Source organism: Tursiops truncatus, chromosome 10 (assembly GCF_011762595.2).
Source record: "Tursiops truncatus isolate mTurTru1 chromosome 10, mTurTru1.mat.Y, whole genome shotgun sequence".
NCBI lineage: Eukaryota > Metazoa > Chordata > Mammalia > Artiodactyla > Delphinidae > Tursiops > Tursiops truncatus.
Genome location: NC_047043.1, coordinates 84,030,292 through 84,101,989, shown reverse-complemented (window position 1 = coordinate 84,101,989; position 71,698 = coordinate 84,030,292). Strand labels below are relative to the sequence as shown.

At 44.2% G+C, this 71,698-nt stretch overlaps 1 protein-coding gene across 1 annotated transcript; it reads left to right on the top strand.

The window, feature by feature from the left end:
• Positions 1-17,770: 17,770 nt before the first annotated feature.
• Positions 17,771-56,711, top strand: EIF4E3 (eukaryotic translation initiation factor 4E family member 3). The gene is made up of 7 exons (XM_019947597.3): positions 17,771-18,014; positions 32,786-32,858; positions 42,034-42,128; positions 43,741-43,801; positions 46,380-46,446; positions 50,172-50,327; positions 54,714-56,711. The coding sequence occupies exons 1-7, from the start codon at positions 17,812-17,814 to the stop codon at positions 54,758-54,760; spliced, it is 702 nt and encodes a 233-aa protein (XP_019803156.2). The 5' UTR covers positions 17,771-17,811; the 3' UTR covers positions 54,761-56,711.
• Positions 56,712-71,698: the final 14,987 nt, after the last annotated feature.

Sequence of the window (71,698 nt, the reverse complement as noted above, 5' to 3'; positions counted from 1 at the left end):
AACTGAAGGTTGTATTACTTGGTACAGAATTGAGAAAAACCATTATGCTATAGGCGGTATTTTAATCGTTTGAAAATGAACACTTCTAATATTTAGAAGAAACAAAAATATACACTTGTCACCACTTAAAATCTCATTTTTGATATTTTGGTAGTATATTTTTTTCAAAGAGTTATAGCCATGGCTGCAAGTGAGAAAAAAGCCTTTTATGTGGCCCCTCTCTTTTCTATTATATGATGTTTAATAGCCGCTTCAACTCCCTCTAGGGTTAAATCATGTTGTGATCCTAAATTTTGCTTTCGAAAGATGGAATGCAACTATCAGGACAAGGGTGCTACTGTGAGTGCCAAAGATGATAGGATCAAACCTGTTGCTTAAGCGTCCTCTCCCTGTGTGTGGAATCATGATATAATTAGATATCAGAGCTACTACTTCTATAATCCTCTCCTCCCCCTCCTCTCTTATTTACTCAAAAATCAAATCGTGCGTTGATTGTTGTTATTTTCTATTCTAGAGAATTATAGAGACTATAATTTTTAAGATACAGATTTTTGGAGTACATCCTTATCTAATGGTCTAAGCTATGGTACTGAGGCCCATAAGACACACCTTTAGGGATGTACCTACTCCTTCTTGATTTTCTGTTTTACCAGTTATCCAATAACTTTCTTGTAATGAAAAATGAACGTTTAACTCTTTAAAATACCCACCCTCTATACACATTCGCATCCACACACATAAATTCTTCCTCCGCCCGCCCCAAGCTTTGCACTGGGTTTTGATTTAGATGAAGTATAGAATCTTTCACTGGCCAGAATTCTTACCACTGTTAGGGAGAGTATCTGCAAAAATAAAAGGGGCTTACCTCGGAGACAAGGCAGACCGATTTTGATGGTGAAACAAGCCACATAAAAGGTATGACTTTGGCACATTTCTCCTTAGACTTCCGTGTGATTTTAGGAAGGTCTGATTTCAGTGTCACAGACATTATGAGTTAACAGCTGCATTTCTCAGAGCCACCCCACCCCCTGCTGCCACCCTTCTGCCACTCTCCTAACAGGCATAGAACTCTAATGAATACAAGTTAGTTAGAGTCAACGTGGCATCAGTGAGCTGTGGAATTGTAAAATTCCATCCCGTGTAGTGTAGTTCACAGCTGAATCATACATGATAACTACATTTTGTGAATTGTACACCTTTTTTGTTTTCCTTAGAGCTAATGATTGTGGTTTTTCCTCCCTGTAAAGTGATGTGTGCCTGTAACCCACTCAATTTTTTTTTTTTTTTGCGGTAGGCGGGCCTCTCATTGTTGTGGCCTCTCCTGTTGCAGAGCAACAGGCTCCGGATGCGCAGGCTGAGCGGCCATGGCTCACGGGCGCAGCCGCTCCGCGGCATGTGGGATCTTACCGGACCGGGGCACGAACCCGTGCCCCCTGCATCGGCAGGCGGACTCTCAACCACTGCGCCACCAGGGAAACCCCCACTCAAACTTTTTGACAGAACCATATAGTTTCACTCACTACAGCCAAACTCATCATCCAATCAGGTGGTTGTATTTTTGTCCTTGGAGACATCTCTCCTGGAACCTTCATTCTCTTCAATCTGATCTGAACAGCCGTCTGCACGACTGTTGCCCTGGCACTTCCCTTCAACGTTATGTTTGTCTCTTCACTACCTTCCTATGTCAGAGCTCCTGTTTCCTGTAGCCCACATCTTTTTCTTCTTCTTTCCTTCTCTTTCTTTCTTTTTTCATTTCTTTATTTATAAATTTATTTATTTTTTGGCTGTGTTGCGTCTTTGTTGCTGTGCGAGGGCTTTCTCCAGTTGTGGTGAGCGGGGGCCACTCTTCATCGCGGCGCGCGGGCCTCTCACTGTCGTGGCCTCTCTTGTTGCGGAGCACAGGCTCCAGACGCGCAGGCTCAGTAGCTGTGGCTCACGGGCCCAGCTGCTCTGTGGCATGTGGGATCCTCCCAGACCAGGGCTTGAACCCGTGTCCCCCGCATTGGCAGGCAGATTCTCAACCACTGCACCACCAGGGAAGCCCTTTTTTCATTTATTTTTATGTGGTGTATATATCTCAGTAAGATTTTACATATCTGAAACCGCACTTTTTTTAACCTTCATACTTGATTGATAGTTTGTCTGGGAATAGAATTCTCCTAGGTTGGAAATAATGGCTAATGATGTTGAGCATCTTCTCATGTGCTTATCTGCCATCTCTGTATCTTCTTTGCCGATAAATCTGTTCAACTTTTTGCCCTTTTTTCATGATACCATTTGTATATATTTTTATTATTGATTTTTGAAAGTTTTAAGAATATATTCTGGAGTCAAGTTCTTTTTAAGATATATGATTCACAAATATTTTCTCTTGGTCTGTGGCTTCTCTTTTTATTCTTTTAATAGTGTCTTTTGACAAGCACAAGATTTTGATTTTCACCAAGTCCAGTTTATCATTTTGAATTATTTTATGCATCTGATTTTGCTGTCATATCTAAGACATCTTTGCCTAAGTCAGGGTCACAAAGATTTTCTTCTGCGTTTTCTTCTAGAGGTTTTATTTTCTTAAAATTTTATGTTTCATATTAAGCTCAGTCTTATAAATGGTATGAGGTATGGGAGGTATGGATTGAAGTTCTTTTTTTTTGCATATGGATAGCCAATTGTTCCATCCCTCTCTTGAAAAACTACTATTGTTCACACAATTGCCTTTGCATTTTTGTCAAAAATCAATTGTTCATATATATATGTGTGTTTGTTTCTGGACTCGCTATTCTGTTCAGTTTATCTACATCTATCTTGAGGGCGATACTACAGTGTATCGATTAATGTGGCTTTTCAATAAGCTTTTAAAATCAGGGAGTGTTATTTCTCCAAATTTGTTCTTCTTTTTCAGAATGTTTTGGCTATTCTGAGTTATTAGCATTTATATATAGATCTTAGAATCAGTTTGTCAAATTCTACAAAAAAGCCTGTTAGGATTTTAATTGGGATTGTGTATAGATCAATTTGGGGAGAATTGAAATCTTAACAATACTCCATCTTCCTATACATGATCAAGGTATATTTCTCCATTTTTTTAGGTCTTTAATTTCTTTCAGCAATATTTTGTAGTTATCAGTGTACAGTTTTTACACATCTTTCATCACATTTATCCATAAGTATTTCATATTTTTGATACTATTATAAATGGTATTTTTAAAAACTTCCATTTCTCATTCTTCAATCCTAGTATATAAACATATTATTGAGTTTCGTATTGATCTTGTATCCTGAGATTTTATTAAACTCACTTATTAATTCTAGTAGCTTTTTGGGGTAAATTCCATGAGGTTTTGTACATAGATGATTGTGTTGTCTGTGAATAAGGACAGTTTTACTTTTTCTTTTCCAATGCTTTTTATTTCTTTTTCTTGCCTTATTGCACTGGCAATAAGTACAATGTTAAATAGAAGTGATGAGAATGGACCTCAGTAGTCTCTTCCCCCATATTAGAGGAAAAGCATTCAGTTTTTCACCATTAAGCATGATATTAGCTGTGGGTTTTTGTAGATACCTGTAGATGAGGAAGTTCCCTTCTATCTGTACTTCCCTGAGAGTTTTTTTTTTTTTTAATCAGGAATGAATGTTGGATTGGCAAATGCTTTTTCTGCATCTTTTGAGATGATTTACTATTTCAGCTTGTTAAATGACGAATTCTATTAATTGACTCCCAAGTGTTAAACCAATGTGCATTCCTGTGAGAACCTCTAGTTAGTCATGATGTATTATCCTTTTTATGTTTTCTTATATTCTACTTGCTAAGATTTTGTTTGAGAGTTTTGCATCTATATTCATGAAGGTTATTGGTTTCTAATTTTCTCCTCTTGTACTGGTTTGTCTGTTTTTTGCTTCAGAGTGGGGCTGGCCTAATAGAATGAGTTGGAAAGTATTCTCTCCTTTCCAGTTTTTTTGTGTGTGTGTGTGTGTGTTTGTAGTTTGTGTAGAAGAAGAATTTATGTAGTTGGTATTATTTTTTCCTTAAATATTTGGTAGAATTCACGAGTGAAGCCATTTGAGCCTTGAATTTCCTTTGGGGGAAGGTATTTAACTACGTATTACATTTCTTTTATAGATATATGGCTATTCAAGTTAGTATCTATTTCTTCAGTAAACTTTGGTAGTTTGTGTCTTTCAAGGAATTTTTCCATCTCCAGTGTTAATTCATTTTCAGAGACTTATCAATCAGCCCTTTGTTTTCTTTAGAATTCCCTTGCTATCTGTAGAGTCTGCTTGATATCATCTATCTCATTCCTGATTTTGGTAGTTTGTTTCTTCTCAATTTTTTCCTGAACAGTCTGACTAGAGGTTTGTCAGTTTTTTTTAATCTCAAAGAACTATATTTTGGTTTCATTCATTTTCTCTGTTGTTTTTCTGTTTTCCACTTTATTGGTTTCTACTCTGATCTTTACTATTTCCTTTCTTTTACTTAATTTGAGTCCAGTTTTCTCTTTCCAGTTTCTTAACATGAAGCTGAGTTCATTGATTTGAGACCACTATTCTAAGTATTCTTATTATAAAATTTTCCCTCAGTACTATTTTAGCAGCCTCCCACAAATTTGATGTATGTGGTTTCATACTTATTCATTTGAAAATACTTTCTAATTTCCCTTTTGATTGCTTTTTTGAACCATGGGTTATATAGAAGTGTGTTATTAACTTATATATATTTGGAGATTCCCAGGGATATTGCTGTTATTGATTTTTAATTTAATTCCATTGTATCAGAGAACATACGCATGTGACTTGAATTCTATTAAATTTATTGTGATTTGTTTTATGGCCCAGAATATGGTCTGTCTTACTTAAATGCTCCTTGTGTACTTGAAAAGAATGTGTATTGTGTGGTTGTTAAATAGAATGTTCTATAAATGTCCGACCAAGTCAGTCGATAATGTTGTTGAAATATTTTATACTCTTAGTGATTTTCCGTCTACTTGTTCTATCAGTTATTGAGAGAGGGGTGTTGAAATCTCAGACTATAATTATGGATTTTCATATTTCTCTTAGCACTTCTAACGGTTTTTTCTTCATGTATTTTGGAGTTCTGTTATCGTCAGGAGCAACATGTTTAGAATTGCTGTGTCCTCTTGATGAAGTAACTCCTTTATATTATTAATTGGCCTGGTAATATTCTTTGCTCTGAAATTTAATTAGTGTGATGATAATATAAACACTCCAGTTTTCTTTTGATTAGAAGTGGCACAGTATATCTTTTATCTACTCTTATTTTTTTATTTAAAAAATTATTTCATGGTAGGATATGCTCATAAAATCAAGCTAAGGATCAATGTAATGTCTAATTTTGCTTAACAGGCTATGCCTGGGACTTCAGGATGTCTGCTTGTATGTGTGTGTTTACGTGTGTACATGGGTGTGTGGTCTCGAATGAATTCTTGAAGTTCTTTTATTTTCTTAACAGTTTTTCTCATATAGTCTTGGTTCATGGGAGGTGCTCAGTAAATATTTGTTAAATTGAAAGTTTTTGTGTATTACCTGCAGAAAGAAAAATAGACTTTCTATCCTTTTTACTTTTAACCTGCTTCTGTCCTGTTGCCTTTCTGCTCTTTTATTTGTTGTTGTTAAGTTTTGTTTTATGTCCAGGATGTAATCTATATTAGTGAACATTCTAGAGCATTTGAAAAAAATGTGTATTCTGCTAAAGTGCGGTCTATCTCAGTGAGGTATTGTTGACTGATTTTGTTGTTCATTTCTTCTTTACCCGTGCTGATGTTCTGTCTCATAGTTCTATCAATTGCTGAGAGTGGAGTGTTTAAGTCTTCAACTATAATTGTGGATTGCCTTTCTCCTGTCTGCTCTTTCAGGGTCTGCTTTGTGTATTTTGAGGCTCTTTTGTTTGGTGCACACGTATTTGGAGTCATTATGTCTTCCTGGTGGGTTGATCCTTTCATCCTTAGGTAACGTCGTTTGTCTCTAGTAAACTCTGCTCTGAAATCTATTTTATCTGATATTAGGAGAGCCGCTCTTACTTCTTTGTTTTAGATTCATATTTACATGGTATATCTTTTTCCATCCTTTTCCTTTCCATTTAACCATGTTGTATTTGAAGTGAGTTTTTTTTATATAGGATATTGTAGGATCACGGGGGTTTTGCTCGTGTCATTGTTTGTTTGTTGGATCCACTCTGCCTGGTGAAGGTAGAAGCCTAAGCTCCCCTCCTGGCCTTGCTGGCTTGGGTAGAGGTAGGGTCACAGTCTTTCCCATGGTGTTTGGTTGGTGTAGAGTAGTTCTTGTCTAAAAGTTTTTATCTTGCTTGGCTACTCCTTTCCGTGTCCTTTGGTTAGGGAGAAAGGCTTTTGTTGGGGCTTTTCTTGTCTGTACCCATCGTCATTTCCAGGTTGTCAGCTTTTCCAGCTCCAAATCTGGGATATACGTGGGCAAAAAAAAAAAAAAAGAAGAAGAAGAAAAAAAATCCCGAGGAACTCACCATCATGTCATTCCTTGGGTCCCAAGGTCCCTAGCTGGTGTGCCACCTTCTTTAAACCTTCTGTTTGTTTCGTATATAATGTTTAGGAGTTTTCAGTGTACTCTGTGAGAAAAACTGAGGAAAGCATTTCTACTCCATCTCGCTGGAAGCATATTTCTTCTCCATTGTCTCTGAAAAGATGTGTTACTGGACACAGAATTCTAAGATGACATTTTTTAAATTTCAGCACTTTGAAGAGATTGCTCCACTATCCTCTTGCTTGTATTATTTCCCATGAAAACTCTTCTCTAATCCTTATTTTTGTTTCTCTGTTCATAGCGTATCTTTTTCCTGGTATCGAACAATTGGATTATGCTCTGCTTTGGTGTGATTTTCTTCATGTTTTTGGTGTTTGGAGTTCATTGAGATTCTTGGATCTGTTGGTTTATATCTCTTAAACAGTCCCTCTCTGGAAGCAGATGGTTCGACCAAATTTACAGCCAGTGCTAAAACAGCTGTTAGTTTGTAGTTGAACTCTGATGTTTACTAGTCCTGTATTGTTTATTTAATAAGCATCTATAGTCTTTGTACACTTTTTCCACAGTGTTCTGTTTTTAGCATTTGGGAGCATAATTCGAATCCTTCCCTAAGTCAGAGGCCGAGCTCATTTTTCATATGACAGAGAGACGTCTTCAGGGAGGTGAAACTTGTCCTCAAGAGAAGAGTTTGTACATGTTAGGAGCACAGGCGTGGAACCAGACTGACTTGGGTTTCAACTCTGTACGTCTTGCTGTGTAATTGTGGGAATGTTCTTTAACCATTTTGAGCCTCCAGTGTGTAAAACGGGGATGATAATTGTATCTACCTCATAGGGTTGATATGTGGAATAGCTGAGATAAGTAAATGTGGAACATAGTTAAGCAGTCGTGAAATTGTAGCTATTATTGCTGTTGGTATTTTTTTTTAAAGTAGTCTGTATTTTTTAGTGCAGCTTTAGGTTGACAGTAAAATTGAGCAGAAGGTACAGAGACTTCCGTTACTCCTATTACCCCTACATATGCACTTCCACCCCTACTGTCAAAATCCCACCCAGAGAGGTCCATTTGTTACAATCCATGAACCTACATTGACACATCATTGTCATCCAAAGTCTGTCGTTTACATTAGGATTCAGTCTTGGTGCTGTACATTCACTGGGTTTGGGCAAATGTATAAGGACATGTATCTGCTATTAGAGTACCGTACAGAGTAGTTTCACTGCCCTAAAATTCCTCTTTTCTTTGTCTATTCCTCCCTCCCTCCCCGCTAACTCCTGGCAAATACTGATCCTTTTACCGTCTCCATGTTTTTCCGTTTTCCAGAGTGTCATATAGTCGGAATCATATAGTACGTAGCCTTTTCCGATTGACTTCTGTCACTTAGTAATATGCACTTAAGCTTCCTCATGTCTTTTCATGGCTTGATAGTTCATTTCTTTTTATCCTTGAATAATATTCCAGTTAGTCGTTGTACCATAGTTTATTTATCCATTCACCTGCTGAAGGACATCTTGGGTGCTTCCAGGTTTTGGCAATTATGAATCAAGTTGCTATAAACATTTATCTGCAGATTTTTGTGTGAACATATTTTCAACTACAGTACTTTGGCTAAATATCAAATAATACGATGGCTGGATCGTATGGTAAGAGTATGTTTAGGTTTGTAAGAAATCGCCACTGTCTTCCACAATGGCTGTACCATTTGCATTACCACCAGCCATGAAAGAGAGTTCCTGTTGCTCCAAGTCTTCATCAGCATTTGGTGTTGTCAGTGTTTTGGATTTTGGCCATTCTAATCAGTGTGTACTCACATCTTGTTGTTGTTTTGATTCGTAATTCCCTAATGACACGTGTTGTTGAGCATATTTTCATATGCTTATTTGCCATCTGTATATCTTCTTTGGTAAGTTGTCTGTTCAGGTCTTTGCCCATTTTTAAATCAGGTTGTTCATTTTCTTATTGTTGAGTTTTAAGAGTTCTTTGTATATTTTGGAACTGTTGGCATTTTAATTTGAATGATCATTGTCTTAAGTGCTTGGACAAAGGCTTTGTTGAGACCTCAGCATTCCAGGCTGCAAAACATGAAAAATGTTTTTTTTCATCTTTTGGAAGGAGGTAGAGAAATTATCTTCACCTGAAAAATATTACAGGATGTTCCCAAAGGAACATCTTGATCAAAAAGAATTTCCAGCTACCTCTTAGATATATTGTGACTTCATGGGCCTTCCATGCTGTGAACTTTCCCCACAAAATTAGCTTGTACCATGTGTTTCTTGATGATTGCCTTAGTAAGTAGTGGGAAATGACTGCTCATCACAGCCTTGCCTTTCTTCTGTGTCTTTCTTACATGCATGTCAGTTAACAAGGGCCTGTGCTGCAATCAGCAGCAGTGACAGTACACCTGTTAACAAATCACCCCAACTTCCAGAGAACTGGCCTAGATCATTCTGTAAAACATAGTCACTAATGCTATAGAAGAAAAATATGCCCTATTGTTAATGAAGGTGGTGTTATATTGTCTGATTTCCATCCTTCACCCCTTCGCTGTGCGTCAGTAGATTTATATCATGGGATTCATTTTCATTTTATGCCTTTTATTTACGCCCCAGTTCTTTTGCAAGTAGTTTTAATTCTCCCTTTTATGAGAGTGAGGCTCTGTGTCTTTGTAGTTCTATATAAAATAAAGGGAGTGATTGTTTTTAAGGCAGATTTGAAAGAAATATAATGGATTTCAGCTACAACAATTTCTCCCCATTTAGAGGAGATGAACACCTAGTTAGATGAAGAACGTCATTCCTAGTATAATTTGAATACATCCTGTTTCCATGACAACTTGTACTTACCAGCTTGCCTGCAAGAGAAGTGTTTACACTGGGGTTCCATTTCTTTTAATTTCAATAATTTCATTCCAGTTTGGGGCTATTTTTTTTTTTTTTTTTTTGACATGGGCTGCTTCTGAGGGAAAGAAACCTAAAGACCATTTTGGAGGTAACTTCACCTTCAGAATAAAAGGAGGGGATGCACAGGGCAAATGTTAATGAGCACGGGAAATGAAGATATTTTTGCAGGTCATACTCATTTTCTCCTATCTTCCAGTTAAATTAAATCAACAGAGATGATGCAACAACTTATTAAGATGCTATTTGATTGGACAGAGAATGATTCAGTTATTCATTTCCATCTGGACATTATACTCATTAGGCTTGTTTTCTTACTGCTAATATATGTCTTGCCTTTATGGACGGTTTGTGCCCTCTTACTGCTAAATTTCGATTCTTGCAAAGAGTATGGTCTTATTCATGGTTTTCCCTCAGAATGAAAGATAGGAGATTATTTGCATCATTGACTATGCTTTTGCAACATATGAAAGAAATGATACTGTATTTTATTGACAAGATTATGTTTCATACAATATAAAAGATGACCCTTGGGTATTTAGGAATGATAGAGAATCAACGCAAAGTTAGGATAATTCAGAGTTTAGTTCTGAGGGATCTAGAAGGTTTTGAAAGGACAAAAATGATTCTTAATTATCTCCAAGATCATCGTCAACATAGTAAATATTTATGACACATGCAAGGTGATCTGTGGGCTACCATGTTGCTCATAACTCCCACTAGGGACCACATTTTGTAACACACTTTGTGTAAGTAATATGTGCCTATCCTTCACTTCCCAGACAAAGACACCATCTTACCATAAAAACCAAGAAACTGTTAAAGAAATACCATAACGTGCAAATTAACATTATCTACAGAATATGTAACAAATGAAAATCAACAGGAAAGAAGTAAAAAACTGACAATATCTTTCTTTATTGGGAGCATGCAGTTCCTGCTGATGGTAAGAGATTGACTGTGTAAGCTTTCATTGGCCTAAAATGCTGTTTGAAAGCATCTTCGTGATTCCTAATGTAGCACTTTGCACACGGTAGTTATTGTTCTAAGAATTTTATGCGATTACAGGTTTTTGGGGTTTTTTTAGAAAACAAGTAATGTGGTTTCATTTCAAAAATTGCTTATTTTCCTTTTCTAATCGCCCATCAGTTGATAATAGCTTCTCAAATTTTAGACTACTCAGCTCTTAAGAAGTACATGACTTATAAAACATTTCATGAATGTTTTAATCACACAGGGATTCATCACCCCAATATTTATTGAGTATACGCTACACGAGCCATCTGTTCTGGGGAGACCACAAAGGTAGGCTTCCCACCCTCAAGGAACTTAGGCTAATATGGAAAATAAGGTACAGGTGGTCATTGCGTAACATGGCTCATCACTTCCTAATAGTTTGCTGAGGAAGTTGATATTTTCTATATCAGGATTTCTTAAGCCATAGAATGATGTGGTTATTTAAGTTTAAACATAAAGCTATAGAAAGCACGATGCCCTTCCTCAGAATACTGGCTTGCAGAATGCTCCCCTTAGCGATATCTGAGCCATAATTGACAGCTCAAAACGAAATCTTATCCGTAAAGCAGTGAGCTTCTTAGCCGTGAAGAAGTGACCAGCTGGTTGCTGGTCACTCTACCAGCAATACACTCCCACTATGCCAGCAATTTTCAGCCGCTCTGGGGACTGGAGGCCTCCATGATGGACGTGGCAAGCCACGTGCAACAGCCCGTGCTCCGTGGACGTGCCCCTAGCAAGACCAACCGCCCCGGTTTGCCGAGGACCAAGGAGGGGTTTTCCAGGACTTCCCGTGCCCCAGTCCCAGGCAAACCAGGACAGTCGGTTGCTCTGCACACTCTTCTCTAACTCTCCAGAGTGCAAAGGAGAACACCTGTGTTCAAACAAGCACAGGAGGTGTGCGGCGCTCCCCGCCAGGAACGGGCATCAGGAAACAGTGCCCAGCACTCGCGGGGCACTTTAAGGGCTCACGCAGAGCCTCGCCTCCAGGCAGCACGGCGAGGCAGGGACTAGCGGGGCACTCACTGTTCAAGTGAGAAAAAAGGAGATGCAGAGAGCTTGACTCAGTTTTCCGAAATCACCCAGCTGTTAAGTGTGGGCAGCTCACCTTGCCTCTCTACTGTGCATCTTTTCCTCTCCTTTAAAAACTTCCAAAGACCATGTGGAAGCCTGCTGGCCTTCCTCTTCAGGTCCCGTTTCTCATCTGAGTCATCCTCACCTCTCTGGCTGATTGATGGGCCTGGGGGAGCATTAATAACTAGTCTTCGATAAGGAGTCAGTGGTTTGCAGAGTATATTTATTGCAGGGAGGGGAGGCACATAGTGGACACAAACCTTGGTAACAAATTAAATGCCCAACAGTAGGAGTTGCTTTTTAGGAAAACTAATGTGCTATCCCCAGAGAGGATACACTGACCGGGGAGAAAGTCTAGAAACTGGGAGATGAATGCACAGACTGTTCCTTTCAAGCAGTAGCTGTTGTATACCCAGTTCATTTACTGAACAGCTCCTGGCGATGTGTCATATATATGGCCGGCCGTGGGCACACAGCAGAGCAGAACAGGGGCCTGGCCCTCTGGGACCGGATGTTCTGGTGTGGGATGCGCTAGGTCAGTGCGGCTGGGACACATGCTGGGAAGGAAAGGATCAGGGGTGGAGGCGACTTGCTGTAGAGGGGGAGGCTGGGGAAGAGGCTGCCCGGGAGGCCTGCATGGGAGAAGGGACAGCTGTGCAGAACGGAGGGGCTGGAGGTTCAGGAGAGGAACCAACAGGGGCCGATGCCTCAACGCTGCCACGGACTTGGAAAGGCAGGAAGGATCCAGAAGGTGCTGAGCCCTGGTACCCACCGGAAGGAGTCTGAGCTTTCTCCCAAGAGCTGTAAGAAGCCAGTGGAAAACTTCAGACATGCTCAAACGGGCGTTTGGGGACAATTGCTCAGGCTGCTGTCCCACAGCGGGTGGGAGGGAGGCTGGTGCCGGAAGCAGGGAGACTAATGTGCTTGGCTGGACCTCAGCAGGTGAGGCCCGGGGGCGGGTGCCACCCCTGGGAATAAAGAGGAAGAGCAGTGCAAGGGCAGGAAGACAGGACAAGGACTCTGGGGCTGATGGGTGGGCAGGGAGGTGGAAGGTGGGACAACCGAACCTCAGTGCCACAATTTCCAAGCCCAGTGACTGGGAGGACCGCCGTCTCCTCATCACAAGGGCTTTAATAAGTGCTCTTTCCCTTAGCCCTCTTCCACTTGCAACCCTGAACCAGACCTTCAGGGGTCTTTTAGATTCTGTAACATTGCTTGAGCTTTTTCGATGTACAGCTTGCAGGGTGCCTTAGACATGTTTTCTCATGCATGCCTCAAAGCAGCAACAAGAGGGAGCTCTTGTTATTACCTCTTTGTTCCACAGGAGAAATCTGGAGCTCAGCAAGGTGAATAAAACTTCCCCGGGTCACACAGCTTACCTGGGGCAAGGTCTTGGTGAAGGCAGGATTCAGTCTCACTAAAGCAATCACTCTCACACCACACTACAGTCTCCCCTTACACCCCCAGTGTCCCAGAGGCGTTTCTAGTCTCCCCCACTCCTCCTAGCCTTGCCCTGGGACGGACCAACCGCAGCCCTTGCCTTTGCTGGAAGTGTCTGTCACGGTCTGTGCCCCTGGCCTGTGCCTCCAGGCCCAGTATCTGGGGAGACAGGTCTGCCATCTAGTGGTCACTGCCTTCCTTTTTCCTCCGAGCTTTTAAAAGAAAGGAAAACGTCGGGAGTTTCCACATACAAGACAGGCCTGCATATTTATAGCATCACACCCTGTAAACAGGAAACTTTTCAGTCTTAGAGAAGGAGCCCAGTAACATAAACATAGCATATTGCCAATGAGTTTCTCCACCCATTCAACAAACAAATAGATATATGTATTGTGTGTGTGTGTGTGTATATCAAATATTCATTCCACTGCAAAGTGTGCTTCCTGAAATAGGGATTTCTTTTGTCTGTATTGCTCGCTAATGAATCTCAAGACCCTAGAACAGTGGCATTTACATAGCAGACATGCCACAAATATTTACTGAAAGTGAAATAAATGACTGCTTAATATTTACTGCATCTTTACTGTATACCAGGCGCTTGATGTGTACGTTTTCTCATTTAATCCTAATGACATCTCGAGAGGTAGGGACTATCAGGATACCCATTTCTTAGATGTGGAGACAGAGGTGCAGAGGGATAAGAAGCTTTCCAGGTTTGGGGAGAACTGGCTTTTGACTCAGATGTTCTGACTTTAGAGACCCTGTGTTTCATACTGTGCGGAGTGCCCCTTGTGTGCCAGGCCTCGTGTGCAGAATTGCCACCGTTTAGACGAGCGGTAGAAATACCTCCTGGGGACCACTTGCCATTCCCCTGCCACGTTTTGTCTTTACTGAGTGAAGCTTCCCTTTCCACAGTGCTGTGACAGCAGTAAACGGAGTGAATTCAGGAAAGGCTGGCTGTCCAACGGGTCCCTGTCACTAGCTAGCTCTGTGGCTGTGTCACCTTGTACAGTGGCCCTGAACCTCAGTCAAAGGAGGAGACTGAGTTCGGATCCCTGCCTTCCCTTCCAGCTCCAACATTCAACTGTTCCTGTGACTCCCAGGGAGCCGGATGTGAGTGGAAGACAGAGGACCACTTGTTACTAGGCAACCAGTACCCACCTCACCCATGTTGCCATGGTGATGATGAAAGTCTGGCCGATGGGATTACCAGCTCCTGTTAATTGCATATGAAAGCTGAAGGTCTCCGTCTCTTTCTTGCTTGCTCTCTCCATCTTACTTTCTTGTTCTAGGAACTGTGGAGAGATCTCCTCTCCTCCATCTGCAATGTCCCTGAGGCAGCCATAGTGCAATGGAAAGCAACTAGAAATGGAGACTGGCTGTGCCTCTGAGTAGCTGTGTGACCTTGGGCAGGTTACTCGGCTTCTCTGGGCCTCTATTTACCCATTTGGAAAATGAAGGTGTTGGAGTAGTGGTCCCTGTCTAAGGCTCTTTCCGGCTCTCAAATCCTTTTTGATGCCTAGGGAGCATGTCAGGGGAGCAGACCACACTGTTACTAGGCAACCAGCAGGCACCCTGCCCAAGTTGCCTTGGTGACTGGATGCTGGAAGGGAGGGGAGTAGCTGCTGCAGCTCACTGCTTAATTATTTATGAGTGCCTCAAGTCTTTTTTGTTGCTTTCATTGCTAGGGGCTGTGGGGTCACCTTCTCTTCCTCCCTCCTGCCGCCCCAAGCTGTCTGAGTTGCGTGTTACGCAGTGGGAGAGCACATTGGCCTGGATCTCAAGCTACCCACGTTCTAGTCCTGCCTGTGTTATTTCCTAGAGCTGTGGCCTCGGGTAAGTCACCTCACCTCTCTGGGCCTCAGTTTCTCCATTTGTAATATGATGGGGGTGCGTAGGTAATCTCCAAGTTCCCTTTCTACCCTGAAATTATTGGAATTCCTGCTGCCCAGTTGCAAAGTGGGAAAGATGAGGGGAATTTTCCTCATTTAGTATCTTCTAAGGGTGATTCTGAAGAGTGATAACAAGAGTTAAGTCTCTTACACATTTCAGACAGGAAGGGAACGAAAGTAATGCCCATTGTTCCCTCCTTGCTTCTCACCTTAGTCATGTTGCCTGACTTCTTTTATTAATCTTAAGGTGATTTAAATTTTATATTTTTTGTATATCACCTGCTTCCAAAATAGATTTGAGGGGTTCACGGTATAAGATGCACACGTGCAACTGGATCATTAACATAAAATAGGAATATATTAACATAAAAATAGGAATGCTTTTTCATTGGTTAATATTGATGTTGTGATGGAACAGCAGATGTCATTTCGAGCATCCTGGAAGCCAAAGCAAAAAGAGAGGGAGGTACATAATTGATATTCAATGAAGACAAATTGCGTGACTGTTCCTAGTTCTAAATTCTGAAAGTAATTTATCAGGTGGTGCATACTGTCTTTTAGAAACTGCAGATAAAACTTTTAAAATATTCCTTTCTTGCTGAGAGTATTGTCACAGAACATAAGGGAGAAGCTAAACTTGACAGTTTGACTAGTTCTAATCAATAGAAAGCAAAAACTCCCTTTCTACCAATGCCTTAGAATTTTATATAAAGATTAAAGATGTCACTAAGTAAATATAAAATTTCAGAATCAGCCATTATTTATAAATCAATTATATATAAATGCATGTAACCATTTGCATGGTAATTTAGCAATGTAATTTAGCAATTTTAGACACAGGCAAAAATTCTTCTTCTCCAAACTTATTCTGAAATAAACTTGTGCAGTTGAGGAAAGACATTAAATATAAAAATGCTTATGGTAGCATTATTTATCAAAGAAAATGACTGCAAACCAAATAAATCTTGAGGGCTAGTGAATTAAATTACATTACTTCTTTAGAATGGATTACTTTGCAGTCCTTAAAAAGAAGTAGATTTATATGTTTTGATATGAAAGTCTTCAAATGTATAATGTCAGTTAAGATAAGGAGGTGCGGCAGTGGTATAAAATGCTTCTATTTCTTTATAAAAGATATAGGTAGTAGGTATACAATTTATATTTGTAGATATATGCCTTTACAGGCATACTTGCATTTTTCCGGAAGGAAACTGTTAACAGTGGTTTCCTCTGGGCAAGAAGACTGATAGCCTTGGGAGGGAAGGAGACTTACTATTCATTTTCTTATTTTTACTATGTGGACCTGTTAGTTTTCCAGCTAGAGAGGCAGTAGAGACTGGCAGTTAGAAGCCTAGACTCTGGAGCCTGAATACGTATGTTCCAATCCTGGCTGTCTCACTAACTGGGTGACCTTGGGGTTAATTTAACTTCTCCACTTCTCATCTATTAAATGTGCTAATAATAGTATCTTCCTCATTGGATTTTGTGAGGATTAAATGAGTTAATAAGGATAAAGTGCTCAGAATAGCTTAAACACTGCCATATATGCATTTTCTGGAAAAAAATAAAAGGAGAAATTAACCAACCCCAAAAATGCATCTAACCGAAAGCGCCCCTTGTATCTCAGAGGTGGAAGGGCTTTTAAACATGTCACTGCTTGCAGCATCATACGTCGTATACAAATTATGTTCGAAGCAGGGATAGCAAAGCAGCGGTTTTGTTTTCATTGTGGTCATTTTAGCAGAACTTGAATACCTTTTAGGGAAGGCACCTACCCTGGGACTCATAACAGGTGTTTACAATGCCTGTGAAACCCCCGAACCCATCTAGTTTTGTAGCTCCTCTTCTAGTCCATCCCAGAGTTGCTCAGGTTATGAGCGGAATGTATGCTAGGCCACGGAGAAAATCTTTGAGGAGACAGAACTCTACATCCACAGCTGGTAAAGGCCAGAGAGGCACTATCCAGAAATTCAAGCTTAAGGAGGGTGTCCATGTCCACGCCAGTTATGACATGTGTGTTCACATGCCCTCATGCGTCTCCTTTTCTTTTGAAAGAGAGAATGATAGACACTTGCCAAGGGGCGGTGCTAGGAGGCTCAGGAATCTTAATGGCCATAGGGGCTTCCTCCGCGGAGGGCTGGGTTCCTGATGCTCAGTTTCCTCCTCCTTCCTTGTGGGTGCTTTGGGGCAAGTGTGGAGACCTTGGGCTGATTTGGGGCACCCTCATTTAAAGTTGGTCACACTCTGGGCACCTGGTGGCCCCTTCAAATCAGCTGAGTTAGGAAACATGCAAAACTGACCTGTAACAACTTCATCCCCCGGTCAGTGGTCCTGGTTCTGTCTGACCCTTTCTTTCTGCACTCTTGGGCACTCCAGTCTCTATTCATTTGGCCAGCGGTTCCCCGGGCATCTGTCTCTCACATCCAACTGTGCTTCCATCTGCCCTTCCATCCCTCCACCCCTCCTCCTACCATCTGCCAGCTTTCCCACCCATCCTTCAGACTGCTGGTATGTCTGTCCACCCCTCCTCCCCTCCCACCATGTGGGTCTGAGACTCCATCCACTGGACCATCCATCCCTCCATCCCTCCATCTTTCTGTAGCCCACCCATACGTCTTGCTCACCGCCTGTCTGGCTGCAGAAGCCACCGCTTGACCCTTCCTCTGTTCCTCCCACCCCTGTAGCCTGGAATCCGTCCCCGCCGCTGCTCTGCCCTCCCCCAGACCCGCGAGTCCGTCAGTCCCCGCACGCTGGGTCGGTGCCTGCGCCGAATCGGCCCCCCACTCGCGTGGGCAGTGCTTTTGTTCGGCGGCCCCGGGCGGCCCGGCGGCGCGGCTCCAAGGCCGGGCGGGCGAAGGGCCGGGCCAGGGCGGGGCGCGCGCGGGGCGGGGCGGGGCGGCCGCGGCGGGGCGGGCGGGGGCCTGGGTGACTCAGCCGCTGCTCGCCCCGCGGTCCGTGCGTCCGCCGGTCTCGCAGGCGGGGCGGAGAAAATGGCGTTGCCCCCGGCCGCCGCGCCCCCCTCCGGGGCCCGGGCACCGCCGGGGCCCCGCGCCGCCGCCGCCGCCGCCGCCGCCGCCGGCGCCGCCGCCGCCACCGCCACCGCGCCGCCGCTGGGCCTGCAGCAGCTCTCGGAGCTGCGGCCCGAGCCGGGTGGGATCCCGCTGCACTCGCCCTGGACCTTCTGGCTCGACAGGTGAGTGGGTCGCGGGGCTCGCCACCGCCGCCGTGCGCCCGCCGGGCCTGCGCCGCCGCTTTGTCTCGGGGCCCACCTCCCCCGCCCCGCGCCGGGTGAGCTCGGGCGGCCCGGCCCCCAGCCCCGGGCCCCGGGCGCCGGCCCCGCCGCGCGAGCTCGCGCAGAGCCGGCTCGGAAGCCGAGGGTTTTGGGCCGACGCGAGCGGCTGTCGGGCGGCCTCGCCTCACGGCCGGGAGAGAAAACACGCAGTCGCCAAAGTTTCGGCAGCACTTTTCCTCTTTCTTTCCTTCCGTAGAAGAAACGCCGGCGGGCGGGTATCCTGGCTGGGCAGTGGGAGATGCTGGGCCTGGCGGGGGTGATCGGTCCTCGCTGTAAAGTGAAGCGAGTGATGCTGTCCTGGTCACCCCCACGGGGCTCTTGGGGAACTCGGGACACGACCCTCGCCGTGACAGCACTTGGGAAAGTCGACCAGCCCCCTGGGAACTGTGCGGAGGTGGTATTACCGTGGCACAGCGGGCGCCTACCCCCGTCCACCGATGCAGCCTTTGAATTCTTTCTCATCCACTGGGCGGCTGTTTCTTGAGCACTTACCGTGGACCCACACGCCTGCTAGGCGCTGGGGATTCAGTGGTGAGCCATGCCTCACCTTGTTGGTAAAGTGGGGCCAATTATAGCTTTCTCAGGGGACAGCTCAGGTACCTTCTCAGAAATGCCTACATGACTGCCGCATCTAAGTTAGCAGCCCTCCTCCCTCCCTTCACTCATGTCCTCCCTGTTTTTCTTCATAAAGTTCATAATGCTACTGAGTTGTGCTGTGTAGGAAACTGTTTTTCCATCTGTCTCAATCCCTCAACATTTCCCCCTCTGTTACGGGCCAGTGAGCAGGAACTTGTGTTTGGCACCTAGTAGGAGTGCAAGAAATTTTTGACAGATGAATAAATGGATGAATTGCAAAGTCCCTTCGTAGTATCTGTCACCCAGCCGGTGCCCAAGGATGACACTTCAAGGTTGTCCCAAGAGCTTATGGAACTTTTGATGACACTGTAACTCAATGGTTAATTGTTAGGGAGGCATGGGTGTGTCCGTTTGCTGTGAAATTTACTCAGTAGACGCAAATCTGTTTTTTGTTTGTTTGTTTTGGGGTTTTTTTTGGTTTTTTGTGGTTTTTTTTTTTTTTTTTTTTTTTTCCTTACACGGGCTTCTCACTGTTGTGGCCTCTGCCGTTGCGGAGCACAGGCTCCGGACGCACAGGCTCAGCGGCCATGGCTCACGGGCCCAGCCGCTCCGCGGCATGTGGGATCCTCCTGGACCTGGGCACGAACCTGTGTTCCCTGCACCGGCAGGCGTACTCTCAACCACTGCGCCACCAGGGAAGCCCGCAAATCTGGTTTTTAAAAGCCTTGCGTAAAATACCTGCAAGAATTTTAAAAAGTGGTATTTATCTTTTCTTAGGGAGACAAGCTCATTCCTTTCTTCCTGTTGGAATTAGCACCGATACAAGAACTGGCACTTGGAGTCATTGTCTTTTCTGGGGACACAGAGAAGTTGGGGGTGGGTAAGATACAGTGAGTCTGTTGGGTTTTTTTTATTTTTAATATTTTCACTTTCGTTATGAGATGCTAAGAGCGTTTTACTGTCAAAACAAGAATGGTTTTGGCAAATTGTAGCAGAATGAAATCATGTGTGTCTTTGTTTTCAAAGGTGTGTTGTAATTGCTATTACCTGGTATCTGTTTTCAAGATGTTAAATCTGGACCTCTGGACCATTGGATACTGGTGGGCTGCTGGAAACAGTATCAACAGAATGTGTTTATAAACAGGTCAAAAATTAGTCTCCTTACAGGTACAACATTTTTAAGAATGGTCTAAGATACTAATACTATATAGCAACACAACTTTTAAAGAATATCTGGTACCTTTTTTTTTGGAAGCATAGTTGATGTACAATATTATGTAAGTTACACGGTGTACAATATAGTGATTCATAATTTTTAAAGGTTATACTCCATTTATAGTTATTATAAAATCTTGACTCTATTCCCTGTGTTGTAAATATATCTTAACACAACTTTTAAAGAATATCTAATATCTTTTAAGTGAAAACCACGGTAACTCCAGTGAAGACAGACTATAGCCTTCCTACTGTGTGTTTGCACATTTTTGTTCTCTGAAAGCCAGTAATCAAATGAAACATGTTACTGCCACCATGTCCAAATCTTCAACAGAAGTGGCTGTATTAATTTAGAAATAATATTTAGCTCCAGCATTGCACATATGAGTTCATTTTGCCTGACCCGTCATCCCATAGCTACTATTGAACTTTCTCCACTTCTCTGGAGATGCAGGGTGCCCCTCTTTCCCTCGGAGTTGTGAGCACATTGTGTTCTAGAAGTTCCCTTGTATCTTTTTTCCCCCCCAGAGAAACAAGATTGTAGAGAGGGTGGTAAGGCTCTCAGGAGAGCCCTCCAAGGGCAGCCTTCACCTCAGGTAGCTGCTGTCTGCCGCCGATGACGTCAGTCTTGAGAACCACACCATCCAAAGGTCTCCTGCTACTTGAAAGTCTTTGGCACCTGCCTCTTGGCCTGTCCTACCTTCCAGCCTACTCTGTGACGGTGAACAAATGTTCTAGCCTCACTAGGCCTCACTTGCATGGTTTGTGAAATGGGAATAAATAATCATAGGATATTCTGAGGGCTACATGAGCGCTATGAATGTAAAATACCAACAAGTGTCCTAGCATAGAATACGTGTAAATGCTAACTACTAAAATTATTATCCAGTGCTCCCTAATTACCACCCGTTCGCCCATCAGTGGTTCCCCAGAGCAACTTGTCTGAATTCAGTGTGAGGAAGCCAGCATCCTAATTTATTTCCGTCATGGATGAATTTGAGAGTCCCCCCAGTAGAGTTATTTGCAGTTTCAGTAGTAAACTCCAGTAAGTCTTTATTTGTTGTTTTGTATTTAATTAGACTTTATGGCTAAGGATTCAAACATCTGGGGGATAATTTTGGCTGGGGGTGTAGGAGGAAGAGTTTTCCTCCCGTTTTCTGGCTGTGTAAAACTCGGACCTGTCTTGATTCTTGGAGGCCACTCTTGTTTGTGTGCCTCTGACTGCTTTGTTTTCATCTCATGATGACCCTCCCCTGTCCTCTTAAGTTTTATCCATGGGCTCAGTGCTCAGGCCTCTTCTCTTGTTCCCAGCCACACCAGTGATCTCATCCAGTCACAAGGCTTTCAGCTGCGTCTGTACACTGGTGATTCCCAAAACCTTGCACTCACGCATCCAGCTCCTCCTCTCCGTCTCCATGTGGATGTCTAATACACATCCTTACTCAACACGTGCCAAACCACTTCCTCGGCTGCCCTCCCCACCTTGTCTCCTTCGTCTGTGTCATCTCAGACCAGAGCAGTTTACAGCCACCCCATCCTTCCAGTTGTTCATCGCCCCCCCCCCCAAATCTTGGAGTCATCTGTGATTCTCTTCCTCTTCCTCCTTACCTCCCCCCCTTTTCTATCCCCTTCCCCATCCTTCTTCCTCCTGGTACATCCGTTAACAACAAATGCTATTGATTCTACGCTCAAAATGCATCTAGCATCCAATGTATTCTCACCACTTGCATCCCAGACCCTGGACCACACCACATCTGTCACCTGGATGAAGGCAAGAGCATCCTAACTGCTCTCCCTGCTTCTGCTCTTGCCCCATACAGTTCATTCCCATCACAGCAGCCAGAGCGGTCCCTTGAAATACCACAGTTCAAACATGTCACTTCTCTGCTCCCGGGTCCTCTGCGAGCAAAAGCCAGAGTGCTTATCGTGGCCCGTGAGACTCTGCAGCATGTCCTGCCCCCGCCTGGTACACCTTTCTCCTGCTGTTTCTCTGTCACTCTCCCTACTGCACATGCCCTTCTGGCTTGGTGGACCCCTTGCTCTTTCTCCATCATCCTAAGCATGGGCCTTTGCCACTGGGGGTCCTTCCTCCTGGGATGCTCTTCCCTCAGTCATCTGCTAGGTCTGCGCTTCCCTTACTTCCAGTCTCTGCTTGAATGTCATCGTCTCAGCGAGACCTTCCCTGACCATTGATAGAAAATGACCCGCATCTCCTGACACATTCCCCGAGGCCCTGCTCCTGCTTTGTTGTCTCTGTAGGGTTAGCACTGTTCGTCTGTCTTCTCTCACCAGAATGTACACTTCCCAGGGTTCTTTTCCCCGCCACTCTGTCCTCAGCTCCTAGATCAGAGCCTAGGACAGCTCAGCCCACACTAAATATTTAGGGGGCTCTTGAATTCTACCCACAGTGACTTTCCCTTCTGTGGCGGCTGATTTTACTCTAATTATCAGTTGCAAATCTGCATCCTAGCCCTGACCCCTCTCCTGAGTTCTGGACACACATCACCTACCCGGTTACGGTCAACACCACCACCATCCTACCTGGAGTCCCCTTCTGTCTCACGTACCCTTCCCCGTCCAGCTCTGTACTTGACGTTGCTCCAAGGCTAAGCCGTCCCGTCCTCTCCGTGTCCCTCCCTCTGCACATCCTGGGCCCCTCCAGCTCCTGTCACACTCTCTAGCGTCCTGCTCCCAAGCTTGTCTCTCCCCAGGCCTCCCCGACCTGGGCTCACAGCTTAGCCTTCTACACTACGCCTGGTCTCGTCGTTCCAAAACTCCCCTGCCCCTCTCTTCTGCCACGGCAGTGCATTTTTTTGACTCTGTCTCTCACCACCTAAGGGTGCCTGTGTTATGGGGTTGTGTGCTCCAGCCAGGTGGAATTGTGGGTCTGCACCCCTACCTTTACCAGCAGCTCTGACTGACTTTTGTGGTAGAAACTTCTGTATTGCTCTTTTTAATCTGAAACCCACCTCCTTTTCAGCTTCATCACCTATGTCTCCCCAACTCCATTATACCGCTCAGTTGGCCCATTCTCTCTGGTAACAACAGCAAATGCCTGGCCCTTCTGTTGGATAAACCATGGACTTGCCAGCCTCTGAGGTTTGTCTTGTGAAGTTCCTTCTGCTCGGGTTGCCCTCCTCCCCTTCGTCTACCAAAGAAGCTGCCACACATCCTTCGAGGCCTTCTTGAGTTGCCACGTCTATAATTGTCCTTCAAAGCGCTTGGCCCAGGCATGATTAAGCCCACCTCCTTTGTGGTCCTGCCACATCTTCATAGCCTGTATTTGTATTAAGGATCGTTAATTCCTCCTCCCTCGCTCATGACCACGAGACACATAACTGCCTCGTGTCTGCTCCCGGAGTGCGCCTTGGTGTGCAGAGGAGGTACCTAGTGAGTGTTTGTGCTCTCATGTTTTGAATCGCAGAGGTGGGCCCTCACTACATCGCCCACCGACCCCACCCCATCAGGACTTAGCTCCGCCCAGTCAGCGTAAAAAAATACAGGCTCCTGTCCCTGCCCCAGACCTGCTCCATCAGACCTCTGGGGTAGAATGTGCATTTGTAACAAATGCCTCAGGTGCCAAAACTTCACAGTTACTGCTCTGCTTGTTGGTGAGATTAACGGAACATATTAGTTGCCAGTCACTGTTGTAGGTGCTGAGAGTGCAAAGATGACAACATGGGCCTGGGCCTCCCAGGAGGTTACACACCATCTGCTTCAGTGGCATCAGTGAAGAGTTCAGCCAGGTACTGAATTCTAGAGGGACCCACCTTCCAGGGTGGAGTACGTTCAAGTGTGTTCCAGTGGTGTCTCCATAAGAACGCGTCTCATGGAGGCGGGGTGGGACCAGGCTTGACAGAGAGGATCCGCAAATCATCCTTGTTCATCCCAGAGCGACCTGCTGGGTCTAGGTGAGGGCAGGGGGCTGCATGGAAGGCCGTAGGTGACAGGGAGAAAGTGGCTGGAGTTTCGACTTTCCTATCCTTTTTCCCCATTCTTGCCTTTCTGAACCCACAAGCTCTCTTAATGGCCAGGATTTTATTTTTTGTAAGAGGCAAAGGGGTTCTGGCTACTTCAGGCAGGGAAAGGCCCTGACCTAGGGGATCACAGCCTGTCCAACTGTGGGTCAGTAGCTGCTTCCTACAGACAGGCCTAAAGGTCCTAAACGTCCTCACTCAGAAAGCTTCCTAGTCCTTACCTGGTACTAGCTTCTCGAAAATACATTTTCCTGCTTTCAGGATTACAGAGGCCATTTCCTTATTTCCAAACCTAAGACAGCTGGCAAGACTTCAGTGACCTGGCCCTTCTTAGTTCCGTTGTCAGCTCTGGAACACTGTTAACACTTCTCTTTCACCCAGCCTCTGTGTACTAAAGGATTAATTAGATATCGAGATGAAAAGAGTCCCAGTTGCTACCGGCAAGGAGCTCACAGGCCAGGAGTGACAATAGACAAGAGAAGGGAAAAAATTCAAAATCAAATAAACCTGCAAAAATAAAGCATTTAGACAGTTTCAATAGATGCACTGTTAAATGTTATGAATAGGCCCTGGCCCGTTTTTGCAGGTGAGCCTTTCTCAGACAGGAAGCTGGTGTAGCCACAAGCCACAGATCTATTTAAAAGCGATTAAAATGAAATCATCTTTAATGGAGTGACTGATATACAAGGCACCCCCTTCATCCAGTATCTGGGCTTGTGCAGATTTTCTCTGTGGCAGCTGAGCCTGATGTTAGTAAATTCAAGAAGACGACGGGCTTTTAGGAGACGTATCCCTGGCTTTAAAATTTTCCCCGTTTAGGTTATTCTCTTGGCTGAAATGAACTGATCTCTCATATAAGGTGAAGCCATCATTCGTTTTTTCACCAAACGTTTATTGTGTGCATGTGCCCTGGGCATGTCTATCCATAACTTGGCTATCCTGTAACATACGTGAAGTTTTAAACATTTTTTTTTTCACTTTAACCTATTAGTATTCACAGCTGTTTACTTCAGTGCACCGGGCACTAGACTGGAGCTGTACGTAATTATCCACAGAGTCCTCACAGTGCTGAAGTAGGCCGTACCAGCAACATTTTACACATGGGACAGCTGAGGCGTGGACAGGTAACTGGCCTGCGGTCACACAGCTAACAGAGAACAGAAACGGGATTTGGAGTAAGGACCGTGTGACCCCAGAAAGCACTGGCATCCCTCACCCCAGTGAACACTGCTTCCCCGTGCATATGAACAGTGAAATGGGACACGGTTCTCCCGTATTTCATATCCTCAAATATGGGAGCTGGGCAGGACTTGAGAGGTCATCTGGACCTGCCACTGAATTTCTCAAATAAGGAAACTAGGGGCCAGTGTCACAGGAGATAATTAAGCCAAATTGGCAGAGAAAAAGAGAGCCCCGCCTAAAACCCATGTTCAAGTGCCTTTATAGGATTGTCCTTCACATTTAATGATAACCTCGTCTTAATCATCTCTTTGGGTGATGAAAAAAATGCATCTGTGAAAATGATGATTTTTTTTACATTTTTCTGATGATGCTGTCTATATTCCATTAGCTCTTATTTCCCATTTCTTATGGTGATTTGCTTTACATGATATAAATCAACAAACCTCAAACTTTAATGTATAGACAAATCACCTGGGATTCAGCAGGTGTCAGGCGCGGCCTGGAGACTCTGCAGCTCTAACAAGCTCCCAGGTAATGCTGCTGCTTGGTGGAATATAAGTGGCAGGGATGTGGGCAGGGTTTGGGGAAACCTTTTCAGCTTCTTTCCTTTGTAGGAAGCATCTCCAGAAATCCAGGTCCCTGGTAAGTGTTGCTGTGGTCTGCTAAGGAATGGTTAAGATAATTTCTGAGGTACTGACAAAGGCATCTGTCCCCAGGAATTTTATTCCTGAGCTTAGCCTGCAGCACCCAGGTGAGGTTTAATGGAGAAGGCACGTTTGGACTGCTGGGAAGTCAGGGTTGAGGGTTGCAAGGTGCAGGAGAGCTGAGAATGTATTTGGGGCCGCGTTGTGTCCGCAGCACCAAGTAGGGTAGGGCGTCCTGCTGCAAGTGGTTAGTTCAGGCTCCTGACAAAGAGCCAGGCTGCCAGGGACCCTTGGTTCAAGTACCAGCTCTCCTATTAGCCAACTGTGAGCCTTTGGGCAAGTCGCCACCCTGAGACTTAGTTTGCTTATCTGCAGAGTGGGGTTGCAACCGTTATTTACCTCACGGTGTTTGATTGACGATGCATGCATGTAGCACACGCTGTGTGATCTTTTCACCTACTGGGAGCACAGTAAGTATCTCTTGAATAAGAGAGAGGATAAAAATGCTTTGAAGCGTCTCAGACTCAAATTGAGCTAAATGAGTTCTGTCTTGGCAAGATTCTCAGGAACCTGCTTTAATGAATAGATAAAGATGATTTGTAAACAACACATTGAATTATTGCATGCAAATGGTGGTTACGTGCCTGGAAACCGTTTAAGTTGAATAGTTGGTCCAACTTATTGAACTTCCTGCCTTCTCGTAATTCCCCAAATGAAAAGGGATTTTAACCAGTTTTGCATAGAGAATCTTAAGATGCATTTGCTCTAATTCCGTGATTAAGTTGAAGACACACAGGGGCACTATAAAGCTGGACTTGGGGATTTTGTAACATTAAGAGTTCCCCTGACATCTTACACTAATCATCTACTTGGCAGACCTCGGAGGATCCCTCCCCACTCCTGCCTTAACCATAACAGCTTCTGGATTCGCCAGGTCCAAGTGGAAGCAGCTCCTGGAAGCTGTGGCCTTAAGCCCAGAGAGACTGGCGCCGGATGGGCTTTCTTTCCTGAGGATGGACCCAGGGGTTTCTCAGCGCTGTGTCATTCTCACAGACTTCTTGGGATTTTTGCCCTCGGTCCCACAGATTAGAAAATGTGCTCGGTGTCTCTTAGTTGTGATGGCTTCCCCCTCTGTTCCTCTTGTGCTCTTGCTGCTGCCGCTGGTGACGACAGCCACTGTTGCTTGTTAGATGCCAGTTGCTGTGTAAATACTTTATGCGCCTTAGCTCTTGCAGTCTAAGTAGGGATAGAGACCATTCTCAGAAAGGGGAAGCGAGGGTCAGGAGAGTCAGGCTTGTCACACAGCGGGTGGCTGGCAGAGCTGGAACTCAGTTCTGTCGATTTCAAAGACCATCCTCTCAAGCGCTCTGCTTTCCTGCCTTCCTGCCACAGCCCAGCTTGGCTTTTGTTTGGTAAATTATCTTCCTCTCATGTCCAGCCTCAGAAAATGATGACCTGTAAATGCGTTCTTCCCGAATTGTGTTCCTTGTATCACGTTTTGGGGTATCGTTATTGCCAAGGGTTCTGGTGGCGTCTAACCCTGTCCCGCGTCTCTGCTTCTCCCCCCCAGCCCCTGCCCCCCCCAGGCAGTGTGGCTAAATGGGTGGTGGTGGTGGAGGAGAGAGTGAGTGGCAAGGGCAGTGGATGGGCCCAAGGATGGAGTAGATAACCTAAGAAGGGCTGAGAGGGGGATTTGGCGGAAGATGTGCTACCTGTGACCACCCATGCTCACAGTGACTGCTTGGTGTTTTACTGAGAAGCGTCCTCATCCAAGAGGAAGATCGTGGGCATCAGAGCCAGAGAGACCAAGGAAAGAACCCAGATCTGCTCCTCAAAAACACGCTCACTGAGTTTGGTTCCTAGTCTGTAAATGGAGATAATGATACCAACCTGGCAAGCTTGCTGTAAGGATTAGAGATCTATATGCAAACCCCTCTCATATAGTACGTGCTCAGTAAAAGGAAGCCATTACTATATTACTATCATTAAATCAGAGGGGAAACTCCTAGTGGAACAATTCAAACTCCTTAACCTGATCCACCAGGAGGCGTTTCTTGTTCCACTGCTGTGTTCCCAGCTCCAGCTGTGTCCTGTGAGAGGGTGACATAGTATTCAAAGAATGTGAAAGTAGGTCCTGATTCCTTGGTTCTGTGATTGTCCACAGCTTTGGCCGTATAGCCTTCCAGGAGTGGACACATTCAATGTTATATTACTGGTATATTCCTCCCTCAACTTTCTCTCACACTTCCTGCCTCCCAGGCCAACAAAGAGGAACCTAAACATTGTTTCTTTGCCTTCAGGAATCTGGGAAATTCAGAGAGGCAGGGGTGCCAGTTCTAGAGCATACGCTTCATGAGGACAAGGGCTTCGTCTCGAATGAACACTGCTGTCTCCTCGTCAGCTAAAAGAGGTGTGCGATGGATCTTTGGTGGTTAAATAGACGATAGGTCTTCTTAGGCTGTTTGTTGCACGTATACGGCAGGGTGTCTCAGCATGGACTCTTGCCATTTTGGACCTGATCACCCTCTGTTGCGGGTGCTATCCTGTCCAGCCCTGGCTTCTGCCCACTCGATGCCAGCAGCACCCCTCAAGTGGTGATAACCAGAAATGTCTCTGGATATTGCCAGATGTCTTCTCCTCAGAGGCCCCATCACCTCTACCTAGATGAGCACCCTTGGTCTGCAGAGAGAGGTTTGGTTAGGGTTCCGTTGAGAGGTTTGGGTGTGTAACATGAAGGAAGTCAAAAGATTTTTTTAAAGATGTGAGAATGTACTGTATGTGTGATACCAGTAAAAAAAAAAAAAAAAAGTCTCTTTCATTGAAATCCACTACACACACTTCCCTCCCAGTTGCTGCAAGTATCTGTTAGAGGAACAGGGAAGAGAGGGTTGCCGGCCGCCTGCTTCCCGGGGCTGCAGCTTTGCCAGCAGCTGCCCACGCTGCTACTTTAAGAAACAGTAACTGTAGATGGTACAGTTCGCTGTTGAATCAGCAAGTCCAGTACAGACTGACCTGTTTACAAGGCAGATCACTTACGAATCTCGGCTTGTTTTCCCTTTTAAAATCGATTTTGTGGATATGGCCCAGTTCTGTTTGCTAAGGATGGCTGAGGTTCAGGCACGAGGTATAGGCTTTTTAGTGTTTTCTAGTGACTGTCTGGATCACATTTGGCTTGCAGGAGAATGGCTTTCCTTGCGCTGGCCAAGCCAGCCAACGATTCACTACTGTCAGAAGTTCCGACAGTATTTTTCTTATTTTGACACCTGGATATACATAAAACTGTCCAGCATCTGGAAGGAACCTTGAAAATTAGAGAATCCAACCTCCTTCATTAAGAAATGAGGCAACTCATGGCACAGGGAGATCACCTTGGTGCTTTGCGACCACCTAGAGGAGTGGGCTAAGGAGGGTGGGAGGGAGGGAGACGCAAGAGGGAGGAGATATGGGGATATATGTATATGTATGGCTGATTTACTTTGTTATGCAGCAGAAACTAACACAACACTGTAAAGCAATTGTACTCCAATAAAGATGTTAAAAAAAAAAAGAAATTAGGCAAGTCATTTTCCATAGAAGCTGACACATTTCCTTTCAAACACCAATACATCAGCATCCTAAGATGTTAAGCAGAATAGAGCTATTGTTGAGCGTGATCCTGTTGGTTTTAGTGAGGACCTTCTCTGCCTTGATCTGATGGAAAGACTATTCGAAGAACATAACGTGGACACAATCTTGTATTAAAAGTAGGATTCAGCAAAAACGGCCGCCTTGATGAGAACACACCAAGAGTCAATTATAAAACTCCATTAAAAAATGTAAGCGTGTAGGGGCTTCCCTGGTGGCGCAGTGGCTAAGAATCCGCCTGCCAACGCAAGGGACATGGGTTCGAGCCCTGGTCCGGGAAGATCCCACATGCCGCAGAGCAACTAAGCCCGTGCGTCACAACTACTGAGCCTGCGCTCTAGAGCCAGCAAGCCACAACTACTGAAGCCTGTGCGACTAGAGCCTGCGCTGTGCAACAAGAGAAGCCACCGCAATGAGAAGCCCACACACTGCAATGAAGAGTAACTCCCTGCTCGCCGCAACTAGAGAAAGCCTGCGTGCAGCAACAAAGACCCAACGCAGCCAAAAATAAATGAATAAATAAATTTATTTTTTTTAAAAAGTGTGTATATGGCTTGACTGGACAGTTTAGCAGTGAGGGGTAAAGAGCAGGAAGTCTCAGGTCACCTGTCTGCAAATCAGGTTTTTGTGTCCTGAGGCCACACCTTATCAAACCTCTTTAGGCACTGGGCTGCTTGGCTGTAAAATGGTAAGAAGTAATAATGACGTCTGAATACGCAGGCTTGCGAGGATTCAGTGCTGTGATGAAGGTGACTTGCTGAGCACACAAGCAAGAATTCAGTCGATGCACGTCAGCCCCTGGCAATGTTGTCCTACGAAGCGCTGCCTCCTTGTTTCATGCTAGAACCCTTCTTGGACTCTGGAGACTACAGAGGTTTCTTCAGAAACCTAGAGCAGTGAAACTGAACAGACCTAAATGACTTTGTATAATTGTCTGCTGCACTAGAATATGAGTAAAAGACCAGAACGTGGAGACAGAGGCATTTAAAAAGAGGCATATAAAGCAAAGGTTTATCAGTGATATTTTTTTCTGGGTGAAATGGTGGTATTCTCATGTTTTATTTGCTTAAATTGACATGTTGTATGAGGTGAACACAAATTATACTCATGCTAAACCGTCATAAATTGAATGGTAGCCTTAAAAATTAGTAAAAATTCGGGCTTCCATGGTGGCACAGTGGTTGAGAGTCCGCCTGCCGGTGCGGGGGACGTGGGTTTGTGCCCCGGTCTGGGGGGATCCCACATGCCGCGGACCGGCTGGGCCCGTGAGCCATGGCCGCTGAGCCTATGCGTCCGGAGCCTGTGCTCCGCAACGGGAGAGGCCACAACAGTGAGAGGCCCGCGTACCGCAAAAAAAAACAATTAGTAAAAATTCAAAATACACAGTTTTAAAAATGAAAAAGTGCAACGGACATTTCCTACCTTTGGATCCTTATACCACCCTGTCCCCCAACCCCATTAGGGAAAGAACCCTGTCTGTATTCTGCTATATGCTTTGGGCAGCCAGCGGTATATCTTCTGGGCATATTTGGTGGAGAGTCAGCTAACCTCTTCAAAGGAAGAAAAGTCGGTATTAGAATAAATGCCAGTAGATTTTCATATAAAGGCAATAGACTGTTCATGTGAAAACCTACTCAGAAAAGGTTAAGGTTTGGGGTTTTTTTGTTTAGTTTTTTTCCCCAATCCTTTTGTAATTTAAACCCCCCAGACAGCATAAAACCTGTATCAAATAGCAAATTAGTATTTATGTAAGTCAATACTGTAGTTCCCGGGGCAGTCCAGAGAGAGCGACGGATGCATCGTGGGTCAGACGCCACCGTCGCAGGTGCTGACCCAGCGCCTCGCTCTTCATCACGTTCTGCAACGTAGCTACTTGAGGCTTCGGGTCTGGCGGCAGAATGCGGTCCTGGTGGTTATTGTGGGTTTGCGTTTGTCAGACAACGTCCGGCACACTCATAATAACTAGAAAAGAGTTGTAAACCTGGTGCTTTGGGGAAGATTGATTTATCAGACTCCACCTGCTCGACAGGGTCCCTTGTTTGCCTCCACACTAGTCCGTAATTATGCCTCCTTGTGACCTCCAGGCTAGGGAGCGGTGTTCAGAAATGGGTTTTTTATATCAGGTTCAACACCCAGGTCCATAATTCCGGGACTGTAGTCTGCAGAGCTCCGCCCCTGGTGTCTGACGCTTGCCCCAAACCTGGGCCTAGCCCTCTGCGCTGCCATCCCCTGGGCCTGGGCCTAGCCCTGTGCACTGCCCTCCCCTGGGCCTGGGCCTAGCCCTCTGCGCTGCCCTCCCCTGGGCCTGGGCCTAGCCCTCTGCGCTGCCCTCCCCTGGGCCTGGGCCTAGCCCTCTGCGCTGCCCTCCCCTCCACCTCTGAGCTGGCTCAGTTTTGTGCACATCTCTTGCCAGGAAGCTCACCATCTTGAGGTCCCCTGGGGACTGTGTCTCGGAGGGTCAGTGGCTGGTAGAGAGCATTCCTTTTACAGATTCCAGGCCCTGGTGGGTCAGCTGTGAGCTGGTGCTTGCCGCTCACCGCCAGCCTCTTAGTCCTTACAGCCAGACGTGGGGCTGTCAAGCATTACTTGAGTTTTTCAACCTGAGGCCTGAGGTAGCTGGACCCCAACCTTCCTGAGCAAGACCTGCTAATTCAGTATAGGGAGAAAGGAAAGGTAGCAAGGATGGGGAGGCCTCACTTCTGCAGATTGAAGACACCACGTCCTGTTAACCCCCAAACCCAGGACATGGTGCTGGGTGAAGCCATTCTCAGTGGATGGCGCTTCTGGTGAATGAGCTGGTAGTATGTTGCCATCTAGTGGAACATATGGCAAACTGAAGATTAATATACTCTGACCGCAGAGTTCAGCAGAGCTAATTAAATCAGCCCGAGAAAATAACTGAAAGTATTTTCTCAAGGCAGGTGATTTGGAAACACGTGCAAATTCAAGTGAGGCGAAGGGTGACTTTTAGTAATCATGTTTTCTTAAAGTTGGCAAAAGGTCACCCAAGGGTTCTTGAATATTTACCACCAAGGAAGTAACAAATTTTTCAGACATGTAACCAGGTCAAGACCCTGCATTGTCATTGTCATCTATACAACATGCCCAGTTTCCTAGCCAGGGTCCTAGGCCCAAAAGCCTTGGCTATCACATGGTTATTTTTATATTTTTTAAAATGTGATTTTAAGGTTTCCAGTGTCTTTCTTACATTTCCAGTTTTCCTGTTAAACTTCCACAGGATAAATATGCTTATTTTTAGGAGACGCGAGCACCTGACTTGACAAAGTAGGAGTTTCCCGTTTTAAATTCTAACTAGCATCCCAGCAGTGTCCGCTTCTGTGGTTTCAGACCTGACTTGTGTGAAGACCTGCAGACTTACATTACACTGTGAAATGTTTCACGAACACTGAAACATTTTCCTTGTTTCTTTGCTCTTTTGCTTCTGTTTGCTTAGATCCCTCCCTGGTGCCACAGCAGCTGAGTGCGCGTCAAATCTGAAGAAAATCTACACAGTACAAACGGTACAGGTAAGATCAAGAAACCTGCTGTTCGTGGGACGGTTAATCATCCAACCTGAGACCTGTGCTGTGCTGGCAGCGCCCACCCGGGGCTGTGCCCTGACCTCAGCTCACATGCCCACTCTGGCAGAGCAGCCCTCAGCCACATCTACCCCAAAGGCCAGCTGAGCACATGCCCGAGTGGCCTGCTCTTCTCTTGGTGACGTGTGGAACCTTATCGTCTCCCAGACCCTCGTGACTCTGGTGTGGTTTTGACGATATCACTGTGTGTCCTCATTTAAGCACCAGCTTGGCCGCTCCCTCTCTGGGCTCTGTTTGCCATCGGTGAGAAGCCCTGGTACCACCTGCAAGCTTACTGAAAGTCACAGGGCAGGATAGTGTTGAGCCTGAAAGTGGAAGGTCTCGGACCCATGTCCTGCTCCACGTTCTCGGACCCATGTCCTGCTCCACGTTCAAATTCCATCATCCTAAGCTGGGCAGGGATCAGCCCTTTAATTTGTGTAAGACTGGTATGATGGTAGCCCCTGCCTCCATGGGTGGGTCTGAGGACCGAACGAGATGATGTCTTTATCAGGCTTAGCAGGAGACCTGATACATGGTAGGTTGTCAGCAAATGTAAGCTCTTAGATCTCTTAGTTCTTTCTCTACCCAACTCTTAGGATGAACGTTAAAAAAACAAAACAAAACAAAACAAAACCTGGTTTATTTAGTTGATCACATTACTGTTTTCTTCCAAAGCAAATTCTATCAAGTTTCTCCCCCTCCATTTTTGTACACTCGATAAGCCTGTTAAGGCTGCTCATACTTGCATTGACTATGTGTCCTGAATTTTCCAGAAGGGCCAGTTTTAAATTGTGTGTTCTGCCCTTGAGTCTTTTAATGTGTTAGAAATTCCAACAGATCGGTGTCTCTTCGGCAGCCTCTCACTTGCACAGGAGTTGCGCAGAGATCTTCTTTCAGACACTTCTCCCAGTATCTGGTTCAGGAAATTTAGTACTCATGGTTATGCAGCCCCAGGAATCTGATTGTAAAGTGCCTCGTGTGGCCACAGAGGGCCCTAAGCCGGGTGTAAAGACGTGGTCCCTACCACAGGCTGTCTCTGAACTATTTGAGAAAATGACCTAAGCGTGTGGAGAGCAGAATAACAGTGCTGTTGTAAATAAGCAGTCAGTGCCAAGTACAAGCAGTGTCACAAGACAGCACGTGGGCCACCGTCCAGAGGGACAGATGCTCTCAGAGTCCAGGAATGGGTCCCCTTCACTTCTCCCCGTGGTGACATGATGGACCTTTTTACCTCTTCCCAGCATTGCTGTGTAAACCTCAGAGCACTTGATTCTAAAGCCTGTCCTCATGTAGAAGTTCTTAGAGCCCACTGATTTTTTTTTTTTTTGAGGTCCTCATTAGACTTTTCCCATGCTATTGTGACATTGGATCCACATCACAACTGTGCCTGGGTTTCCAGGAAGACGTTGGTAAAGTTACACCGAGGGATTAGTTTGTTTCCCTGCCCCTGTGTGATGACAACAGAGCATTGGTTGAGCCTTGGTATCTGGCAGCAAGTGACATAGGGTCTTCAGGGACCAATTTAAAGTACCCAGGCCGGCACATACTAGGAAATGCCTTCTTAAAAACTTCATTGGGATATAATTTTTTCAGTAAATGCAGGTCTCTTAAGTGTAGAAGTTTGATAAATTTTGACAAAGATACACAAACGTGTAACTATCACCCGATCAAGATTTTAAAATTCCATCCTGTCAGGAAGGTTTTCTTCATGCCTTTTTCCTACCAGTCCTTTACCGGAAGCAACCACTATTCACATTTCTGTCACCATGCATTGGCTTTGTCTTTTATTGAACCTCATATAAATGGAGTACTGTATTGTGCCTGGTTCCTTTCACTCCATAAATACTGAAGGATCAAATGCATGAATGAGAAATTAATAAATGAACCACTTTTCTGTCACAGCAGACTGCTCACATAATGATCTGTTAAGCTGTAACCACACATTCTCAATGGCGGCAAAAATTGATTCTTGGTGTGGCCAAAAAAAATCATGCTGTTTTTATGTAGAAAGCACAGATAGGCATACGGTACGTAAATAGATATATAGTCTCTTGGTGGTATTAAAGTTTCACAAGAAAGTGAGTAGGAAAAGGGCTCCTTCAACATAGGGGGGTGATAATGAAACACTGCCCCAAGGGGTCAGGAAGTTCTGTCGTATCTCCGATGAGTCTGTCCTCCTCCGTTTCTTCATCTGTAAAACAGATAGTAGCAGTTCCTCCTCCCTAGGGTTGAGCGAGGGTTAAATGAGATTGCATAGTCCTTAGTAGTGCTTGGTACTTAGTAAGCCCTCAGCTGTTGGCAGCTTTTACAGAAGGTTGCATTCCACACTTCAGCTTCATCGGTTGACCGGGGAGGATGTGGGCCTGGGTGTAGGGTGGTCACACCGCCTGGGTTGGTATCTAACATCTGCTACTTAGTAGCTCAGGCAAGTTGCTTAACTTCTCTGTATCTGTTTGCTCATCTCTAAGATGGGAATAATTGTGATACCAACTGCATCGTGAGGTTGTGAGAATGAAATGGCACAAGGACGTAAAAAGCACCCAGTAAGTGCTGGAGAATAATAATGAATGCGTCTGCCGTTACTTGCCTACTTCTATTGGAACATCTTCTTGTACATTCCTCAATCATGGTTTAAATCACAAAACTGTGTACCACTACTTCTAGATGATTTATTTCAAGCAGTTATTCCCCAGATTATACCACGGTGAATACCTCTACTTAGGAAAATGTATTTAACTTGTCGATGAGTTTGGGGATTTCAGGCTGTGTCCTTAATATCTGTGAACAGTCCTTAGTATTTGAGAACTAGCCTGGGTGCTGATTTTAAAGTCATTTGAGGATATGCCTTTGCCCCACTGTCTTTTCATTTTGTGGCTATATGTGGATTCTTGAACTCTCGCTCCGTCAGCACTGAAAAATTACGTCCCTAATCGTGTCTGTTTTTCCCTCATCTGTGTTTAGTTGCAGTGTAGTTATCATGTGGTATTAATGATTGTTTTCCATAAGAACATATTGAATAATATGTCTTTTTGTACTTTGAGGCCCTCAGCAAATCAGAGATGCTGATGGGGGTGGCAGAGGAATTGTTATCCCCATTTATTAGCTGGAGGGGCTGAGGCTGGGAGGCAAGTGGCCCGAAAAGTGGCAGAAACAGCCAATCGCGCTGTGCTCTGGGACCGGAACTCCCTCCTTTTCTAGGTCCATCCTCTTGCTTTTGGTCTACCCTGACTGAGGAGTGAGGGAGGCCTGTGTCTCCAGCCGGCCCACTGACCCCTGCTGAGGACAGTCTCATCACAGCCACCAGTAATGCCCTCTGGTTGGAGTTAAATTTGTTCCCTACTTACCTGCCTTTCTTGGAAAATTCCATGTTTCATCTAGATGTGTTTTCCAGGCACTTACTGATTCCTTTTACTCTTTTGTAAACATTTCAAAGTTTTCCACATTTCTTCTGTGTTTTTATGTCCTAAATGCATGCAGCGCGGAATAGAACACAGCTTCTGACCAAGCCTGATTTTACCTGTGGCAGAAGGGAGTTACCGGCCAGGTAACGATTTGCAGGGGATCCTCCCTTGCTACCACAAGACCAAAATTCCAGCCCTGAAAACTCATTCCTGTGTAGCATTCTAACCCACCTCAGGTATCACGTTCAAGGTTTTGCCACACTGTGTCCGGTTGTTCTATGTCCTATGCAGTGGTCCCATAAATTGACCGACTTTTTACTTAAATTTACGGAAAGCAGCAGCTTCATATTTCTTCTGTAAATGGATATCCAGCATCATTTATCATAAACAGAAGGTCTTCAGAGAAATATAGATACAATCTCTTAAAATGAAGAGAATCTTCCTTCTATACTTGTGTATGGCCGGTGATATCAAGGCATCATCCCTTATCAGAAGGTTGTGGAGCTCCTGTGCTCTTGCAGGTCATTAAGGTAGGGCAGCAGATTGCTTTGCAAATCATTGGGAAGGGAGGGCTGTCCCTTATGGGAGGAGAGGTTTTATAGGTCAGGACCGATAATGGAGAATGATAGAAAGATTGATTCAAAGTCGTCACTGCCCTGGAACACAGCAGGGCAGCCCACGGTGGGTGGCATCCTGCAATAGAATGACCTGCAGTGAACCATTTGGGTGAAGGGACAGGGTCGAGGGAAGAAAGAGAGAAACTCCCTCCTGAAAAAAGAGAGGGAAAGCCCTGCAGGCAGGTCTACTTCATAGTTCTGTTTAGTGAAGGTTAGTATCGAGAATAACAGGATTATATAGCTGTCATTTAATTTATTCATGGGGTACGTGATGGGATCATCATTATAGTCACAGCCCAGTTGTGCAGAAACAGAACTGAAGTCCAAGTACCTGGATCCTGTCCGCTGGCATGTTGGCAGTGGAAGCCGCTGTGCACGTGGGGTGGGAGATTAAATCTTGTAAAGTGAAAGTGATTCAGTCACTTCAGATGTAAAACTTGGTCTCTCAAGGGGGATCAGAATATGCCACCCCAAAAACGTCACTTGAGCTTAAGAATTACTTTGAACTGAAGGCAGTTGAAAAACAGCAGGGCCAGGAGGAGCTCTCTGACCTCCTCTATCTGCCTGAAGTCAGGGCATAAATTACCCTTTTAAAAGTGACATAAATTTACATTTGTAAAGGTATCCCTTTTTCTTACCCCTTGAGTCTGCATAACAAACCTACTAAGCAAATACTAAGCTGTATTTCCTCAGCACAGTCACACCATATACCACCTCTAGGGGCCCCAGACCCCCTTTCCTTTGTCTGGTCACTCTCCACAATTTATCATCCTTTGTTAAAATGGTGTATAAGCTTCTGAGTCCAATCACGTCTTTGGGTTTTCACCAAAGTGAAAGCCCTGTGCACTGAAAAATATTAACGTCAATAAACATACACCTATGGGCCTTACCCAGGAAGCCGAATACACACTGCTCTGCTGTTTCCCCCAGCTTTTCTCCTGTTCTCTCAATGTGTGAACCCCACTTAGCTCTCTGACTCAGACTTTGTTTTTCATTCATTGACTTAACTGCGTGGTGAGAAATTGCCCACTCCCCTATCAGTCCTCCAAACTTTGGTTCTCACTTTAAGACCTTTGGAATGCAAAGCAAAACCCATTTCTCTCTCCACTACCTGGCTCTCCCAGGTCAGAAACACTTTGCTTTCAGCCTGTTGTATCTGCTGTGAATTTAAAAACATCCATTAAGCTCTTCAGTTGCCTTTCTTCTGGGCTCTGCCCTTCCCATAAACCATTGATTTACTTGGTGGGATGCAAGCCCCAGCCAATTAGAAATACCTAAGGAATGAAAACGTTTGTTTAAAATTTCAGAAATACTTTCAAAGATTTATATGCTGTGACCTGCGGAAGAAATGCTGGATTTGTTGGGTTTTTTGGAGGTGTATTTGCTGCATGTTTTTCTTTTCTTTCTTTCTTTCTTTTTTCTTTTTTTTTTAACACCATGTTGTCTGTCACCACATGGCATCTTTTCTTCTCAAGTATTTTCAAGTATATTCTCTTTTTTTTTTTCCTTCAAAGCATTTAGTAAAAAATGAGGAAATTTGCCAGTTTTCCTGGTAATGATTGATTATCTATTTGGCAAAGGACTGTTGGGAGGAGCATAATTGCTTCAGTCAGGACTAGTAGGTTGGGGATTTGTTAAGTGGACACCATTGTCTAGTGAATCTAAGCAACCTGGGACTCACCACAGCGCCCTGCCCTCCTTGGTGTCCACACATGTTGACTGAATAAGTGATGCCTGACTTCCCTCCCTCTCCTCGGGTTGTCGTTAAGGCTTTTGGAAAAAACACTTCATTATTATTAATAAACATTGTGCTTAGCTTTACTGCAATCTACTGTTTGCAGACCACTTAGAATTAATTATAAGTCTAAGGGCTTTTGAAATCTATTTGCAAGGTTCTATCTGTAGTAAAATTTAGATGGTTTAACAAACAAAAGTATGTTACAGAGAATATGACCAAGAATTATCAAGTTTCCAGTGAAACAGCACTTTCGCTTCCGCAGGGGAGGAAGAAGGTCTAAGGAGCTGTGTGATGCCGGGTTCCTTCCTTCAGCTCTTTTGCCATCATACATGCTTGACGAGTATTCTACACACTGCGTGAGGTTTGCAATATGGAAACAGACCGACTTAGTGCCACGGACTTTAATGGGGGTCTTTTCCATGCGGTCACCGCATATTTCACTCTCATTTTGTGTTCATGCAGAAACGTGCAGATATGCACTTGAATGAGTACATTAGGTCAGGGTGAAGTGTCTCACTGTATCTTCTTGGGCTGTAATCTCCTCCTCTCGCATTTGCCAAGACTAACAAAATCAGTTGTCTGTGTTTTCAAGAGAAGCTTCTAAAGCCACACACTGTAGCACGATCCTTAGTGTGATGTTCTCACCTTTGGAACGGGAGAAGCATTTTGTTGTGTTTTCCAAGGTGCTTCAAACACTGGGTGAAAAGTTAGGATTTGAGAACTTTGGCAAGGGTGTGAGGGCAGGTGCTCTGGCCTTTTAGGAGACTTGAAGTTTGCTGGCATCAAAGTCCTCTTGGTGGAAGCAGGGATGTATATTCTAGCATAAGTGTGTCCATAAATTCTGCACAGGTCATTGCCACATCATTGCAGAAGTCCTAGGCTAGAGCTAAGGCAGTGGCATAGTCAGTGTGATGAAGGGCACGTGCTGGTGGGAAAACATCTTCAACAGGTGCCCCTCACTCTGTGACCTCGTCCATGACCTCGTGACCTGGTCCATGGCTTCTAGGACTGGAGAAAGATGTGCCTAAAATATGTAGTAATATCTGCAGAGGAAATAGCTTAGTGGTTAAGGGTACAGGGTTTGGAATCCAACTGCCTGGCCTCAGATTCCAACTCTGCCTATTCACACCCATACCACAGGCTATAACTGAAATATTGGAGTAATCTTATTATTTGCACTGATAGCAAACCATTTATGAGGCAGGTATCTCCACAAAGACAGATGTCTGAGCATCTACTGTTACTACAGAGCTATTTTCAGTTACTTCCTACATTAGCACCGTTTTAGTATAAGGGACCCCAGGTATTCTTTTTGTTTATTTTTTTTTTCCTAGCATTTAAAAAATTTTTTTCTCCTCATATCCTTTTTTTAAATAACTTTTATTGGAGTATAGTTGATTTACAAAGTGTTAGTTTCAGGTGTACAGCAAAGTGAATCAGTTATACATATATCCACTTTTGTTTTTTATATCCACTTTTTTTTTTTTAAGATTCTTTTCCCGTGTAGGCCATTACAGAGTATTGAGTAGAGTATTGAGTACTATGTGGCAGGTTCTTATAAGGTATTCTTAATAAATCTATTGTCAGGTGGTTTTTGGTTTTTTTTCTGCCTTCAGTTTCATCTTATTGCTGTTGCTGGCCTTGCAGTTAATTTGGCTCCAGTTTTTATGCAACGTGGGCTCAAACAACCCATAAGGATTCTCATTCGACATCGATAAAATTTCATTCCACCTATGCCACTCTGTTCATGATGCCCTTGGATTCATGTTTCTAATTGTCCTATTGCTTGTTCTGTTCTCCTCAGATCTACTAGGAGACCCAGACAACCACCCTTGACTTACTTCACCACACAGAGTGATATTTTTCATTTGTATAGTAATTCTGTGCATAGAGTTGGTAGCGTAGAGATTCCTGGTACCGTTCCAAACAAGCTGGGAAGGGTTTTCTTCTTTGTAAAAACTCACTTCTTGTCCTAATCCTCGTGGTCATAGCACACAGTGATGCTTGGGAGGATTAGTCTGTGTGCCTCAGTTTCCTTATCTATAAAACAAGAATAATAATTGTACCTCTTAGTTAGGTTGTCATTAAGATAAATTACATAAACATGTAAAAGTCAGAGACCAGGGCTTCCCTGGTGGCGCGATGGTTGAGAGTCCGCCTGCCGATGCAGGGGACGCGGGTTCGTGCCCCGGTCTGGGAAGATCCCACATGCCGCGGAGCGGCTGGGCCCGTGAGCCACGGCTGCTGAGTCTGCGTGTCCGGAGCCTGTGCTCCGCAACGGGAGAGGTCACAACAGTGAGAGGCCCGCGTACCACAAAAAAAAAAAAAAGTCAGAGACCAAATCCTGGCCCTATTACTGTTGCTGCTGTTACTCTCATTGTTACTATTACTCTACTATTTTTATGTAATCTGTTTCTGACTACCAGCCACCCTGTGTCTTAGTTCCAGCTGTTGTAACAGAATACCATAGACTGGGTGGCTTCAGCAACAAACATTGATGTCTCACAGTTCTGCAGGCTGCAAGTTCAAGATCAGGGGTGCCAGAATGGTCAAGTCCTGGTGAAGGCAGTCTTCCTGGGCTTATAGGCAGATAGGCGTCTTCTCATTATATCCACACATGGTGGACAGAGAGGGCTAACTCTCTTCCTTTTCTTATTGGGACACTAATCCCATCACTGGGCGGGGGGGTTCCATCCTTATGGCCTAATTATGCCCGAAGACCCCACCTCCTAATTCCATCCTCTTGGGGGCTTGGGTTTCACTATATGAGTTTGGAGAACACACAATCATGGAATTCCTAACACTGTGCATCTTGGGCAACTTGTGGCTTTGGCAGCTGAGCTATTTCCTTTTCCTCCTGGGAGAGGAAAGGAAGGGGGACAGAGCACATGAGGTGATTCCTCTTTGCCTCCTCTATACCCCATCCCCCAATCCAAAGTGTAACAGATTCTTTCTAGGCTTAGAAAGAAGACAGAGTCAGTGTCATGAGGAAATATGGTTCAGTACACGTATTCAGCACTACAGGCTTTTATTAGATGCCATATACCTGTCAGAAAAATCATTAGCAAGATCCTTACCCTGTTTTATGTGGAGACACATTACATAGGAATGTTTGCTAAACCATAGCTTCCTGAAGCATACAACTTAGCCTGACTTCAGAAAAGAACATTGTTTAATGTTATGTTACATTTTCTAGCAGAAAATTAGGAAGAATACTAAGAAAAATCTAGTTTGAATGGGTAGGACTTAATGAGATGTGATTTTTTTTTCTTTAATGCATGAATTTTATAAGCTTTAATGCATTAATTTTATAAGCACAGTAAGTCAATACTGGGTGTATTAAACAAAGTGTTTTTCTTTTAAAGATATTCTGGAGTGTGTACAATAATATTCCTCCTGTGACTAGCCTGCCTTTGAGATGTAGTTATCATTTAATGAGAGGAGAGAGGCGGCCACTTTGGTAAGTGTCTTCTGTATAGTTTGAGGTTAAGGTGGGAGGGAAATGGTTGTGAACTTAATAAAATAACTTCATGCCAAATTGGAATGCCAAAGTAATTTTCTCCTGGTGGTGTCGCAAAGTCATTTTAGCCATGATTTAATTTTGAAATAGACCCCTTCCCTCGACCCCTTTCCCCTTGTGCTCCAGAGTGATGAGCAGGTGTCTCAGCATCCGCCAACAGAGGACCCCATTGCAGTCTCACAATACCTAGGTCCTCATTAGCTCGCTGAAGGTGCCGTGCAGGTCTTTGTATCGGGGTGTGGCATCATTTGGGTTTGTTCTTTCACTTGTTCAATAATGACCTGGACAGTGGAGTGAAAAAGCTTACAGGCTGGAGGGGAGATGAGGGAACAGATGTGGTACCCACATCTATTATATGAACAAAGATCATATAACCTTAGACATACCTCATGTGGACCACATAGAAAGTGTATGATACTGATCACGGCCCAGGGTTGAGGGGAAGGTGTCTTTCTTCTTTAATAGCTGGAGTAGTGTTGAGGGTGGAGGACAGTAAGCCAGTTTGCCTAGGCTGGAGTCCCAACTAGTAGTAAATCCTTGCATCATGTCCCTCAACTGATCTAAGCCATTTACTCATTAATAAAATGGGAATATATCTTAGCTCTTTGGTAGCAAATGGCAGAAACGTAAACTGAGCCAAAAAAAAAACAACAAAAAGGAATCTTTTGGCTTCTGTAACTAAACAGTCTACCGGTAGGGCTGATTTCAGGCAGATCTGGGTGCTCAGTTCTTCTTAGGAATCTGACACTCTCCGTCAGACTTGCTTTGCTTTTCTCTGCCTTGGCTTAATTTTCAGGCAGGTTTTCCCATTTGTGACAAAATGGCTTTTATAAGCTCCAGTCTTAAGCCCTACAAGTTTGTCAGTGTCAGCATTCACCAGCTCCAGTAACATGCCAGGGCAGGCTCTCATCGGCCCAGCGTGGGTTGCCTTTCCATCCCTGGCCAATCATAAAGACTACGAAGTCATAAGTGTCTGGGTCATAAGCCCACCTTTAAAGCTAGGATATGGAATCAGCCATATCAGAAAGGGTCTGGCATAAGAGTAGGGGACAGGTAGCTCCTTAAAGGGAAATTGGGGTGCTCTTGCCAGAAGAGGGAGCAGTTACTACACAGGGAGACAGCAGATGTCCTCTACCGGGGCTGAGTCCCCTATTAGGCTTATGACACAAGACTGAAATGCGAATCAGATGAGGCGATGTCAAGAGCATGACATTGAAATGTAAAGGCCTTCTCACATGTGAAGCACTTGTATTAGTTTGTCCACCCCAGGGGGTCTAGGGAACCTCTCCTCACCAGCTCCTTGAGGATGAGAACCTGGTATCCCATCACCTTCCCTACCCTTTTGGCCACTGAATCCCACCTTCTTCCCTCCCCATCTCCATCCCCTTCCTTTTTCTTTCATCTGCTTCTGTTTCTAGTAAAACGAACCGGGGAGAGTTTATTGCAGAATGCTCCGTTGTTTATTGTTTTTAATGTCATCCATTGTTGAACTAGATGTATGTAGAGCTACTTAATCCATGAGTGTAACTGTGAACATTGGTCTTTGATCCAGGGAAGAGGAGAGTAATGCAAAGGGTGGCGTATGGAAGATGAAAGTTCCCAAGGACAGCACGGTAGGTTCGCTCTCATCCTTTTCTAGAAGCTAAGTTCGGGGTTGTTGACAGCTTATGATGAACCTCTTGTGCGTTCTAGACAGTCCGCCTGGTAGACTCAGAATGGGACTGGGGGTGAGAAGTTCTATTCTGACCTTGGGGGTTTTCTGCCTCACACTGTCACCTTGAAAATGCATTGTGAGTCTCTGTAGAAATGGTGTAAGAGTGTGACTGTATCATATAGTTCTGAACAGCTACATGCCTATAAACTTTACAGAAAAGCTGATTAGGGCTGTCATGTCCTCCACAGCCATGACCGACATGTGGAAGTGGGTCTACGTAGTGAGAAGCAGGATCCTTCCCAGCAAAGGCTCGTCGCTTCCCCACTGGGGCGACAAGCACTTCTGAGAATGACCCTGGCACAGAGAGTGGGGACGTGTGGGAGGCCTTGCATCTCACCGCCCTTTGGGGTTTCATGCGAGGCCGTGTCCAGTCTCCCTCTGGGGCTGATGAAACCCTGGTTAATGGCAGCAGAGCCTGCTCGGCCGTTGGTTGGCAGTGGTCAAGCCTCAGAAACCTGGGTTTCCCGGGAGTGGGCTCTAATTCATTGTACCGACTGAAAAGAGCATTCAAATCTATTCTTAAGCCGCCTTCGAAAATGGATGAAAGGACACATGCTCCCCAGTCTCACCTTTTCATGGTTTCTTTCACGTGGACGAGCTCAAAGGATTGAAACATCTCCAGGGACCCATAGGCTTGACCTTGCATTGTTTCCCGATGAGCACACACCGAAAGATATGACCCAATTTGTTTGTTAAAGGTGCAAACTATCGTTAAGATGCATAGCTACGAGATTTGGCTAGTATTTGGCATACATAATTTTTCAAACGTCAGGGGAGCAAACAAAAAAACAAGCAAGGCCTGTGAAGCTCTTCCTGCCCCCCTGAAAGGAGAGAAAGTTGTTTTGAATTTCCATAAGGACACCTTTTCCTTGCCATGTTCTTTATTTACTTGCAGTAGACATTGACTTCTGGTAGAAACAATCATGACGTCAGCATTGGATGAAAGGTAGCTGAAAGACAAGTTTGTCCTCCCTCCTTGTCAGCTCACTTGACCCCATTCAGTCGCAAATAATAACGCTTTCACATCTGCACAAGTGCCCTCATCCCAAGCAGCTCAGCCCTCTCTTTGTTGCTGACCGGTGGGAATCCGGTGGGTCAGCCTCCTCTGAATTCACAACAGGAGAGGGAACATCCCCTCCCCCTAACTTCCTCTCAACACCCTCATCTTTGTTCCTAATAGCATAAGAGACTGCAGATGAGACAGATAAAAAACAGAAGCGATGGTTTCTAGGTGGGAGACAGGTAGACCAGACAGAGGGTCTAGGAAAGAGAAAAGAAAACCCTCCTTGAGAGTGAAAAGCCATGATGATTGACTGCTGTGGTCTTGGTTAAAAATTCAGTGAGGCTGCTCTCAGCTCATTAGAACATGATAATACGTACTCTCATTATAGTTAATACATTAGTGGGCGCCTGGTCCAGAGCAAACACGCAGCTGTTTATGGAATGGATCTTAAATCTCCAGTGCTGTTGTTGCAATCACAGTACTGAGCCCGTCGAACGCAACATTTGTTGACTAATTTCATGGTCACAACAGCCCTGGGAGGTCGGTCCTATTATTATTCCCTGTTCACTGAAGGAAACTGATGCTCAGAGAGGCTAATAAGCCTGCCTAGGGTACAGCTCTAAGCCGGCTGTCAGGAATCAAACCCGGTTCTGGTGGAGTTCAGGGCCTGTGAACCAAGACAAGGAAGAGATACGGAACCAAGAACTTTTTGAGGAAGAGGAACTGGAAAGAACTTGGAGACCTCCAGTTACCTGTGCGTGGATGCTGACTGTTGATTGGATGGCATTAGGGGGTCTTCAGCAGAAGAGGCTCCAGGTTTTCTCATAGGGAAGAGGTGGACTAGAGCGTGCACTGATTCTTCCAGGGAAATGCACATGTGCGCGCACGCGCACACGCACACGCACACACACCACAGTTCAGTCACTTAGCAGAAACAAAATGCCTTCAAGTGAATGGAGATCTGCAAGTCTCTGGTAGTCAGTAAACCAGAAATTTCCTTAAGTGTTCTTCACTTGTGTAACCTTGGAAGTACCTTATAAACTGCTGGAAAAGCAGGAAAGGGTTTTGAAGAGAAGGATGGTCCTAATAGCATTCACTTATAACCAGCTGATACATTTTGAATCAGTGAGAGGCAAAGAAATGGGAAAAGCGTAGGTCGTTTGAGTGCATTTTCCCCACGTTGCTCTCAACTTCATCAGAGGTGGCACTAGAGATTAGCTCTGTAGCTTCGGACCCCACAGTTTTGTGGACACAGAGTTTGTGACTTGGGATCCCTTGTATCTCTCTGTGCAAAGCGATGTGTAAAACAGTACAAACATGTGCCACCACGTGGGTGTTTACACCTGTGATTCAGCGTGAGAGGTTAAAGAAACTGTGACTTGGGTAGCTCCTGAAGATAATTGTTTAAAAATGTATATGTGTTCCTTTTCTTTGGTTTTCTTTTGCTTTGCTTTTTGTTCTTTTCCCACACCAGTCCACAGTCTGGAAAGAGTTGTTGTTAGCGACTATCGGGGAACAGTTCACAGACTGTGCCGTCGCAGGTAATGAGACCCTCAGCTCTGGCGTCCCCGCTCGCGCGTGCTTGGCTTCTGCTTGTTCCTTGCTGAGCCTTGTTTCTGTGTGTTTGCCTTTTTTACATATTTTGGAGTTGCTTCTTTTGTAACTATGAAGTTACTTAGCTTTTTCCCATGTGCTCGTGGCGTTTTCATGTTACATGTGTATGTGCATATGTATACTTACATATGTGTATATTGCGTGGATATACATATGTGTATACGCCTATATATTTTTTTGCACTTAGAGCTCATCTTCATAGTGTCCGTGACCATCTGTCTAAAATAAATAGGCAGAAAAAAAGGAAAACTGTTTTTTTTTAATTGAAGGGTAATTGACATACAGCCTTATATATGTTCCAGAAGAAAATGGAATTTGACATTGGGCTCCTAACACCACTGGTGGTGGGCTTCCTTCACCAGTTCCAGTTCTTCCAGAAGAGCCCAGTGGCTTAGTTGTCACCTGAAGTTTGTAGTTAGGTCGGCACAGTCCTTTCTGCCCCTCTCAGTTACTCGCCCCTTCCTCCTGTCCCTCTCTTGGTCCCTTCTACTCAGAGTGAGAGATAAAGGGGAGGTGGGGATGAATCGCCATTAGCGTCTGTGATCTGACAACTGGGGCTGAAATGTAAAGTCTTCAGGACTTGACTTTGAAGACTTTACTTGAAGACTCACTCAGTTTTCAAATACTGAGTGCGTTTCTGAGAGCCCTGTGAATACATTTCTATTTTGCTTTTTTTGTTTGTTTGTTTAATTAAAGTATAGCTGATGTACAAAACCCATACGTTACAGGTACACAACATAAAGAGTCACAATTTTCAAAGATTACACTCCATCTGTAGTCATTACGAAATATTGACTCTGTTCCCCAGGCTGCGCGACACATCCCCGTAGCTTATTTTATACCTAATAGTTGGTACCTGTTAATCCCTTAGCCCATTTTTATTTTGCTTTGTTTTTGTCGTGAAACCACTGAGAGAGGAAAATTGAATTGCTCGTTTAAAGTTTTGTTTTTTCTTCTTGGGTAGTTCCTTCTGAATGCTTCTGAGGTAACATTTAGAATCACATTTTTCCTGTTCAGCTTTCATTTTTTTTTAACTCTTTGGTATTGACTGATTTGCCCTCAGGCGTCTTAACTGGTTCTGTCTTTGGGAACCCTTATAGGCCTAGCCGGTGCCAAGCAGGTTTCAGATTTACCTCACTAACAGTTTCAATCATTCTCCTTTTGTTTTCCTTAATTCTTACACGTCTTTTTATTCACTGAAGACAGAACCTGGGTTAAGATGAAATTATCTTAAAAGTACAGATCCCTTCCGTTTAAATAGGGGGTAGGTAGCAACTTTACAATATGTAGTCAAAAATGCATCTTCGGTATAATTATAAACAAGTAAATCCCCGGGAGAGGAAGTTTTCTGTATGAATTATTCCTGTTTCCAGAACCAGGGAAAATAGTCTAAGTAATAATAAATAGGCAGGATTGAGCAAAGAAGACCTATTGTTCCGTGCTTGACTTTGGAACGAGAGCACCATTAAGTATTAACTGTTCGCTCTTAATTAACCCAGCTCCACCACTACAGCAGGTCAGCTCATCTCTCTGGTCCTCACTTCCCCCATCTTCAAACAGTGGCTCCTCCTAGCTCTGACGTCTTGTGCTGCCAGTACCCTAAAATCATCGGCGTTTTTGCCGGTTGATTCTGCTTATGAATATTACATGTTTGCTGATGGATCTCCTTTTGCATACGGGCTGCAGCCTTTTTACCATGCCCTTTCTGAAAGTGCTGTGCTAGGAGGTTACACGTAGGAACCAAAAGCCAGACGAGACTGAAATATTGACAGTTCAGCATTTTCAGCACCCGTAAAGCTACAGTACCCTCTGCCCAATAGTGTAGAAATGGGCAAAACAAAAAGACTGGAAAATGCTGCTCTTTTCCTGAAAGGCTGAGCTAGTGTCTTCACGACTGTTCTTGAAAGTGGTGAATGCCAAAACTTCCCTCTTCACTTGATGATTTTTGGTTCACATAGAATTTAACATTGAGCTCTAGCAAATATACTTTGAAGATAAATGAGAAAACAAGAAACACGTACATAAGACACATTTCTTGAGGGGATAATAAGTTTCTGTGGGTAGCCGTGATCAGGTACTGTTTACTCTTTTGGAAATTTTTGTTTAAATGTGACATGTATACAGAAAAGGACACAAAATGTTATGTGTGTACCTTAATATTCTCAAAGTAAACAGATCCCTGTAACTGGCACCCAGATCAAGGAACAGAATGTTACTGGCCTCCAGAATCTCTCCACACCCTCCCTTCCCCCAGAGGTGGCCACAAGCCCAACTTCTGACACCTTCAACTGATTTTGTCTGCTTTCAAACACTTCTATACGTGGAATTATTTAGTGTCACGTCATACACATTTAGCCAGAGTCAAGTTTATTTACAAAGGAAAGAAGGGAGAGAGGGAAAAAGGGAATGAAGGAGAGAAGGGAAGGATGGAGGAAAGAAAGGAATTATTTTACTGAAGATGAACTCCTTTAGTAATTGGACAGGTCCTCATTTAAATTGTATCTAAATGCTGGAACGTTTTAACCTCCAGAAGACACACGGGAAAACTGATAGCAGAAATATTGAGATGTACAGATTTATAGTAAATAAGGAAAATTAGGCAAAACATATTAACTCAAGCAAAATTTCCTAACTTTGATAATGCTCATCTTTCACATTTCACTCGTTGATGCTGAGTGTGCAAGGGCAGAGGGGTGACCCTACTTCAGTAATACGCTGCAAACATGTATACCAGGAGTCAAGTCTTTACTCCTGTCGTTTTGCTGCAAATGACTGTACACAAAGTGGCCCCAGAGGACAGTACACAATCCTACTTATCCAGCCACCATTCTCGAATGCCTACAGAGCAGCCCCCAATCCAGAATTTAGTCCAAAAAAAAAAAAAAAAAGACCTACATTAATCAAAGTAGATAAATGCTTTCCTGCCCATTTGCCGAAGTGCTCTAAGGACATGGCCACACTTAGAAGATACTTACTTTATACACAGAGCTAACAGATGGTCATTGATTCTCTAGCCTACAGTTAAAATGCCCAAACCAGAAGGGGGATGGCTAGGGAGAAACAGGCAAGAGCAGGGATGATTAATAAGAAAGGAGCAGACAAGCAAAACCACAGAAAGCAGAATGAGCAACTCGGAACACACAGTCTGGGTCCAGTTAATGTTGGGGACTGGAGCACTAACCACCCCGAGATCTCTGAATGGTTGGCGGGAAGTCGGGAGAAATACTTGCTGTTCTCACAAAGACAGCCAAGCATCGAGGAAAAAGTTCATGTGAGTTCAGTTGGCTTTCGGGGGGCCGATCATTATGCACCTTGAAAAAGTCTTATCAAAACAGAGTAAGAAATAGTCCAAAGCTTCGGTAACATGTTAAGAAGGGTAACTCACTTGTCTGGAAAATTTGTTTGGCCGGGACACTCTGTTTACCTAAGTCGCCGGATAAATGTGATGTGACTGCTGCAGCTTTTGCCCACTAACTTGCTTTTTGTCCAACGATCCCCCTTAGAAACAGTATTTATCACGGGTTCTCTCGTGCCACCTTGTCTTGATCATCTTCTCTACAACTTACAGATAAAATGATAAGTGCTAAGAAACCGGCTCCCAGCGGACTTGAAATTATCACTCATTTCTTTCTTCCCCCTTCCTTCCGCTCAGATGACGAAGTAATAGGAGTTAGTGTCAGTGTCCGGGACCGGGAAGACGTCGTCCAAGTCTGGAATGTAAATGCCGCCGTAGTGGGGGAAGCCACCGTTTTAGAAAAGATCTATGAACTCCTGCCCCACATATCTTTTAAAGCCGTATTTTATAAACGTAAGTGCTTCATTTCCAGTTACTACTTTCTAGCTTATTCTATCATACTTTTAAAGACAGAAACCGTGTTGCCAATGAGGTGCAGGGAGAATCGCTTGAAATTCTATAATCCAATAAGTAATTCAATAAAATACATTTTAAGGGTGTTTTAAAAAAACTGTAGCCTCAGAAATTGAAGTGAGATTTCAGTTGTCGCCTAAACACACGGATCAGAAAAGGAGATACTTACTGTTTTTATTTCAAAAATTCAAACCTGATCTCAAACTTGTCATTCTCAGAAAAAATTACCTTCTATTCGAAGCAACAGTAACAAAAAAAGTTATTATATGAGCTGGCAGGTAGATTTTCAATCATCCCTTCATAAACAGGGATTTATAATGTATAACATCTGTATCCGTGGAGGAACTCGTTCTGCGCACAGGCAAGATTGAATGTTCTACTGAAATGCTAATACGTCCTCATTACGGATGACTGTGACACAGAAGAGAATGCACGCATAGTGGTGAAATGTTAACAGTATGAATAGGTGTGTGGACCCATTGTTTCCATCATGATTCATGTTCATTGCTTTTGTGTGCTCTTTTGAAAAAGTCATCTTTTTCATAATGAAAACAGCTTAGTGCTATTAAACCACTGTTTGGTAGATCAAACTGCGGGTTACAGTTTTAACAGTGAGTTAGAGCAAAGCATTGACAGCCCTACACGTATATGGTGAATTTCCTATTCCCCAGACTGTTCCAAGAGTCAGTAACCCAATTTTTTTAAACCACGGTATTTCATTGACTCTAAGATGCTCTTGATGATAAGTATTATTTTAGTATTTTACTAAGAAAGAAACATACAAGGCTCCTAATTGACCCATGGCACGTTCTTGATTCCGGGGTCTTCATATGTGCAGTGGGGAGGCGGAGTGGGGAGTGCATCTTAGCATTGGTGAAACATACTCTATTACCGTTTCACTTTTCCCAACCCCTCGTCAAAAAGGAGAAGAAAAAAAGTCAGATTTTGCTTTGTGATTGTCTTACTGTGATATGAAGACTAAGCCTCCCTCTAGGCACTCATATAGTCACAGGCCCAGTGCTTTAGATTTTAAGCAGTGGGACAGATCTGCTGCTGCAGATACTCAGGAGATGCTTAGCGTCTGAATTTTAAATGAAAGTTTCAGTAAAAGAGACAGAGGATGGCACTGCAGAAGGCGCTTATTGATTGTGCCGTGCGGAAGTCGCACATTTGTAGCTGCAGTTTTGCCTCCATAGGGAGCATTAATTGTATTTTCAGCCCAGATATTCATTGAAAGTTCACCGAGGGTCTTTTTTTTTTGTACTCCACGAGACTCACTCCAGCAGAAACTCTCCAAAAGGAAGTATGTTTCGCCGCCATTTATGAACGGGGCGAACACGTTCTTTACCTCCTTAGGACCTTCTCCACATTTGACTCCAAAGAGTAGAGAAGCGATTTGGAATGGTCAAGTCAGGCAGTCTGGACTTTTGTCCCACTTCAACACTGTGACCTCGAGCAAGTCGCGGTGTCTCCTCCTTCCACTTCCCCATCTGACTGTTGAGAAGGTTGGTCTTAAATGATCTCCAAGGTCCCTTCTGCTTCAAAATTCTAACACGTAGGGTAGCAGCAGGCTCAACACATGATAGGAGTGTTTAGGCCACAGAGGTAATCGGGCCACTGAGCGGTTAGGCTAGTTTTTAGGCCAGTGGCAATAATGAGGTAAGACTAAGCAAAGATGAGTCATCACTTCGTTGTTGTGATGGCTGGGGTTGGGGGAGGGTGGGGGGAGAAAAAAGCCAGACAGAGGAGGGGACGTTGCAGCTCCCCAGATCAGGCGCCCTTAGGGTGTCTACGTTTATGTGGAGGCCACAGTGACCGTTCGTGAGTCAGGCAGAACTGGCTGCGGGTCTTAGTAGAAATGCATATTTTAAGGGCATAAATTGACATTTAAAAATTCAAAGATTATTCAAATAAAAATTGGAATTGGAAAAAACAAGCAATTGTCTTTATTTTATATAAAGCAGGCAGTCCTTTACTCAGTAGGGTTATACACCACGTGCTGCAGAATTGATTTGGAAAAATGAGGTTTTGGGCAGAAATGTTACTCACAGCTTGATAAAGAACAGGCAGGGTGTTAGGTAGGTAGGTGAAGAACAGGTAGGGTGTTAGGTAGGTAGGTGAAGAACAGGTAGGGTGGTAGGGTGAACTAGGTCAGAAATGGCCAACTCCACGCTCTTCCTCAGTCTTGTTACAGGAACCACGTGACAGGGGAGATCTTCCCACATAGAAAGAGCCCTGATGAATTTGGGCAGGGCCTCCAGGCAGGTGGCTGAGGGTCAGGCTGTTGATAAGTTATCTGTGGGTTAGATACAGTTTGGTTACTTGACTAAGAAACTTAAATGAATGGAGACCCCCTCCCCCCGCCAAATTCTGTTGGGCTCTTCGGAGCAGCTGAATGACAAATGTCTTCTGATGTGAGAATTGTTTAGAGCAGTGTTTGGCAAACTACACTGTCCAGCCAAATCTGCCCCCTTCCCACCTGTTTTTGTATGGGCTGCAGCTAAGAATGGCTTTCACATTTTTCAATGGTTGGAAAAAAATCAAAAGAAGAACTACGTTTTGTAACATATGAACATTGTATGAAATCCAAATTCCAGTATTTATATATAAAGCGTATTGGTACCTAGCAATGCCTGTTTGGGTATATCTCATCTGTGGCTGCTTTAACGTAACAAGGGTAGGGTTAATAGTTGAGACAGAGACCCTGTGACCCACAGAGCCTAAGATGTTTATCCTCTGCCCCTTTCCAGAAAAAAGTTTGCTGACTCCTGGCTTTGACCTTTTCTATATTCCCTTTCAACCAAGGCTAACCCAAGGCCCACAGAACTTTTCCCTGTTCCCCAGAACTCTCCCGATTCTGAATGTTCTGTTCCCATCTCCATGACCCATCAGGATTGCACTGTCTTAACTATGACTGCCCCGAACTGTCCCTCCCACTGAGAAGTAATAAAAATCCATGGACAGTGCCTCTCTCTTGATTTATCTTTTGGGGTCCAGCATCGCTAAGAGGTCTGTGCCCCACCCCCCACTTGACCCAGTAGCAATGCTATACTTCATTGAAGAGCAGGCCATGTTTTGTTTGATGTCTGTCCTAAAAATCTTTCTTAAAAAGAAAAAAAAAAACATACAAGGTGAAATATTTATTAAGTTCTACATGTGAAAAATGTTCAATTAAGTCAGCTTGGATTCCTGGCCACCCTTGGGAATTGGGCCAACCTGCGGTAACCCCGGGAGCTGCAAAGTGTGCTTCTCTCAATGTTTTATCCAAGTGAAGAGCAGGTTTGGGTGAATAACCATGATGATCCTAAAGGGCAAATGGTCCTGTTCCCCGCCTCACCCCTACCACACACTAGTCTGAAGAATTTAGTCCATCTTAAAAATACAGACTTAGGAGGGGCTTAGGAGGTGAGATGGGCCAGCCCATGTCTGCCCTCCTAGGACATCCTTCCTAGGGGGGAGGGGGGATGGACAAAGCATGGGGGATCCTGAGTGGCCTTTGGCTTTTTCAGCCCCAAGTCAGTAACTTTTCCATTTGAGAGAAGAGGATCTGCTCTTGCTTCATGATGATGGTTTAACCAAGTCCAGGAAGTGGATTTTCAAACTGGGCCTTTCGCCTTGGAGGAAATATTTTATATTTTCTCCCAATTCCCACCTCCACTTTATAAAAATTTAAGTCTTTGGAAAATATTTTTCACAGCATCATTTTTTTATTCTGAAGTTCCTAATTTTAATTAGTCATTTTGCAAGCCAGACAGTAGGGCTGGAAAAAAAGAAGAAAGAAAAAAAAAAAAAAAAAACGTGACTGGGAAAAATAAAAGACCCATCCATTTAATGAAACTTCATTTCCCACAGAGGATGTTTAAAGGTAGGGGAGGACCTAAGAGAATTGCTGTCCTCCTGGTGGTGTTCTCAGTTCTGTTTTACTTTTGTTTTGTTTTATTTTTGAAGATAAGCTTGTGAATGGCCCTGTCTTGGTTCTGTGAGGCCCCTCCCCAGCACTGCATTCTGCTGGGCGCATTTCCCTACAGAATTTGCTGGCAGCCCAGTGTATCCTCTTCATCAGCTTGCTGGGATTACTCATCCTCTCCGGCACAGCAAGAAGGAACAGGCAGCATGCCCATTGCTTGTTTATTCCTTGTTTTAATTTTCATTATTACGTTTCTCAGGAAATGCACGCCTTAGCTAACAGTTACTGGCACACAAAGGTATTTGAGTTCTTGCCAACATTTGGGGAAACTGAATGAGATGCCTTAGAGGAGGGTTGCCCCATCCTTTGCTTAAAGTTTTCTTTCCTTTTTTTCTTTTTTGTTTTTTTCTGTCCTTTAGCCCATGAAGAGCATCATGCTTTTGAAGGTGGACGTGGAAAACACTAATTGCACTCTGTAAAGAATTCTTTGTCCTTTGCTGATTGGTTTTGGAAACGGTCTTAACAGGAGGGAGAGTGAAGAGAAGACTTGCCGAAGCCCGATGCTGGTCCATTTAGAGTGGGTTTCTGCCCTTGCAGATTGAGCAATTAGGATTCAAAGTGGCAGGTGGGGTGGAGGGAGATTGTGTGGGTTTTTACCGTCACATTACTTGCTTTTTTTTTTGCTTTCTGAATTCTCTGTTCTTTTCACTCCATTTTTTTTTTTTTTTTGCCCTTTTAAACTCCTCATTCAGTCTAATTATTGTTTTCTATACTCCCCTTTCATTGAGGCACAAGAAATTGGTTTCCCTTTAAGTAGCTCTGCTGTACCTAGTTAATGAGAATATGCATAATCGTGACAATACTGCTTTTGAAAACCACACTGTCCTCGGAGGAATACTAGCTGGGTGAAACCTGTCTTTTGATTATTTGTTGTGACACATTCCTACATACTGTGCACTGGGCATTGTTTTTTCTGTCCCAGGGAAAAGAAAAACCTTACTTAATCTGATTTTTCACTGAGAGCACACACATCTTTTATTTTTCCTTTTTAAGAATTTTTTTTTTTCCGAGATGAAAGGAAAGGAATAGTTGGGTTGCCAAACATGAAAACTATAACCACAGTTGAGTATCAGGATATAAATCAAACTGTAGATCTTTGGACCCTCGGTGGAAATACTTTCCAACCAGAATTTCAATTTGGCCTTTTCAAAGGGAGGCGCTTGGAGTGGTAGCAAGGGGTTTGTCTCAGTAGGAAACCTTATAATTTCTGATCTAAAGAGGAGGTGATATTTTAAGTGTTTGAACTAAGCTGCTTCTAAATTTTGGGTGTGTGTACCCACTTAGGGCTTTCCAAATGAATTCAGACACATTTTGTTAAATGATCCCCTTTTACCGTTCACATTGTGTGTCGTTTCCAATAATCAATCATTCTCCGGTGTGGGCAGCTTTCCCCTGCCTTTTTCATTTAGGAGCAGAAGTTAGATCTCATTTCCAGGATGAATGTGAACATTCACAAAGTTGAACTCTGAATGCATTCTGTTCACATTAATTTTTAGAATTGTTGAGATACATTGTATTACGTTACCAAATAAATACCGGTTTTAGTAGAAGGAAATGACTACCCTCTGGAACACTCAGAATGTTCTGATTTCCCTCCGTCGACTCTGCCAAGCCTCCTACTGCGTCTACCTGAAAAAGGCAGGGCCATTTGGAGACGCTTCCTCCTGCTGGCTTTTCTTTCTGGACTCAGGGGAGCTAAGGCATGCTTATACTTTTCACAAAAGGGCGGTGCATCCCAACTTCATTGCACCCAGGACTTTTAATTCCTCTTGCAGTACTGACCAGCAGAGAGAGGTGGGGCTCCTTGCAGCCCGCAACCTGTGTTTGTAAATAAAATCCTCCATTCAAACATTTTAAAGGATTTGAAACAATATCTTTTTACAAAAGTCGTGCCCTTTACTTGCATCACTAACCACATCAACCATAATAACAATGATCATGGCTTTTCTTTTTTTTTTTTAATGCTTTGTTTCTAAACTTGAGTTTCTCCAGTGATTTCAAAATGAGGTATAAGGATATCAGACCCATTTTTCAAAAGCCTGGAACTTTTATTTTTTTAAACATTGTACTAACATCCAACTTGTTTTTAAATTATTGATCAAGGATTTAAAAAAAATATTCTGGGCATGAATTTAAATTCTTTTTTATAATATAAGTACTTTTCTGATAGAGTAGAAAAAAGGATATAATTGACTTATCTTCATTATAATTGTCATATATATTTCCACAAGTAAATGGATGTTGAAGTATTTTTATTTTTGAACTTTATTTAAAGCATTGTGATGACATGTTCAACTTTTGCATGTATGTAGCTTTTGAAGTAAAAAAATAAAAGGAATAGGCATGTTAGGCTCCCATTAATGTTTTCTAGTTTCTATTGTTTATGATCACGAAACATGGTTTAACACACAAAGTAGGTTTTTTTGTCCCAGAGAACTTGTGCCACTCTTTCTGACCCTGTGGAAAATACCAGCTGTGAGAAGGGTTTAATTTGCCCAAGTTAAAAACCTATCATCTAAATTACCCTAAGAGAGGATTTTGTCAGATTTTGCTTTGGAAATTGTTTTAATTGACTATTTAGTTCTTAAGAGACAGTGTATGAACTAAGCTGATGTAATCAGTTTAAAAACCTCTCATTACCTTTTTGGATTAAAGAAGCTAATACTCTGGAGATACAAGGAAATGTTTTGTGGGGCACGTGACTTCAGTGTTAGGGTGGCGTCCCCCCCTTGGCCACTGCTGGGTAAAGGGGGTACTTGCAGTAGAATCCGGGTGACTTTCAGTGAAGTCTTTGCAGGTGTAGCCTGGACTCTCTGCATAGAGCCATCCAGAAGCCAGAGAGCTTGCTCTCTGGTCTTTGTCATTCCTATTAAATAAGGACAGATGGTACTCATTGAAAGTAACTTGTCTGTATTTCGGTTCTCTTTTGTAAGCGCTTTCTGAATGCCAGCTCACTCCGTTTTAATATTCCTCCCACCCACAATGTTTCTGCATTTCTGAAGTGAGGGTGTAGTTTACAGAGGACACGTCCATTTAATATGACGTGCCTGTTAAATTGAGGGATACAGTTGATGGAGAAAAAACATGGAAAGGAAAACACAATTCTGGTAAACTTTGAGTTTAACTTGACTCTGACCTTCTCCACTTTCTTGAATTTAGCCGATGTCTAGATCATACATGTAGTCACAAGACTTTGTACTTGAAAGAAATTTTGAACATAATTGGGCCCACTAGACATAGTGTATAATCTACCCACAGAGAGATTGTCCTTTGTGAAAGGACAGGGGACTAGCCAGCGTGATAGAGCTGGGCATTGAAGTCTGCAGGCTACACCGCAGTCCAGGCTTCCTTAAACAGGGAACACTCCAAGTCTGTCCCCCTAACACCAAAACATGTCACCCCGATCACGCACTAAATATCTGATCCAACCTGGCCATCGATACACCGATACATAATCAGATACCCTTGTTATAAGCAGCTCTCGTTCTCTGCCTGTCACACTCAGTGACCGAAGCAGTGTCACAGTGTGGTGTTAGAAAGTAACCTTATTATCCCAGGAGGCGGGCATTTTGCTACACGATGCCCAACTCTGAGAGGATCCCAACTTTTGTATTTACACAAAGCTGACAACGTTTGGAGCGACCACATGGTGGCGCTGCTTTCCCGCCAGCGGTTCTGCCTCAGCAGCATCGTGTATCCAGCTCTGTTTGTATAATCATTTTAAGGTTCCACTGCCTGTTGCTCTTGTGGTTTTATAAAAATTTGATGAGGTACTACCAGTAGAAGTTTAGCTCTCCTACACCTAGTAAAAATGTGTCAAAGATAGAGCACTCCGGATGTGCTTTAAAAAAAAATCTCAAATCTTAGGCTCTCATTGAGCCTATAAGCGGTTAGGAAGAGAAGGAATGAAATAAACTAACATATAGGAAATACCAGAAATATTTCATCAAAGTGGGCAAATCTTGTGCCCAAAGGGAGAAGTAAAGTTAGAGTTTGATTCTTTTTTCTTTTTAAATATGAAACTCCCCCTTAAAAATGTAAGTCTGCTGTTCACCTTTCCTAGATTGATGTTTCTGTCACGTTTCGCTCGTTACAAATGAAAGTAGAGGACTGCCTGTAGACAGTTTATTTCTTAAAAGAGGATATTCAGACCGATGACAAGTTACTTAAGAGTTTGGTGAGTCACGATGGTCAATGCCTGGAGAACTAACTGCTGCAACAGCAGAGAGGGGTCAGAAGGTGAGGAGGAAAAGGATAGGAATGGAAGTGCAGTGAAAGCCCCCTTGGGGTCTCTTCTCCTATGCAGCAGTTAGAGTGGGCTCTTCCTCTCCATCTCCCATGAGGACAAAAGCCCAAATAGATGCCTCACACATCTGATGATACTGTTCTGTTTTTGTTTTCTGCTTTTACATATGCATCGGAATCTAACAGCACTTCTTATTTAGGTTAACCCATTCAGGCTCCGAGTCACTGTCTTATCGATCTGGCTGATACAACTCTACTCCTAAAACTCACAGACTCTTAGAATTTTAGAGTGGAAGGGACCTTTGAGATCATCTACCAGGGCTTCTCATCCCTTAGCACGCAGAGGAATTTACTGGGGTGCTTCCTTTCTCGACCCCGAACCTAGAGTTTCTGATTCAGATACCTGCCTTTTTAGCAAGCGCCCCAGGGGTTCTAATGTGGATGGTCTTCAGACCCTCACTTTGCAAACCCCTGATTATATCCAACCCCTTGATGTTTCAAATGGGGAGAGCCTCACAGCCACCGCCGCCCCCCCCACCCCCCCTCACCCCCCCCCGCAAGCTCTCTCAGGTGACCTGATTTGTGTGTATAATACCAACAACCTTCTGAAGGCTGGAGAAAGCCATTAGTACTTAGACTTGAGAAGGTGATGTTCGTAAATAAGAACTTTATGGCTAGGACCACAAGCAGTAATAGGTAGCCCACCTCCGGAAGTCCATAATATAAAACCTTTAATACAGAATGGTGGCTTTTCTCTTTTCTAGATACCATTTCAGCCTGTTAAGAGAGAAGAAATTAATGTTCAGAAAAAGTAGGTACCCCATATGTGCAGTAACTCCTTTTCCATAATGTCTTATGGCATCTGGGGTTCAGCATCATTGAACGAGATTAAATGAACGTTACAGAGCTATAAAATTGCATGTAAAATAACTCAAAAGTGTTCAAATGACTATCAAAGTAGTCTGGGAGTGAATTTCCACTCAAATTAATTGTCACTCCTAGATGTGGCTTAGCAAAGCTGTTACTAAATTGGAAGGATCCTTTGATACGTGGAAGTATCCAAAAAAATCAAAGTATTCCCTAAACCACGTGAATGATAAGCAAAAGTCATTGTGAAGTCAGTATTATTTTGTTCATCGTTGCTACTAAAATTGAGAGTCCCATTGTATATGTGTGTGTTGAATGTATCTTACTAGAATATCCAATACAACAGCCTTTTGGATATTCTATGCTCTTGTGTCCTTCGGAAATCACAAGGTTGAAGAAACCTGTCTTAAATGGCTTTGTTTTGGTTGCTGCCTGAGAAAAGTGATCAACTCACTTAATGAAACGTACGATCTCTTTATGACAGTTTCAACTTAGGTTGAAGTCAGAGAATTTTTCTGAAACTTCTATCTGGGAACAAGTGTTTGAGATTTATTAACCTGGCAACTTTGCATGAGAGAAACAAACGAAGTAAATATTAGCATTTCTGAGTTCTCTATAGAACTTTTTTTTTTTTTTCAAACAAAGAAGCGACGTTTGATGAAGGTTTAGGAGGTGAAAATTTTAATTTTAGCAGTTTACATAAGTGATGAATGGGGAATATTAAAGGACTTCGAGCATTTTAATTAAGTTACAGTGTTTCTAGTTTCAATTAGAGCTGTTAGCTTCGTGAGTATACATTAAATCACCCCCCCCCCAAAGAAAAATTTCTCAGCCCGTAATCAGGTAATATGGCTGACAGCCACTGTATGGTTTTTCAAAAAGTCTTAACTATCTTCTCAGTAATTGGGTAATAACAAGTCACCATCCCTTTGCATGTCCCCCCACCGAGATTTCAGTTTCATTGAGATTGTTACACAAAAAGATTTCTGAGCTTAAACTAGTGGGCACACTTGACCTTGGCACCGCCAGTACCCTTTGTCCCAAATGTAAAATCTTATCACTGGCATTCACAGTTATTCATTCTTTTGAACCGTGTTACCTGTGTAACTTGAAGCCGGTTTATTTGCCTGATGTTTTGGATCTGCCTGTGCCCCCTCCTCCCCGTGGTATACCATCTGTGCCCTGTGCATTGGGGGCCCTTTCACATATGGCTACAAGCTGGTGTAATGCCCTTCCTTTTGATCTGGCTTCATCTCGTGATTTGCTCAGTATTTTTAAGGTCAGACTGAAAAGTTTTCTGTTCCAGTTATTTTTGATTTTATATTGTGTGTTGTGTTTGATGTTCAGATACATGTGAAAGTTGCTTCTCTAAGTCAGTAATTTTTATTCCAGCCTTTGGCAGCCATCAGGTAAGACTAGACTGTACTTTTCTTACTTGAAAAAACATAGTGATTTATGTGTTTAGTGCACATGTTTGGACTTTTCATGCAAAAGTTCTTGCCGTTTTCTGATTCGGGACTGTATTGCTGTGAATTGGTGCTCCTTCCTTTTCTTAAGTTAGAACTTCGTGGGGTTTGTTTAAGTGTTCATTAATCTGTAGAGCTTTATGTCGAGATCTTTCCTAATCTGTTGCCGTGGATTCTCACGCTGTAAATGGGTTCTATAGTATAGAAATGTCGTTCTACTCCCTCAGGTTTAGAATTTCATGCAATGTTAGAAACCACACTGCTTCATCTTAATGAGGTTCCAGGTATATATATGTGTGGTGATTGTCAAACCCTGTTTATTCCGGCACCTACTGAAACTTTCTGTCCACCTGTTTGGATGCGTGTGAAGCTCCTAGCATGGTGTCTGACACCTAGTAGGTTGCCATGCGTCCTCCGGCAGGAAGCAGCTATTCCTGTTTCTTCTACTCCCTTCTTTTTTTTTTTGCGGTACGCGGGCCTCTCACTGTTGTGGCCCCTCCCGTTGCGGAGCACAGGCTCCGGACGCGCAGGCTCAGTGGCCATGGCTCACGGGCCCAGCCGCTCCACGGCATGTGGGATCTTCCCGGACTGGGGCACGAACCCGTGTCCCCCGCATCGGCAGGCAGACGCTCAACGACTGCGCCACCAGGGAAGCCCTCTTTTGCTCCCTTCTTGAATGTATTTGGTGATAGGGCTCACGTTGGTGTCTTAGAAAACACATTTTATTTTCATTCTTTTTCTTCACCCTTTACTAAGAATGGTTTCATTTTAGAGTAAGCCAATCATGCTTGTTTCTCTTTTGTCCCCCAATTTGCCCGTAAGATTCAGTTGCCCCTTATGTAGCCACATAAAGTCAATTTACTCTTGCTTTCTAGCTAACATATGCCTTTAAAAACAAGCAAAATGCCAGCACTCTTATTTCTCCCATTCATCTGCAGACTCTTCCTAACTCTCCCTGTAAAAGCAAGCAGTTCAGGATTGTGTATATGATGCTCAATTAATTTTAACAGTGAATTAAATGAAATTAATTAATTAAATGAGGAGCAGGGCATAACACTGTGAAGGCTCTAAGATTTCCTAATATCTCCTCCACCCATTTGAGTCTGATGACTGCAGCCGTGTATTCGGTGTGTACTTTATCACCTAGAGGTTATCCGTGCGCTTTTGGAATGTGTTCTTGGTGGTTTTATAAGCATAGACTCTGCCTCCCCACCTCAAATTCAGTCTTTTCGAGGCCAACCGGTGACACTTTTAGTGTAGTAACCGCTGTTAGAGAACTTTTCACTGCTTTCACTAATGAATGTATTTTTTAAAACTCTCTGGAATTCTACAGGAAGTTAGGTCTTTTGTTATAAAAAGAAAACAGTAGCACTTACAAGGCTCAGCAAGCCTTAAAATGTGTATCATTGAAATATGTATCTATTTCCCATCATCTGGCTCGGCCATGGTGCTGACTAGCGTATTTCTTGCCAGAGAAAATAAGTTTAAATCATAAGCATATTTAACTAGAGAGCATAAATCATAAGCCTTTCCAGTCATAAGCACGCTGAACTCTGGTACCGTTTGTACAGATGGTATGGTTAGTGCGTGTGCTCCACCCAGCCTCAAAGATGTGGACAAGTTTTTACTCCCCGATTTCCTCTTTCACTGGGGAAACTTAAATCATTTGTTTTCGGTGCACATAGAATTCTGGAGAGCACAGACCTAGAGGAGGTTTCAGGTCCTAGGAAAGTTTTGGGTTTTGTGACTTACTGGAGAATGAAGGAAGCGAAGGTTCCATACTAAAGCAATAATGCCCCCTTTTAAGGCAAACATAATTGGTGTTGCGTGAAGATAGTCAAGTGCTGAAGGGCAGGACTTTGATTTTCAGAGTGTATCTTTAAAAAAAAAAAATCACGGACTCAGAAATAAAATTTTAACAGAAGTCCCTTGGCTTTCAAAGAGTGTTCCCCAGGTGGCTGGTTCTACAGAAATACTTCGGGATACTGCAAACAAAGCTCCTATTGTAAAATATATTTTTAAAAGTCTAGTAAAACGATAGCACATCCATACTGACGTGCGCTGCGTGGCAAAACGTTAACATTTTGGAAGCCAGTAAGCGTAATTTACGTGCTCATTGATTTTGTTTTATGAAACAACACTTTTAAGACCTTTTTATTATAAAATAAAACCAAGATATAGAAAAACCACCCAAAACAAACGTGTAGCTTAGCGAATTGTTACACGGGGAAGATTCTTAGAACAGCACCCAGGTCGAGGACTGGTGCCCACTACCCCAGGAGCTGTGCCCACTACCCCAGGAGCCCCGTTCATGAGTCCCCTCCTGGTCACAGCCCCACGTTCCCCATTAAAATAACCTTTATCCTAACTTAACAGTAAGCACTTCCTTGCATTTCCTTTTGGTTTTATCACTCGAGTGATAAACCTCACTTTTATCTTTTTCTGTAGAAGCTCCTCTACTTATGAAAGTTGAGGTCAGAAAAATCATTTATGAGCCCTTTCAATGATAAGTGCAGAGTGACCGTCTATAAACAGTTGCTATCCCCCCAAGTCAACAACTGGACAGGCTCTGATGTGCTTCTGCTGGGGGTTGCTGCTCTGGTCACAGCTATATTATTAACAGTAATAGCTAATGTGTATGGAGTTCCATGCCCTCTAAGCACGTGGAATAATTAATGTACTTCTCTCCAAAGCTCTAGGAGGTAGATCCTCTCATTGTTGTCCCCACTTTCTGTGTGTGCAAACTGAGGTTCAGAGAGGTGGAATAACGTGTCCGAGGTCACACAGTCAGTCTGTCTCAGAGCCAAGTTATATCCAAGGTAATGGCTCCAGCCCGTTCTCCCAATGCTATGCTGCCTTGATGGAAGTTGAAGATTCCGAAGCACAAGGATTTTGAGATTCCATATAAGAGTTTACTTCTAAAGAAGAGGATCTACAGCTTTAAGAAACAGATGGAAAAATTGCTGTCCTAGATCACCTTTTTTCCTTTTACAGATGAAAAAATGACCGAGAGAATATAAAGAATCTGTCTAAAGTCACACAAACAGTTGGTGGCAAAGTTACAGACAGATCCCCAAACCTTCCAGCTGTTAAAATCAATGATCTTTCCTTCATTCCATACCTTATGTGGAAAAAAAGACATTTTCTATTCTGCTTTTTTGCATCATTTCCACAGGGCAGAGTTGACTTGAAACCAGTTTATAACTAGGCCGCACCACCCACTTGCTTATTTTCTCAAGGTTTTAACTGGGAATTAAAAAATTTGTATTTGAAGTTTGCTTCCCCGCGGCACTGACTGAGTGCCCAGTCTGGATGCACGTGCCTCACTTCTTCTCCAAAGAATGTACAAGAATAACACATTTGACTGTTGTGGATGGCAGGTGAAAAAGAATTACTGGTATAGTGTAGGCCCTTCAGCACATTCACGGCCAATTCTGGATTATCCCAGCACAGATGGATTGTGCAAAATCCCTCTTCTGCTTCTTACTGGTGACCTTTAACTATTTGTGTTTGCAAATGCTTCTACCAGAGATTGCAAAGGAGAAGAGCAGAGAAGATGGAATTTGATTCCATGACCAGAAGGTTAGGCATCCTGGTAAAAGGTTGGGAGGTTTTGGTGGCAGACTGTGGGATCCTGTCTGGGTTGAACCTCTCTGGGATGCCCGACTTGGCCTTGCGTGCATACCTTCAGAAGGGAGGCAAACTGGGCAGCATGCACGGAGCTTAGTTTGAAGTTTGTGTTACTGCGTGGAAATCCTGTTAGCTTGTGCCTTGAGCAAATCACCCATCTTCTCTGAGCCCCGGTTTCCTCATCTTTAGAAGGGAAGAAGGTGGAGCTGCTTCAAGGCAAACAGCATACGTAGGCACCCAGCTCGGTACTTTGCTCATGCAAAGCGTTAGTAAATGGTACTTCCACTGGTTGACTGTATCCGTGAAGTAGGTCCGGTAAAGAGAATGAGCCGATCCAGTGAAACTCTGGCACTTTCCTCGTGAGGGATTGGCCCAGCTTCAGCTGTTTGAAGTCCTGCAAGTTGTTGGTGGCAACACTGGCCAAACCCGCTAGTCTCCTAACTGCTTGTTTACCGGTCTTTCCGCCTCATCACACCATATTGGGGAAAACAAAGCTACCTGCTTCACCTGTGCTCTATGTACCTGGCTACTGAGTCCATTTGCCACAAACCAGTTTAAAACCTGAATGAACCTTCCAGTTAATTATTTTTTAAGGACATGACTGCCATCATTACTCAGGAATATGTATTAAGAAGGAAGTTTGGGGGCTTCCCTGGTGGCGCAGTGGTTGAGAGTCCGCCTGCCGATGCAGGGGACACGGGTTCGTGCCCCGGTCCGGGAAGATCCCACGTGCCGCGGAGCGGCTGGGCCCGTGAGCCATGGCCGCTGAGCCTGCGCGTCCGGAGCCTGTGCTCCACCACGGGAGAGGCCACAACAGTGAGAGGCCCGCGTACCGCAAAAAAAAAAAAAAAAAAAAAGGAAGTTTGGTAGATGAAAATATTTCCAGGCCGAGCAAATTAGTATTGAAGCATGAGTCCCGTGTTGTGCAACATGGATTGCAAGCATGTAAACATGACACTGGACGAAGACTGTAGCAGGCTCCCAAGAATTGCCTGAGTTATAGGCATATTCTTTGAATCCTGGGTACCTTAAAGGAACGTTGATAGGCATTAATATAGCTGAGATAAGGATTATATGGGATACTGACTCATTCAGCAAGTATGTATTGAATCTTAGTTAAAGTAAGTATTGCATCCTAGTTAAGATGTGCCGGGCACTGGCACATATAAACAAGACGTCATCCCTTCTTCGTGTAGCTTACGATTCAGGGGATTGGTAAATACCATAGAACTTCTGAACTACTCCACGGTAAGAAAGACAGGAAGTAGATCTGAAACATCTCTGAGTTCCAAATGCCTACACATACTGCAGACTCAATGCAGGCTTGAATGAAGGAATGTTTGCCTGTTACCCTAAGCAGAGGTGGTTTTTTTAATCAAAATATCCTTAGATTTCTAAAGCTGAGTGTTTTCACTAATCTCAGTATTGTTTTAGAATTGTCTGGTAATAGTTTTGACAATGAATTCAGTAACCACAAAGGCTGTTTATAATTTGTTGGTGCTTTTCAAACATCTTTCAAAGGCAAGCGAGCCCCTGACTTTTGCTCAGTAATTCACTCTGTCTTTCTGTCTCTACCTGAGGGGTAACCGTCATAAAACGGCCTGTGCACCAACATGTTAAGTATGGGCATTCTTACACTGTGGAATGTCTAAAGATTGCTTACTCTGTCATTTTTAAAAGCCCTGTAATTCCTTATAAAGCATATATAGCATCTGAACAAGAAATATGACACTAAGTGTAGGATTAAATAATATCTTGGGGCTGCTACCTTATGCATTTTCAGCAGTTTGGGAACTCCACTAAGTGCAGGTTAACAAGACCAGAGCATCATAAATGAGCATCTGTCCCATGACCCAGCTGGAGACCCCTCCGATTATTCATTCCAGAAGCACGTGCTGACACCGAGTTCAGCCCTCTCGGCTCTCCCACTCTTAGTGGTCTTTTAAGATTGGCAGGAGGTCAAATCCTTCCAGCCCCACGCTTTGTGGCATGGCTAAATGTTCTCTGGGTGTTGCATTGTAGCCCTGATGACTCAATTTTCAAAATTAAAGTAAACAAAAGGAGACCCTGGCCAGGGAGCAATCCAACCCTGAACGTTTACGTGGAAAAGGCTGTGTGTGTGTGTGTGTTTTAAGTGTTTTAAATGAGAACAGGCAGCTCTGCGGAGAAGAACGTGTTCGATTGGGCACCACTGCTGTTTTGCCCGCTGACCCGGGCTTTCGCAAGCCCAAGTTCATCCTTCCACTTCAAAGGCCTGGCTCTGAGCGGATCACACATTTTCCTTGATGACAAATTAATCAAACTTGATTTCTTGTACGAGATGGATACAAAAGAACGACAACTCCCCAAGGCCCGAAAGTCAATAAAGCCCTTCTGGCTCTGATTAGAGTAACAAAAGGATATCTGAGAGGCATCTTCCTCCTGCTGGAGGCTGTGGGACGGGGCTGAAAGCAAGCCGGGCTTGTAAAGGAGAAAGGCCTTATTAAAACACGTTTCAGCTGCGACTGAGTGCATGGCGAGCCCTCCTGACAGAGAAAATTACTTCTTAGTAGATGCTCACCTTTACTCAAGAGCAAAGTTTCCGCTTAGAAGGACTGAGAGGAAGTAGTGTATTATGAATCTGAAATGTTTATAGATCTCTCCTTTTATGTTTCTGCTGTGAAGATGAAGTTAGAAAAAAAGAAAAAGAAAAATCGCTCTGTGATATCTGGCAAGCGTTAGAGATAGCCCTGAGTTTGGATAAGGAAATTGACTTCTACCTGGCTAAAAAGGGAATTCCCCGAGTGCAGGGGCTTTACCTGTGAAGGCAGGCCTAGCCCAAGGTGAAGGAATGGGCTTCCAAATGCAATTGCTGTGGGTCTGCGCCGACAGCGCACTCAAAGGAGAGAGTGAGAGAAGCCTTCTGCTAAATCGGGGAGCACAGGATTGCAGCGCAGAACCCTCTTAGCAGCTCTGTCATCTGCCGGTTCTGTGGGGCATCCGAGGACAGTTTGCATCCTTGTGATGGCTCTGCCTTCTAAATTGAGAAGAATTGCTGGTGCATGAAATATGGTCCCCTAACTGTCCCGGGCGAGCTTTACGCTTTTCCCAAAACGCCTTCACAAAAGGAATGGTTCATACCTTGAGATCACAATTTTGGAAAGAAGTCCCGGAAGGTTTTTTTCTTCCCCTTTAATAATGTAGGCAAAACACGCACGACTACACACTGTGGGGTCCGCTTCCGTAATTTTGTAGGGTCCGCTTGCCCAGAGCCCCTCCCGCCACCCGACGACTGGTGGCTGGTAAACGTGGGTGGAGGGAAGTGGGGTCACAGGGGTCCATCTCTCACGGCTGACACTTGGTTTGAAGATCCCTCCTCCAAGTATCTTTCTGACCCTGACAGGTAGGTTTCAAAATGTCTGTGGCATTCCAGGACCCTTAATAATTTAAAGCTGTCGTTTAGATTCCAGCAACGGGCGAACTATACTGAGGGTTCTGCCGCCCCCCTGTGAGCTGGAGCCGTCCTCAGCCCTGCTCTCTGACATGCAGGCTCCAAGCTGCCAAACCCTCCGCCCCCACCCCTCCCTGCTCACCCCTTTCTGGTGCTCTGGGGGTGAGCCCAGGCCCCCTCCCCCATTGAGCCTGTTCTGAGTTTTCCAGCTTGAGCGCAGCCCTCCTCTCTCGGAATCTAGGAGACACCTGAGCCTCTTTAACTCCGCACACACCGCCCCCCGCCGCCCCCCCCCCCCCCCCGTGGCCCTCGGTTCATCCTGGTGTGCGTGTTCCTTTGTCAGGCGTCCCCGGGCCTTGCCACACTCCACCTCACCTGGGTCACAGGAAGGATGAACGTCCCCATCATTGGGTGGGAAGAGTAAATGAGAAAATTATGCATGAAGGCCCACTACCAACTGTTAAGCGTTGTTCTTCTGTAGGTTTTGCTGTTAATGCCTCATGGTACTGCAGTGTTTTGGTCAAGGTAGGCCTGGGTTTTTTGTTTTGTTTGGGGGTTTTATTTTGTTTTGGTTTCTAGGTATTTGGCTCATTGTTTTAAAATCACATTCTAAAGTAGAGTCCAGAAACCCTTTATTTTTATGAAAATTCGTGTTTTTAGGATAAAAGTAGTACATGCTCATTTAAGCAAACGTGAACAATAATAATAGTAGCTGGCCGCCTCCCCATCACCTTTTTTATTCCTAAATGATTAGTAGGAAGTAACAGTGTTTATGAATATTTGAAGATATGCAAGAAAATTGGGCTGCTTCAGGCCAGGGTTGGGGCGAGGGGAGAATGCAGGTGTAAAGAAAGTAAGGGATACTGAGTAGGAAAAAGGAGGGACCAAAGGAATGCGGTGAGCCTGGTGAAGAGGCACTGCCTTACCTCAGGTGGTACAAGAAAGAAAGTTATTAGCAACACCTGTCTCTTCCCCGTGTTTAAGAACGTCATTAAAGGAAGCCTAGCTCCACCTCTTAACTCCGTTCCCGGAGGGGAGGTTTGAAGGCAGAGAGAACCTGCGAGAGTCCCCTTGTACTTTCAAGGGTTTGGAAGGCCCCCGAATTAGAAAGTAAGTCGTCACTCCCACTGATCGACAAATACGCATCATCTTGCCACCAAGAGGCAGAAATTTTGGGCCCTGCAGAAACTTCCGTGGAGGTTTGTGGTCTTTAATTCTTTTTCTTGTCAGTGTTGTATCTTGTCTTTAAGAATGGCTTGTGCCCCTTGCGTTTATGTTGCTGAATTCTAGTCCCCATGACATGAGTTGTGCGCTGTAAATGGTTTCTGCTGGACGGTTGGTTAGAGTTGGAGAGTGTGTCAGATTCTAAGAGGATGAAAATGGGAGTTACTTTGGTCTTCTTGTTTGGTTTGCCTCGGTGGGTTGTTACGTCTCTTTGCCCACATGGAGCCCCCAGACAGAGCAGCCCTGGAATGTCATTCAGATGAGGTGGCAGAGGCTGCAGTGGTGTGAGGACTTTGCCAGGACGGCGTGTTTGTGTGTGTCTTTGTGCCTTGGGAGCTGAGAAGATGCCTTCTGCCTGTGGAAAGGCATCAGTGACTCCTGGTTATAACATACCCTTGTTCTGACAAAGCTCAGTAGCCATTTCACATATCCGTTTCATTTTGTATATTTCATTTTTTTTTACAAAATTTTAAATCTTGTCTTGGAGACAGAAACACCTAATGAGTTCCTAGATTGAGCTGTTGGAGGACAAAATGTGTTTACCTGGGACAGAACACAGGTTTTGAAAGCAATTTGCGTTCAGAGTCTGTTACAGTGACTGGCTTCTTTATCTCCAGTTCTTAGGGATACTTTCTTCATTGAATGAAGTTCAAAATAGATCAAAAGTATCTTTTTTTTTTTTTTTTTTTGCGGTGCGCGGGCCTCTTACTGTCGCGGCCTCTCCCGTTGCGGAGCACAGGCTCCGGACGCGCAGGCTCAGCGGCCATGGCTCACGGGCCCAGCCGCTCCGCGGCACGTGGGATCTTCCCGGACCGGGGCACGAACCCACGTACCCTGCATCGGCAGGCGGACTCTCAACCCCTGCACCACCAGGGAGGCCCAAAAGTATCTATTTTTAAAAGCTGCAGAAATTCTAAGGTTAATTTTTAGCCGAACAGGTAAACAAAGCACTCAGCTCATCAGATGGTTTCCAATTCACTACCCACGTGTAACCCACCAGCGTCAACCTTGATAAACTAACCAGTGTGGTTTTCCTGAGATCCTTGCGAGATTCCTCCCAATTAGCTAGAGGGAGTCATCAAGAGACAACAAAGACCAGCTGTGCCTTGGAAACTCGTGGTGAGGGTTCGTTCTAGAGAGATTCCACTGTGGTGGAAGGTGAGCCCAGGACAGTCCTCTCTCTCCGTCGGTTAGGTGGTAAGGTGTGGTCTCCTGCGCCCAGTAGGACTCAGGCAGGTTGGAGACCCTCTCCCAGGGTTGCCATTGCAGATTTCCAAGAGCCAGTACGTTAGGTCCTCCAGGGTTGTCAGTTACATAATCCCACCTCTGTGAGCTCAAGCACAATGAGGAACCTTTCTCAGCTGCACCTGCCAGACACAGGTGTGGACCTTGTTGGAAGGAAGATAAGCTGCCATTTACCTTTGGATATGAACGGGCTTCCTGAATCCATGCTGGTCATCCTTTGATGATTCAAGAGCAGTCACTGACCTGAATCAGGGTCCCATCTAGTGACACTCCCTTCTTTCAGATGAGGGTGCTGAAACTTAGAGCAGAACGGTCCCTTGTCCAAGGTCACAGAGCTAGTGAGCCTCAGAGCAGGATCTGGACCTCACTCCCCATATTCCACATACAGTTTCCTTTTCTCTAGGTGACTATAGTTTTGTAGTTGTTTAAATCACACATCCCTGTTCTCTATTCTGCCTTTATTTTCTGAATTCTGTCCATTCCAAGCCTGAAGTTTTCACTGAGGAAAATACATGTTTTAAAAGTAAGAATTAGGGGGCTTCCCTGGTGGCGCAGTGGTTGGGAGTCCACCTGCCGATGCAGGGCACGCGGGTTCGTGCCCCGGTCTGGGAAAATGCCACGTGCCACGGAGCGGCTGGGCCCCTGAGCCATGGCCACTGAGCCTGCGCGTCCGGAGCCTGTGCTCCGCAACAGGAGAGGCCACAGCAGTGAGAGGCCTGCGTACCACCAAAAAAAAAAAAAGTAAGAATTAAGCAAAACACCAAATTAACTTCAGTAGTTTAAAACATTAGGGTACAATGAGAGAGAGTCACTATAATCACCACTGCATTAGGGCTACTGGATTCCAAGTGACAGAAAAACCAACCGAGACTGTCTGAAAGAAAAAAAAAATTATGAATGACATAACTGAAAAGTTGTGGAGGAATGGCTTTAGGCAGAGTCTGATCCAGAGACCTGTTGTCTTGGTTCTTAGTTTTCTTTTGTCTTCATCTTCCAGGTCTAAACCTATATCCCCCCAGTTTTAAGTGCAAAAATAGAGATTTTTTTTTTCTCCTTCTCTCTCCGGAGTCCTAGTAAGTTCCAAGGTTGTGTACCATTGACTCTAACTAGTTCTCATTCTTATTCCTGAGCCAGTGACTGTGGACAGGGCACAGCCATGCGGTGACAGGGCAGGCTTAAGTCACATACCCATCCCTAATGCAGGAGTGAAGTCATGGTGGTGGTCCGCGGACAAGGG

Coding starts and splice junctions, on each gene's coding strand:
- EIF4E3 (XM_019947597.3), top strand. CDS start 17,812: ATGGCGTTGCCCCCGGCCGCCGCGCCCCCCTCCGGGGCCCGGGCACCG. Junction 32,859..42,033: donor ACACAGTACAAACGGTACAG/GTAAGATCAAGA, acceptor TTTCTTTTAAAG/ATATTCTGGAGTGTGTACAA. Junction 42,129..43,740: donor GGAGAGAGGCGGCCACTTTG/GTAAGTGTCTTC, acceptor TCTTTGATCCAG/GGAAGAGGAGAGTAATGCAA.